Source organism: Giraffa tippelskirchi, chromosome 5 (assembly GCF_054371585.1).
Source record: "Giraffa tippelskirchi isolate mGirTip1 chromosome 5, T2T-mGirTip1v1.2.pri, whole genome shotgun sequence".
NCBI classification, from domain to species: domain Eukaryota; kingdom Metazoa; phylum Chordata; class Mammalia; order Artiodactyla; family Giraffidae; genus Giraffa; species Giraffa tippelskirchi.
Window position 1 is genome coordinate 25,562,260 of NC_137279.1, and position 60,948 is coordinate 25,623,207.

General features: G+C 43.0%; 1 protein-coding gene across 3 annotated transcripts; it reads left to right on the forward strand.

The window, feature by feature from the left end:
* Window positions 1-24,499: 24,499 nt before the first annotated feature.
* Window positions 24,500-60,256, forward strand: PDPN (podoplanin). 3 transcript variants are annotated; one of them, XM_081486170.1, is made up of 6 exons: window positions 24,500-24,906; window positions 49,311-49,429; window positions 51,053-51,194; window positions 56,973-57,011; window positions 57,556-57,667; window positions 58,469-60,256. In XM_081486170.1, exons 1-6 carry the CDS (start codon window positions 24,843-24,845, stop codon window positions 58,473-58,475), a joined length of 483 nt encoding a protein of 160 aa, XP_081342296.1. In that variant the 5' UTR covers window positions 24,500-24,842; the 3' UTR covers window positions 58,476-60,256. The 3 variants fall into 3 exon arrangements, with proteins under 3 accessions (XP_081342296.1, XP_081342298.1, XP_081342299.1); XM_081486172.1 differs by having other exon boundaries at window positions 24,541-24,906; window positions 57,556-57,661; XM_081486173.1 differs by lacking the exon at window positions 56,973-57,011 and having other exon boundaries at window positions 24,541-24,906.
* The last annotated feature ends 692 nt before the right edge of the window (window positions 60,257-60,948 follow it).

Consider the following 60,948-nt stretch of genomic DNA (forward strand, 5'->3'; position numbering starts at 1 on the left):
ACAAGCTAAGAGGCACTGGCCACAAGGTTTTTGTCCTTCAGAGGAAGGAGGAAGCTCAGGACGCTGGGTTGAGGAGAGAAATTTTAGTGGGAACATGAGATCTGAGGAACCGAGAAGATACTGTCCAGGGTTTCCCAACCCTCGTTCTCACATGATTTTTGCAATATTTAACTACAGTCTGTGTACTACTATCGACTTAAAACTTTCATTAAACTGAATTATTTTTTTAACATATAAATTGATTCCTCTTTAAAGGAAACTTTATAGCACACAGTAAATGGAAATCCAGTAACACTTTCCATGATAGAATGTGGCCGTAAGATAAAGATCATGAAAATTAAACAACAGTATTAAATTCTAGTCAGATACTATTGTTGGCAAAGTCTCTGACTCTTAATAAGTGTTACAGAAGTAACACAAGAACACTTAACTCACACTTTCTCCTTGACATAATCCAAAGATTGGAAATTAACTGGATTCCTCTTGCAGGAGTTTGGCAAATCAGCTCCTCTGAAGGCCCCGCCCATCACACTATAAGTAGACTCCAGCAAGATTACATATAATTGCTAGGTTTGTATGAATGGAGAGTAACAGAGACTCAGCTGTTGCTTAGGGTCAGGGAAGGGTGTCAACTAGAAGGAGGAATCACTCTAGGGAACAATTTAGCATTATCTCACAAAGTTAGTGTCTTCGTTCATCCTGGCTGTATAACAAACTACCATAGGTTGGGGGGCTTATAAACAACAGAAGTCTTTTCTCCCCACCACAATTCTGGAGGCTGTGACATCCAAGATCAAGGTGTGGGCAGATTCAGGGTCAGGTGAGATGGCTTTTTTGTTATGTTCTCTCTTTTATTTGGGTAGTAATCCCATTCATGGCCTAGTCACCTCCCAAAGACCCCACCTCCAAACACCATCACTTGGGGAAATAGGTTTTACCACATGAATTTTGCAGAGACACAAACATTTAGTCTATGGCAGTTAAATATGCATATTCAGTGACTTCCCTGCTGGTCCAGTGGCTAAGGCTCCATACTCCCAATGCAGGGGACCTGGGTTCGATCCCTGGTCAGGGAACTAGATCCCACATGCTGTAAATAAGAGGTCATCCAGCATGCCACACCAAAGATTCCACATTCGACAACTAAGAGACCCAGGGCAGCCAAATAAATAAATAAAAATATTTTTTTAAAAACCCTGCACATGTAAATGCACATTCCCTATGATCTAGTAATTCCATTCTTAAATTTATACCAGTGTTTTTCAGACTTCTGTGAGTATCAGATCTCCCTGGGAGACTTGTTAAAACCCAGTTTATCAGGCCCCTCTCTCAGAGTTTTCAGTTCAATAGGTCTGGTTGGGGGCCCCAGAATTTGCATTTCTAGCAAGTTCCCAGGTGACGGTTCTGGTGGTCCAGGGACCACACTCAGATGAATCAGTTTAGGGAAATTCTCAGTTGTGGGCACTAAAAGACCTGTACACTAATGTTCATAGCAGCATTGTTCATAACTGCAAAAAACTAAAAACCCAACCCAAATGTCCATCAACAGGAGCTAAAAAAAATAAACTGACAGTTCCACAGAATGGAATATTACATAGCAGTGAAAATGGGTGAACAATGTTACATGCAAGAACAGGGATGAATATGAATATTGTAATTTTGAATGAAAGAAAAGAAGCAAGTTAAGCAAAAGGAGAAGGGGGCAGCAGAGGATGTGATGGTTAGAGAGCATCACTGACTCAATGGACATGAATTTGAGCAACTCCAGGAGGTAGTGAAGGACAGAGGAGACAGGTGGGCTAGAGCCCATGAGGCCACAAAGAGTTGGACATAACTTAATGATTGAACCACAGAAGCCTCCCTTTTATCTAGATTTTGGGATTGTGCTCAGTCACTAAGTTGTGTCCAACTTTTGCAACGCCATGGACTGTAGCTCACCAGGCTCTTTGGTCTGTGGAATTATCCAGGCAAGAATACTGGAGTGGGTTACCTTTTCCTTCTCCAGGGGATCTTCCCGACACAAGGATCAAACCCAATAGCAGGTAGGTTCTTTACCAAGCCACTGGGGAAGCGCCAGATATTGGGATCAGAGGGACTGAAACACTCTAGTTATCACTAACTCAGTCTCTTATTTGGAACAGGCCCTTAACATCTATCCATGCTCTTTTGGGAAAATGCTCGATTTCTCAGGATTTGTTGCTGAATGATACCCAGATGCAGGGGAAGTTTTCACATCTCATGAGGACAATGTCTATGGCTATGAAATACTAAGTGAGTGCTCTGGGTTTGTCCTTTGGGGCATCCTCCTTGCCTCTGGATAATAGCCTCAATCCTTGCTGCATAGACTGGTGATGTCATTGGTCCTTCCTGCTGTTAAGCCACAAGCTGGCATCTGCTATTGCTACTGATTCTCAGCTCTGCCAATTGCTCTGGTCAAAGGATCACTGCTGTCTGAGGTCTTCAGAGCCTGACTCAGGCTTCTAGCATGACCACTGGTCCTCTCAGCATCTCTTTCCTTGGAGGGGACATGAGGGTCTTCTCTCTGTGGGGAGCCAGCTGTGCCATATCAGGACCACTTATCTAGAACCTCTCCAGACAGCTCCCTCCACCATATTTCTTCTTCCTCGCCATGTTGGATGTTTCCGATCAGCCCATGTATTCTCAGGATGTGCCGTCAAACTGGAGTTTCTGTTTTCTTCCCATCACCCCTGACCTTGGGCAGAGCCCCGAGGGACCCAGGTAGCATCAGCTCTCTCTCTCTCCTCCCTTTGGGGTGTATTCTTTACTCTTTTTCTCACTTCAGAAATGTTCATCACTTCCTAGTTGAGAGCAGTCCAACAGCAGCTGGGCACATGAGCCTGGAGCTCTAGTAAAGATATGGCAGGAAACATGCATTTGAGAACCATCAGCACTGAAAAGTCAAAATAATTTTGATAAGAAGAGTTTGCAAAAATATATACCACTGGATCATTTGAGGCAGTTTTTAGTTTCTGTAAAGTACATCAAAAACGTACTACCAATGCTTATTGATGTTGTAGTTCAGCCAACAAGTCGTGTCTAATTCTTTGCAAACCCATGGACGGACGGTAGAATGGCAGGCTCCTCTGTCCTCCACTGTCTCGCAGAGTTTATTTGAATTCACGTCCATTGAGTAGGCGATGCTATCTAACCATCTAATTCTCTGTCGTCCTCTTCTCCTGCTTTCAATCTTTCCCAGCATCAGGGTCTTTTCCAATGAGTCAGCTCTTCGCATCAGGTGGCCAAAGTATTGGAGTTTCAGCTTCAACATCAGTCCTTCCAATGAACACCCAGGACTGATTTCCTTTAGGATTGCCTGGTTGGATATCCTTGTAGTCCAAGGGATTCTCAATAGTCTTCTCCAACACCACAGTTCAAAAGCATCAGTTTTTCAGTGCTCAGCTTTCTTTATAGTCCAACTCTCACATCCACATATGACTACTGAAAAAACCATAGCCTTGACTCGATGGACCTTTGTTCGCAAAGTAATGTCTCTGCTTTTTAACATGCTGTCTAGGCTGGTCATAACTTTCCTGCCAAGGAGTAAGCATCTTTTAATTTCATGGCTGCAACCACCATCTGCTGTGATTTTGGAGCCCAAGAGAAATAAAGTCTGCCACTGTTTCCACTGTTTCCCCATATATTTGCCATGAAGTGATGGGACCAGATGCCATGATCTTAGTTTTCTGAATGTTGAGCTTTAAGCCAACTTTTTCACTCTCCTCTTTCACTTTCATCAAGAGGCTCTTTAGGTCGTCTTCACTTTCTACTCTGAGGGTGGTGTCATCTGCATATCTGAGGTCATTGATATTTCTCCCAGCAATCTTGATTCCAGCTTGCGCTTCATCCAGCCCAGTGTTTCTCATGATGTACTCTGCATATAAGTTAAATGAGCAGGATGACAATATACAGCCTTGACGTACTCCTTTTCCTATTTGGATCTAGTCTGTGTTCCATGCTCAGTTCTAACTGTTGCTTCCTGACCTGCATACAGATTTCTCAAGAGGCAGGTCAAATGGTCTGGTATTTCCATCTCTTTCAGAATTTTCCACAGTTTGTGGTGATCCACACAGTCAAAGGCTTTGGCATAGTCAATAAAGCAGAAGTAGATGTTTTTCTGGAACTCTCTTGCTTTTTCAATGATCCAGAGGATGTTGGCAATTTGATCTCTGGTTCCTCTGCCTTTTCTAAAACCAGCTTGAACATCTGGATGTTCACAGTTCATGTATTGTTGAAGCCTGGCTTGGAGAATTTTGAGCAATACTTTGCTAGCGTGTGAGATGAGGGCAATTGTGCAGTAGTTTGAACATTCTTTGGCATTGCCTTTCTTAGGGATTGGAATGTGGCAGATGGCAAATGCCTTTGTTGTTCAGTCATTGGCAATGCTCTTGGTAAGTGCCAATTTGTAGTTGACATGGCCCCCTTGTGGTCATAAATCTGACCATACTCTGGGGCCATTTCATGACCATTTTGTCCTGCGTTGCTGGGAAGGCTTGTTCCTAGTTCTGAAGAAGGTTTTTGTTGATAAGACACTCAGTGTGCTATTACTGGACTAGGTCTTAATAGTCGAAGATCTCTGAACATCTGTCTTCTAGTTATGGTCCAGGAAGGTGTTTCCTCTCATTGTATCTTTTCATACCTAGTGTTACACTATTATGATCACTGATCATATATAGAGGTATACCTTTGATCTACCGCTTCAAGTCTACTCATGATTTCCATTGGAGGCTCAGTCATAGCTTGGTAATACAAGAAATAATAATCTTGTGAAACAAGAAAAATACAAATGGTATTGTTAATAACGTTAGTGGAATTAAAAGTAAATATTTTAGTCATGAGCCTCCCACACCAGTTTTTTTTTTTTAAAGATCATCAAGACTAGGGAATGGGTCACTTAAAGCAGAAATCTGATGTTTCATGTGGTTCAATGAAAATATAGCATTCAGTTTGAATTATAGCACAGTTGTCTCCCTGAGATGCTGTAAGGTGTCAAGGGCCTTGCAATTGTGTACCACTGCCTTTCTCATCATAGAGATCTCAGAATTCAATAAGCTAATAACCAGGTTACTATCATTTAAAGTTTATGAAAGTTGTTAAGGCTTAGATATGGTCAGTTGCATCCTCCAACCCCATTGAAGCATACGTGCGCACGCACACACACACACACACAAAAGCTGCTAAATGGTCATACCAGTAGAACATAGATCTTTGACCTACTGGGATCATACCAATGGTAGATTGGTTGGGGTTATCTCTAATTTGTTAACATGTATGACCTTAAATTCATGGGAATTTCCAGGCTACACCTTCATATTCATCCCTGTAGCTCTCAAGACCATAAATTAGTGCCACAAATCCACTGAGTTCCATACCAACCACTCTCTCTAAGGGTAATAATAGGCACAGTTCATAAAGCACACAGCCTTGTCTCATAACTACCAGGTTGATCATTTTTAGTATGATTTAACTGTTCCCAACACAGAGGAGCCTTTAAACCTAAATGACCATAGCCTGGTGTTAACCATGTAGATCCTCCCCATAATTGTGGGAGTTTTTCTTTTAATACATGAGAAGTTAATTTTTTAGAGACTTAGCTCATCACTCTGATTGAGTTTAAATGACCCTAAGAGAAAACTTTAATCTATGGCCAGCATCAGAGCAGGTATTATTAATTGGCCAGGTGAGAGGATCCCATCTAGTAATATCATGAATAGATAGAACAGGACTGAACAGTCATCTAAAATGAATTTCTTAGGGGATATCCAATCAGAGCTCTAGAGAACAGAAATCCACCTAGAGAACAGGTAACCCAGAAGTACTAGGCACAGGTAATTGGCCACAACCCAATAACTGGATTGAGTTTTAAATTAGCATAGAATCATGTCCATGATAGAAAACATGTGATTGATAGGCATAGGTCCAAGGAATCAAGAAAACATTATAAATGATCATAAAAGTCAGATCAGCATCTTGGGCAAGCTGTCTACTTCTGATGTCATCTTCTTCTCATCCTAGTGTAGTGTAGTTTCCTCTGTTTGAGCATTGTTTTAAGGTGAGTTTGAGGTCAGCAGGCCTCTCTATGGACCAGTCCAGCTTAGGGGCCTTTGGAAGTGGGAGTTAACCCAAGAGTCAATTTCCCTTCAATTTCACTAGTCATGAGTTAGTTAAGAGTACCTGATAGAAAGGTCCTTTGGAGACAGTTCCTTAAATTAGGTCATCTTCCAGTCTTGATTAAAGGTCATGTGTGAGGTGTCTGATCTTCATCCAAAGACAGATTACTGAGATAAGCTTCAGAAACAACCCTAGAGTGTCCTTTAATAATTCAATTAAATTTTATATTAATATACTGTAACAGCAAAGAACTATCCAGGAAATGAGTCTTAATAGATATAGACCTCCATTGACAAACTGGAATTTAACATTCATTGAAACATCTCTTTCTCCCTAAATCACCATCATTTTTACCAAATATAACCTAATTAAGACCTGTTTGTAATATAGGTCTGGTCTCAATAAACTTGGCCTGATGGTTTATATAACCATAATTGATCATAGACTTTTCTGCTTTGCTGAGAATTTATAGTCTCAGACTGAACTTTTAAAATAAAACCTTTCAGGGCTAGGAAAGTCATGCCAAAGGCTTAGCACAGATTTTGCCTAACAGATCTAAGTAAATTGCTCCCTTCTCAAGGTCTCCAAAATTCCTTGAGATTTCTATACCTGTTATTGAGATAACCTTCCTAACTTATAAAGTTACTGGAAGCTTCCATACCCTGGAGAGTTCAGAGAGAGAGAAAAGATAAATGTTTCAATTTGTTTATAAAATATAATTTTACCAAATTACTGTCATAATTAGTTTGAGGGGAAGGTTTTTTTTTTTCTTACACCTAGAAAACACAGATTCAAATCAGTAATTTTTCAGATAGAAACCATAAAAGTTAAGCATATTCACCAATTCATTCAGTCCTTTTGTTAACCTTTGTGAAGTCATCAGGTTTTCTATTAGAATCCTTACCCAGTTCAGAAACTGGTATTTATCCAAAAGTCCTTTCTATAAATCTTCTTGAAGAGGTGAAATTTGGTTAGTGCTATGACAATATTTTGAGATAGTAACTAGAATTATGCCTGATAACATTTTACCCAAACATATCAGAATTTTAGGAACTCCATACAGTTTCTAGGATATCTGTATTAGTAACATTTACCATACAATATAACCCGAGACTTATTACTCACTTGACAATATTTCCCATGTAATTCTATATACAAAACAAACCTAATCAGTGTAATATCTCTCTTTGGGATGTTTCAGGGGCCCTCTGAAGCATCCCAAAGTTAGCTAGAAATCTTCATTAGAGTGATTTAGGAAGCTTTGTCAACAAATGTCAAAAAGGTTTAGAACACTCAGTCAGATAGGATTATAGGCCATTGAAACAATACTATTCACCTAGCCAAAGTAACAATAGGGATTTCAGGACAGATCATTTAAGAGATAGAGAAACTTAAATCTATTATCAAAGACAGTTCAATATCTGAAGAAAAGGTGTCCTCTTAACAGAGAGAAAAGCTAAATTCAAGTTTTTGCACCAGCTTACTTTACTGAAAAGGTAAACTTAATTAACTTTATTTTAAACTTAGTCCTAACCATACATAAAACTCTTTCCTCATGGTTCACCTTTCACAAACCTTATCACTTTCTGTACCCATTACTGTGTTCTTCCATTCTAAAAAGCCACCTGTATGTCAGGCTTACTTCCTTTTCCCTTCACAAAATGCAATTCCATTCCTCATACCTTCTTTACCAAAAACACACTTTCTACTTCCCTTAAGCAACAAAGAACTGACTTTTATATTAGCATTTTGTAGATTGGTGAACTTGAATACCAGTGATAATTTCTAAAGCCTTTGTTTTCTTAGAAAGAACATTTTAGGATGGCACCAAACATCATTTATTTTTAATCCCAAATCTCTTTAGTTTCTCTGTAAGAGGTAATTAGTGTTTAGTAGTAAATGTTTCAAAATCTTATTTTATTTGGAAATGACTTAGCTATTCAATAGACTTCCAACACTTAGTTTAGCACAACCCTTAGAAGTTCAAGTTACCCCAGTCTGGACAGACTATTTTAGAAAGACATTTCTAAAGCATAGTTATTCTTAATAGAGTTTATCTAAAGGCTCATATCTCATTTACATTTTTTAGAAGTTTCTTCACTCGAGGTAAGTTCCTTGCTGACAAACTTGTAACAGATATAATAATATTTAACTTATATTAAGTCTAGGTACAATGAAAATATTCTGCTTAATGTTAATTACTCTTAGACATGTCTACATTATTTAAATCAACAAATAAACATTAATATCAGGTATTTAACACTGAATATTTCCCAGTTCACATGAACCTGAAATTCATTTAGGTTAATTTCTCTTGTATTTAGAATTATTTAATTTGTAAGCTCTTACTTTTTTTTTAAGGCCAATTAGATTAGAGCTCATTTACAATCTGATCTCAGCAATCAGCAATATTATCAAAAAAAACAGACACACTGAGACATACATACATCCAAATAGACACAAGAAATCGTATAGCTTTGTTTTCCAAACTTAGTTATGAATAAAAAATGGTTGGAATAAGATTTTAAAAGGCTTTGCCCCCCCTCCTCCTTTTTTTTTTTGCTTTTGGTTTCAAGAATTAGATATGGTCTAGATAAGTGATCAAGAGATCTCTGGTCTAAAGGTATCAGTTCAGTTCAGTTGCTCAGTCATGTCTGACTATTTGTGACCCCATGGACCACAGCACACCAGGTCTCCCTGTCCATCACCTATAGGAGGAGTTATTGCCTCAGGGCAAGAATTCTTAAAGAGATAATTTTTTCTTCAAGCTTCCTTTGGAGTCTAAAGAATATTGTGACCACATTGTCAAAAATTGTATTTTATTTTATTTTTTTTGGTGACCATAGTTTATAGCCAAAATTTAGACCAGATAGTGTTCCACTTGGCCCTGATAACAAGCGCAGATTGGTCCCAGCAGGGATTTTCCCTCTGGGGAAGTAGGGGTCTTAGTTTGATCAGCCCCAGGCTGTTGATTACAGGAGGAAGTCCTGGACATAAGGGAACTTCAGTTCATTTTCCTATCCTATGTCAATAAAGATCTAATCTTTTTAGGCAATTTTTCTTGTCATTGGATCATAGCTATAGATTGACCAATCAAAAAAGATTTTTTTTCCCAAGGGGTTCCCAGGTGGAGTGTGGAACCTTACAGAGAGTAGTTTCCACATTAGCTTGAACAGTTTGTACCAGATGTCTGTGCACTCAAACCAAACCAACAAACCAAACCGAAGCAGAACTTCACCAGCCAGAAGCCACACTCCAAATGAAACAAAAGGCAAAGAAATGACTAGAAATCAAAAACAATCAAAAAACAAGTGGCAAGAGTGCCCCCCAAAATGGGAAAGTGACGCCCAGAAATCGAAAACCAAATGGCATAAATGTCAAACGTGATTTCCCGGTTCAACTAGACCTGTGACCTGGCAAAGTCAGCGCTAGCAGCCTTTTTTAAATTTTGATATAGTTTCAAGCAATTTCTTGTTGATTTTCTGTGAAGAAGTTACTCTATCCTTTCCTGTTTTAAAATCTTCTAGATACCAGTCAAAGTAAGCATGGCCGGCCTTTTCTATCAAGTTTGGAATATCAAAAGAACCCCAATTTGGCCATTTTAGGTTGAGATCTCTTTTAGTATAATTTCTCCAATTAACTAGGTACTTGCAAGTATGAGCTCCATACGTATTGTACATGAATCTGGCTAGTGTTAGTCAGAGGCTGGCTTTCTGACACCCCTTTGTCTCTGTTTTTGAGAGATTCTGTTTCCCATTTAAGCTGAATTTGTCAGGGATAAAAGTCACTAGTGAACTTGCGTAGTGGGCCCATGTGCTCTTTGTGTGCGTAACTCCTCCAGGAGTCACCCCAGAGTCGTTTCAGCTCATCTTACGTGTCTCGGATTCTGTCTCCGGCAATGTAAGACCACCATGGCTGCTCAGGTCCCTGAATGGCCAGTTCTTATGTGCAGCCCCTGGATGAGCAAGTATTTTAATTAATGAGTGGGTTTTCCTATGGGACCACTGCATGGTGTGAGGACTAGGCCTCCAACACTCCCGTAAATTTCTCAGTCACCAGAGAAAACTGAAACCAGCCAGGAGGAGTCTTTTCCCGTTTCTTCAGAGCCAAGCTCTCATTTATTTCCCTCACTTTTATCCTGACAAATTCTATCAGTTCAGTTCAGTCGCTCAGTCGTGTCCTACTTTTTGCGACCCCATGAATCGCAGCACGCCAGGCCTCCCTGTCCATCACCACCTCCCGGAGTTTACCCAAACTCATGTCCATCGAGTCGGTGATGCCATTCAGCGACAAATTCTATAATGGCAGTCAAATTGAGGAAAAGTGTCAGATCAGCCTTTTACTTAACCACTTGGCCAAGACCATTCAGTCCCCTACAATGGAGCAACCTCGGCATCTTTCAGCTGAGCCCTGGGTATTCCTCGATTTTTTTCCAATCGAGCCCCCCCTACCCAGTAACTTTCCACTGGGTGGGCAATTCTCCTGGCATCTTTCAGCCAGCCCCCCACCCAGTATCTTTTGACCAGGTGGGAATTTCTCAGTATCTTTCAACCAAGCCCCACTCAGCATCTAGACCATGAGTAGGTACGCCCTGGATGTTTCACCTGCCGATCCCCCCACCCCCACCAGTATCTTTGCTACTAGGAGGAGGCAGGTAACCTGCTCCACTGCCAAATAAAGCTCAGAATCTCAACCAATACAGGAGATTCAAGAACCAGGAGAGACTTACTCAAATTCGTCTGCACTCCCCAAGGAGGCGGATGGGTGTAAGGGGCCGCTGCTGGTACCAAAGCTCCAGTTCCTCATGGAGTCCAGTCAAAGGAAGGAAGTCCACTCTGGGTCGCTTCATCAGTCGACAGTTGTGAGTTAAGTTTTATTTGGGGCAAATTAAAACTTAACTCACAACTCTCAAGTTGTACATCTTTTTTTTTTCATCGACACAGGTTTCTCAGGAGACAAGTAAGATGGTCTGGTAGTCCCGTCTCTTTGAGAATTTTCCAGTTTGTTGTGATCCACACAGTCAAAGTCTTTTGTGTAGTCAGTAAAGCAGAAGTAGATGTTTTTCTGGAATTCCCTGGCCTTCTCCATGATCCAACAAATGTTGGCAATTTGATCTCTGATTCCTCTGCCTCTTCAAAATCTAGCTTGTACATCTGAGAGCTCTCAGCTCACACACTGCTGAAGCCTAGCTTGAAGGATTTTGGGCATAACCTTACTAGCATGTGAAATGAGCACAATTGTACTATAGTTTGAACATTCTTACTAAACAACATGTATTAAACAACTACTAATTTGTCTGTTATTCTTTCACTTTGTTTAGTTGCAAGTGAAAGTGTTAGTCGCTCAGTCATGTCTGACTCTTTGTGACCCATGGACTGTAACACTCCAGGCTCCTCTGTCCATGGAATTCTCCAGCAAGAATACTGGAGTGGGTTGCCATTCTCTTCTCCAGGGGACCTTCCCAACCCTGAGATCAGACCGGGGTCTCCTGCATTGCAGGCAGATTCTTTACCATCTGAGCCACCAGGTTGGATGTACTCAAAAAACAATTCGGAAAGTAAAAATATTTCTTATTTCAAGACATCTTTGCCAATGTAGTTAAATAATTGATTTTATCTGATCACACACTTGACATATATTTTCACAAAAACCCACAGTGCTGTGAATTATGTTCATTGAATTAATGGGAAATCTCTGCCAGAAAACCTAATTGTTAACACCAGCTCTTTATCAAACCAGATTTTCCTTCTGTCAGGAGTCTAACTTTACTTCAGTTCAAAATGGTGAATTATTACACATCTTCTTGAGAATTCTGATTCTTCTGAATTCTAATTCTAACATGGATTTATGGACCTGGCGGGAGTCTTGTCCATGAGTTTCTCTTCATCTTCCCTTCGCTTTTGTCTCTCAGGGATCTCCTTCAGAGCCATGAATCTGGGTCAAGAGCATAGAAGAGGCCAGGTCATAAAATTAAATCAGTCATCACTCTGGCCAGGAGTGATGGGTTAGGGTTCAGCCTCTGGGTCAGGAAGATTCCCTGGAAAAGGGTATGGCAACCCACTCCAGGATTCTTGCCTGGAGAATTCCATGGACAGAGGATCTGGCAGGCTACAGTCCATGGGGTTGCAAAGAGTCAGCCATGACTGAGTGACTAACACTAACGCTTCAGTTCAGTTCAGTTGACCAGCTGTGTCCGACTGTTTGCCACCCCATGGACTGCAGCACGCCAGGCTTCCCTGTCCATCACCAATTCCCAGAGCTTGCTCAAACTCATGTCCATCAAGTTGGTGATGCCATCCAACCATCCAACACTAACACTTAACACTGCCCAATATGAATTCAGAATGGGGTCAAAATACCCCAATTCTAAAGCTAGATTTCACCCTTCACAGAAATATCCCTGCAACAAGAAAAAACATAAACTCTTTGGTGGGTTTATTGTGTTTTAGTATATGTGCTGCCCAAGCGAGCACTTGGGTTTATGGTGTTTTGCTCACAGGAGGTTGTACAGACACCATCTCAAACTGTCCCTCACTTGTCCTTGTTTGTTGTTGTTTAGACGCTCAGTCTCTTTGCGACCCCATGGACTATAGCACCCCCACCCCTGGTCTCCTCTGTGCAATTTCCCAGCATGAATACTGGAGTGGGTTGCCATTTTCTTCTCCAGGGGATCTTCCCAAGTCAGGGATCTAACCGGTGTCTCCTGCACTGGCAGGTGGATTCTCTACCACTGAGCCACCTGGGAAGCCCTTAGGGGGTTTTACATCCCTTAGGCAATGCATCATTGAAGGATGAAAGAGGATTAAGAGGTTTGTCTTCCCACAGCAAAGGAGAAGCAAAACAGTTGTGGAAGAGGAGTAGATGCATGTTAGCAAAGAGAACACATGTTAATTGGGAAGCTGGAAACTGATACCCTTTAAACTTTCTTGTCTGCTTGTCCCCTTGGTCACTGCCGCCCCCAGTGTTGGGCTTCCCCACTTGGAAGGCTGCTACTCTGCTCCAGGGACGTTTTTTTCTTTCATAACCCTCAGCACAACCTTTGCATACCATGTTTATTTCCTTGTCTATTATCAGTTTCTCCTCAGCTTCTCTGGTAGCTCAGACCATAAAGAATCTACCTGCAATATAGGAGACCCAGGTTCAATCCCTGAGTTGGGAAGATTCCCTGGAGAGGGGAATGGCAACCCACTGCAGAATTTTTGCCGGGGAAATTCCATGGAGAGAGGAACCTGGTGGGCTACAGCCCATGGAGTGGCAAAGAGTCAGACATGACTGAGCGAATAACACTACAGCATGGAAAAGGTTCAGAAACATCCATCTGGATGCCTTGCTCCCTGCCATGTCCTTGGAGCCTGGAACACTGCCTGCTACACACTTGGATGTTCAACAGATCTTACTGAATGAAAGAATAAATCATGTGTCTTGTAGCTCCCTGCTGTCAGCACTAGTAATAAAAAGGTGACCAGACTCCCTAGCTCTTCCAAGGAAAACAGTTAAATCCCTCCATCTCCCAGAAACTCCCCTGTGCCACTTACCCAACTCCCAACCCCTGTGAACGGATAGTCCTTGCCCTGTCTGAAGGCAGCTGGGGACACGATTAGGGGCTCAGAGGCTCTGACTATTGCACTGCTAACATAAAAGCTGTTTGCTTCCAGCTTTATTAACTTCTAAGGCTTTTCCTGTTTTCCCATCATGGGCAAACCCAAATCTTGGCAGACACTAAAATTCAAATTTTTGAATTAGATTCCTGAATGGTGATTAAAGCAGATTTGGGACCTCAACAAAAGAGATTTCAAACTACCAACAGTATCCAGACTATTCCAAAGAAACTGTGCCCCATGGAGGAGGTGGGGTGGGGTCTCATCCTGTGCGTCTCTTGGCCTCATCTCCGGCAACCGCACCGTCTCCTCTGGGCAGGGGATTCCAGGCTGGCATAGCACGAGGTCTGCGGTGGGGCTGCTGTCATTACCAGGCATGTGTGCAGGAGCTGGCAGAAAAATGAGTGAAGTTGCTGGTTTTTTCACTGACTCACAGCAGCCTTGCCCACCAGCATTTTCACAAGCCCACTTTCCGTTCAGGGAAACAGAGAGAGAAAGACCAGGATTGATGTCTTCAAGGCCACCAGCCTTCAAGAGAGCAGTAAGATAAACACCAGCCTCCAGCCCTGTCCCAATTTGACTTCCCAGCCTCCCACACTGAGATGCATTCATTCAGACTGTTTGCCAAACAGTGCTGAGTCTCCATAATGAAGAGCCCTCTGAACACACCAATGAAAGGAGCTTTCTGTGTATATTGGTCTGAAATGTAAAAATGTCCTTCTGCCCCAATGCTTGTCTGTCCGTTAAAAACTCAGTATTGATCAGGAAAAAAAAAGAACAAGCCAACAAAACAAAACAAAAAACAAAACGAACAAAAAACGGACTCTCTACTCTCAATCCATTAAAGGAATCAGCAACCCTTGTCTCCCAACCATCCAGCATACCTGAATTCAAACCCATTGGTGGAGTCAGTCAGCTTTTTCTTTTGGGTGGAGGATAGAGGAAGGGTTGTATATAAATAAGCAATTTGTTGTTGTGAAAAGAAAAATTTCCAGGGGCCTGTGTAAGTTGTTTTTGCATTTCTTTGGTGCAGTGTGGAGCCAACATCAGATTCTGAGTTTGTTAAATGGGGTGTTTCACCTCCCGGGGGAAGGGGATGTTCACACCCAGGCCAGGCCAGGTCAGAGCTCTCTGTTCTGGAGTGTGTGGATCCCTCTCTGTATCTAGCAGAGAGGCCCAAGGCCGCCCCCACCCCACGTCCCCCATAGGACAACAAAATTCACAGAAGCCTGTTGATCCACAGAGCTGAATGTTTTCCTTATTGCTTAAAGCAAAAGCACCATGCTTTTAATAAACTAGGGGAAAAGTATGAAGTGAAGGGAAGTGAAGTGAAAGTCACTTTGTTGTGTCCGACTCATTGTGACTCCAGGACCTGTAGCCCTCTAGGCTCCTCTGTCCATGGGATTTTCTAGGAAAGAAAACTGAAGTGGGTTTTTCCCCATTTCCTCCTCTAAGAGATCTCAACCCAGGGATCAAACCCTGGTCTCCTCCATTGCAGGCAGATTCTTTACCATCTGAACCACTAAGGAAGCCTCAGACTAGGGAAAAACTGAACATCGTTCCTTGGCCCAAGACAGCTGCAGGGCCCTGCATGGATGACAAAGACTCAACTTTTCTCTACCAAGATGAGGGTTAAGAGTGGAGAGGTTGATGGTATGTGAGGTAAGATTGATGGCAAGGACAGCTAGGGGACAGCCAGGTCCAGGCAAACCTCACAACTTCCGCTGTTGGGCATGCAGTGTGTCCTGAATGAGCCAATTAATGAGTTACAACAGTGAATGAATGACAGCGTAAATCCTGAGCCACTGCGAGACCATATGAAATTATGCAATGGCTAAAACGTATCTTTGGCATCCCAGAGCTTTTCATTTTTGTGCGCCTTCTTTTTCTTGGCAATATCCAAGCAACTAGTCTCGTTATTGTTAGTCGCTCAGTTGTATCTGACTCTTTTGCAACCCCATGGACAGTAGCCCACCAGGCTCCTCTGTCCATGGGATTTCCCAAGCAAGCATACTGGAATGGGTTGCCATTTCCTCCTTCAGGGGATCTTCCCAACCCAGGAATCAAGCCTGTGTCTCCTGCATGGGCATGCAGGTTATTTACCACAGAGCCGACACAGGAAGCCCTCTAGTCTCCTTGACATCTTATCAAAACCTGCTCTTGGGAAAAAGAGAGAAAGCCATTCACAGCAAACTCTGCCAAACTGATAGTGCTACATGCCATCTTCGTATGTATACTTTCATTCTCAAAGGAATCAGGTTTCTAAACGGAATGTAAGCTAAGAAGTGAATACCGTTTATGGAACTTTCAGCTCTCAGGCAGTTTGCAAGGAGACAGAGGTATGTACTGAGATTTGGAGAGGTGCCCCCAGGGCTTTTCCAGCATCCCAGAAACCTTACAAACCACCTGATCATTTTGTCTTTGCATCATCAGGCTGACTGGAGGTTTATCATGTGCTGTTGACTCACCCTCCTGGCTGCGCTGGGCTGGGATTCCTCGACGGTAAGGATCTTCTAGCAGGCCGGACAAAATCACAAGTCTCCTTTCACAAATACTGATGGAGAACATGCCAGAGGAAGATGAATGTATCAGCAAGCTCCTGACTGCAGGGAGCTCAGTGTATCCTCTGCTGCTGTTTGGTCACTAAGTCATGCCCAACTCTTTGCAGCGACCCCATGGACCGTAGCCCGCCAGTCTCCTCTGTCCATGGGATTTCCTAGGCAAGCATACTGGAGTGCATTGCCATTTCCTTCTCCAGGGTATCTTCCCAAGCCAGGGATGGAACCCACGTCTCCTGCATTGGCAGGTGGATTCTTTACCGCTGAGCCACAAGGTAAGCCCTGAGTGGGATGAGGTGACCCTAATGCTGGGAGGAGATCCAGCCAGGCAGGGGGACAGGGTAGGGTCTTCAAATTGTGAATGCACACAGCTTTCCTTGGGGGCATGCCAGCCAGGGATGGAGTCCTCAAATTCTCAAGGTTCATAAGTTTTCCCCTAAAACTCCTGGGGAAAAGTGATGCCGTTCTGATAACCATTTTGCCACTTGCAAAAGAAAGGCAGCTCCCTATCCATCCTGAATTTTATTTATGGAGCATTTTTCTGGGATGAAAAAATCTCTTTAGCCTCAGGGTATCAATGTGATAAACTGTCTTGTGTTTTTTTTTTTTTTACTTTCTCACTTAGAAGTGAATTCAACTGGATCTATACTTAGTGAATCCTTGCTGGGCATTTTTCTTTCACTCTTATATAATTTTAACTATAAACTATGAAGAAGATCAATTTTTATGGCGACCTGTTTTCTTTCTTTTAACTTAAGCCACAATGTTAATCACTGGTTTCTAGTCTGATAGATACTATTTATAAAGGAATAAACCTTTTATGAGGGAAATAATTCTTAAATAAAACATTAAAATTTAGCACATGTTTGAACATAGTCTTGACCCTATGCTTAGCAAAAGGAGGTTTTTGGTCATCATTATAATGCCCTTTGGGTGTGGTATTAATTGAGGTTAAAAATTATAGTGAAACTTCATTAGGCAGCCATGACTCTTACATTAGGGGCTTCCCAGGTGGTTCAGTGATAAAGATTTCTGCCTACCATTGTAGGAGACACAGGAGACATGGGTTTGATGTTTGGATCAGGAAGAGCTCCTGGAGTAGGAAATGGCAACCCACTCCAGTATTCTTGCCTGGAAAATTCCATGAACAAAGGACCCTGGTGGGCTACAGTCCATGGGATTGCAAAGAGTCAGACACAAATGAGCGCACATGCACTCTTGCATTAATATTCTTTCTGCTCTGAATCCTTAGTGAAAACATATGCTCTTTAAATATTCAAAAATTGTATACTGCTTTTATTGTCAAAAACCTGTGTAGTATTTTAATGGCAAATAAACTTTCACTTTAAAGAAACATCTTTTTGAGGAATTTTTGAAAAGAAATTTTGATAAAGTTATATAATTAGTACTAATAATTGGCTGAACTGGATTTTCCAGGTGGCTGAGTAGTAAAGAACCTGCCTGCCAATGCGAGAGATGCAGGTTCGATCCCTGGGTCAGGAAGATCCCCTGGAGGAGGAAATGACAACCTACTCAAGTATTCTTGCCTGGGAAATCCTGTGGACAGAGGAGCCTGGCAGGCTACAGTCCATGGAGTCACCAAAGAGTCAGACATGACTGAGTGACTGAACAACAACAACCGATGTCTTGCCTTGTTTGTGTACCTGCTGTTAAGAGCGGGGTCTGGCTCAGGTTGAGGTATTCTGAATTTAGGATCAGGGGTCCTTAACAAGGGATGAGTTAGCACTCACGTGTTGATGTTGTGAGATGACATCAGAGGCTCCTCTGGTGAGAACACCGATAAAATGCAATGTCCTGTTTTCATCCAGCCAAAAATGCACACCTGAATCTAATCATGAGGACAGATCAGACAAACCCAAACTGAAGGACAGTCTACGAGGTAAGTAGCCTGTCGTCTTCAAGAAGCATCAGGAAAGATAAAAAGAGACTGAATCAGAGTTCTGAGATCTGAAGACGAGTGCAATATGAGGTCTTGTATTAGATCCTGGAAAAAAAAATCCATAAAGGATATTATTGGTACAATTGTCAGCATTTTAATATAGACTGTGGATTAGACCTTAGTGCTGTTTCAATTAAATTTTATGATTTTGCTAATTCTACTGTGTTTACAAAAGAGAATGTCTTTGTCCTTAGGAAATTAACTCCCAAACATTTAGGGCTAGAGAACTTGATAATGAAACCAATATGCAAATATTTGTAAATACAGAGATAATTGATGGTGCAAATGGGGTAAAAGACAAATTCATGAATCTAGGTCAAGGGTATATGGGAGTTCTTGAACTGTTCCAGCTTTACTGTAAATTTGAAATTATGTCAAAAGAAAAAGTTGCGAACAAACATACAAGGAAATCTGAGCATATGATGATTTTTCTATATTCCTGTTCTCCATATTTCTTTTATGGATGTATATTTTCATGATAAAAATTAGTACATGTACCCCATTTAAAAAATTTGTGAGTGATGCTCACACTTTGAAGTGTAACTGGACAATTTTCCAGGTCTTGTATCAAAAAACATCAAGAGGTATGGTTAAAAATTCATAGGTAAAATTTTTATTTAATTTTTTCATGGTCAGTGTGCTTATTCGTTGTGTCATCAAATTGCAACATGATTTTTTTTTTCCAATTACAGTCAGACTTCATCTTATCTCTCTTTATGATGTGTTTGATATGTTCTACTGAAATAGTTTGGGTGTCATTAGGGGGGCTCCTAGGAGCTCTGATAAATAGTCCTTCATGTCTCAGTACAGAGCAGAATTCAGCGAGAGACAAAAGTGATGGATAAGAAGTGATTTGTTAGAATAGGACACTTATTAGGTTTACCTGTGGGTGGGTGAGAGGTTGCCACACCCCAAGAACTTATTGAACTACAGTTCTATAATCAATGGAAAAGTTGGGAGAGGGGGGAAGAACTTCCTTGTCTTCCTTGAGTAGATATCACGCTTCCGTTTTAGCTCCTCCTCCAGGTTGAGCAGGGGCGTCTTCTTGTCCCTACGTGGTCAAGTTAGGTCCACAGATAATTGTTTTTTAAGTGTGCAGAGAGCATGTCCTAGGGATAATTAACTTGATGACACCAGTGGGCAGATTGTAAGCCTTTTTCTCTACTATTGTTTTATTGTTTGGGGGATGGGTATTGTGCAAAGAACATGTCTTACCAGCCAAACAGCATGCTTGGGGTTCACTAGTTCACTAACTCATTGAGCCCACTAGGCAGGATGTAGGTCTCATGTCACCATTGTTTTATTGTTTGGGGGCAAGTCTTGTGCTTCTGTTGCATGGTAATTTAGTTGCTAAGCAAGGTGGCTTGATTCTACTGTTAAGCAAGCCAATCTGGCTTTGATGCAAGAGATTTGTTCTGCTTTATGAGTCAAGCAAGGGCTTCCCAGGTGAACTTGCTTGCCAGTGCAGGAGATGTAAGAGACATGGATTGGATCACTGGGTCTGGAAGATTCCCTGGAGGAAGGCTTAGCAACCCACTTCCAGTATTCTTGACTGGAGAATCCCATGGAAGAGGAGTCTGGTGGGCTACATAGTCCACAGGGTTGCAAAGCGTCGGACTGACGTGACTGAGCACGAACGCATGCACAAGTCAAGCAAGCCCACATTGCTTCAGAATTTTCCCATTACTTTCTTGAGTGATCATTAATCTTATTGTAGTCTCCCAAAGCCCTCTAAAGTTCCATCTCTATCTACAATTCCAACTATCTCAGTCATGTCCAACTCTTTGTGACCCCAAGGACTATAGGCTGCCTGGCTCCTCTGTCCATGGGATTTCCCAAGCAAGAATACTGGAGTGGGTTGCCATTTGCTCCTCCAGGGCATCTTCCTGACCCAGGGATTGAACTTGTGTCTCCTGAATCTCTTGAACTGGCAGGAGGATTCTTTACCACTGAGCCACCTGGGTAGCCCTACATCCCATTAAAAATATGCTTATTTAACTCTATGATGAAAAAAAGAGTTGGTACCTGGTTTTTCAAAAAGTTTTAGGGAGTCAAGCAAAATTGTGTGCTGCCCATTGAAACAGGGCATGTGACAATTTGACTATGACAGTAGGAGGGGTACTCAGCATTGAGGTGACTCCTGGAGAGAAACAGGGTACTCTGGCAAACAGAGGTAACCCAGTGGGTCAGAAAGCCAAGCCAGCTCCCCAGTAGTGGGATGGCAGGAACCAGACACCTGGTGGGTCTTGATGTGGAACACGGGTTCCTAGGTAGAACTGGGAGATAATCAGGTTTTCCAGAAGGGACCCTGGGCTCAGGGAGCCAGACAGGGATCCAAGAGACTCAGGAATCAGACTCAAAGTGAGGGCTGGACTAGCAGGGGATGAGTTCATGCTGATTCCCTGTTCATCTGGGTTTCCTTAGGCCAAAAGGAACCAGTTCCATAGAGTCCATGTCAATGGACATCCCTGGGGACTTCCCCAGTAGTCCAGTGGTTGGGACTTCACCTTCCAATGCAGGGGGTACAAGGTCTATTTCTGGCTGGGGAGCTGGGATCACACATGCCTCACAGCCAAAAAGCCAAAACATGGAGCAGAAGCAGTGTTGTGGCACATTCAGTAAAGACTTTGAAAATGGTCCACATTAAAAAAAAGAACCTCTGCCCTGGAGGCTAGGCCTGGCTGAGGGTTCAGGGGCATAGGTGGTCCCCGGAAGACATGAGAGGTTGAGAACCAGGTCAGGCCTGGCAGAAAGACCATCACAGCAGCCAACTGCAACCACAGCAACCAACTACAACCACAGCAATCAACTGCAACCGTAGCAGTTCTAATCTGAACTGTGCATAGAACCCTCCAAAATGGGAATAGCACACCATTTCAAAGAAGCAGAAACTGAGGCTCAGGTTGACTGAGGCCACCGTGGAGCTGAATTATGATTCCTAAACACTGAGGCTCTTTCTAGCAAAGTGGGTTCCTTCAGCCCCAGCACAACTCCCCATTCCCCCCCCCACCCTCATCCCCACCATCCCTACTCTCAGCTTCATCCCACACTCCTGCTAGATACATTTTGAGCCCAACTCATTCACCTAAGCCCAGAATTTATCCCTGAGTCACAGAGGTGCCTTTAATATCATTTATATCTCAGCTCTGGAGCTATATGTGTTGAGAAGCAAGAGAAGATGATGAGAAGTCTTCCCGGGGAAGCTCTGCCTGTTACCCTGAGACTGTGCAGAGGCCTCAGGGAACAGAGGGCATAGCAGTGATCCTAACACTCATTCTCCAGCATCCCTCAGGGAGGAGGGTCCTAGGCTGAGGGCTCTGGCTCTGCTCCTTCTGCATCTTGGTCCCCCACCTGAGGGTGCAGGAGAGGCTCCCACTCCTTAGAAGTGACTTATAGACCTCTCTTTCCAGATCCTTAAGCAAGAGAGCACACTACCCAACAGGTTCAGGTCCTGCAACAGAGGGATGGTGGCTCCACCCGTCATTCCAGAAGACCGGGACAATCTGTGTGGTCTCTAAATCAGTGGATCTCCAAGTGGGGCCTCAGAACCAGCAGTGGCAGCATCCTGAGAATTTGTTACAAAGGCAAATTCTCAGGTACAACCCCAACCTGTGTGTCAGAAACTCTTAGGGTGGGGTCCGGCTCTCAGGGTCTTAATTTTTTTTTCCCCCAGCATCTTAATCTTAACCAGGCAAATCTGATGCACACTGGCTTTGGAAGCCCCTTTGGAAATCATACTACTTTGAAAATCTGTTTCCTTGGACGTAAAATGGGTATTATCAGTGTTCTTAGTGCAAAGGATATCTTGAGGTTAAAAGAGATAATTCCTAAAGTCCCAGAGTTCCTGGTTAAATGTCACTGTTATCTCGCCAGTTACCACTCTAAGAGCTCAAGCTGTTTCACAAGAATGTAGGAATCTGGGGCTTTCCTCGTGGCTCAGTGGTAAAGAATCTGCCTGCCAAAGCAGGAGACATGGATTTGATCCCTGATCCAGGAAGATCCAGGCAGGCTGGTTCAAAATTGGTTCAAAAAGAACGTCAAGGCTGTATATTGTCACTGCTTATTTAGCTTCTATGCAGAGTACATCATGTGCAATGCCAGGCTGGATGAAGCACAAGCTGGAATCAAGATTGCTGGGAGAAATATCAGCAACCTCAGATATGCAGATGACACCACCCTTATGGTAGAAAGTGAAGAAGAACTAAAGAGCCTCTTGATGAAAGTGAAAGAAGAGAGTGAAAAAGCTGGCTTAAAACTCAACATTCAAAAAACTAAGATCATGGCATATGGTCCCATCACTTCACGGCAAACAGATGGGAAAACAATGGAAACAGTGACAGATTTTATTTTGGGGGGCCCCAAAATCACTGCAGATGGAAACTGCAGCTATGAAACTAAAAGACATTTACTCTTTGGAAGAAAAGCTATGACCAACCTAGACAGCATATTAAAAAGCAGAGATATTACTTGCTGACAAAGGTCCATCCAGTCAAAGCTCTGGTTTTTCCAGTAGTCATGTATGGATGTGAGAGTTGGACTATAAAGAAAGCTGAGCGCTGAAGAATTGATGCTTTTGAACCGTGGTCCAAGCGTCTTGGAGAAGACGCTTGAGTCCCTTGGACTGTAAGGAGATCAAATCAGTCAATCCTAAAGGAAATCAGTCCTGAATATGAATATTTATTGGAAGGACTGATGCTGAAACTGAAACTCCAATACTTTGGCCACCTGATGCAAAGAGTCAACTCATTGGAAAAGACCCTGATGCTGGGAAAGAATGAAGGCAGGAGAAGGGGAGGACAGAGGATGAGATGGTTGGATGGCATCACCAACTCGGTGGCCATAAGTTTGAGCAAGCTCCGAGAGGTGGTGATGGACAGGGAAGCCTGGAGTGCTGCAGTCCATGGGGTCACAGAGTCGGACACAACTGAGTGACTGAACTGAACTGAACGCAATGACACCAATAACATGCATGAACATGATGGGGAAGTTAGTTCCGATTACCCTATCTACAGTTTTCTCTTTATGTTCCAACCCTTGCACTCTGCAGGGTCTCTTGCTCACCTCATTTCAGGTGTCAGCGCCTATCTGAGAGCCCCAGGACAAGACTTCACCTGGGAGATTGTTAGAAATTCAGAATTTCCCCAGAAAGCTTTACAACATTCTAACAGTGATTTACTGGGTCACAGGTGTTTGAGAAGGGCTGCCCGGGGCTCTGTTTACTAAACATCCTTGGGGTTTCTGCCTTAGGAATTCCCTAAGGGTCTGATTACAATCTTCCTGTATGATTCTTATGACAAAGTAAATTTGGAATCTGGGGGTTCGCCTTCTCCTAAGGATCCGGAAAAAAAAAACAAAAAACAATTTTCACCCCAGGATGGAGCTTTGGGGCATTCATCTCCTGGCTCTTTTTGTTGAATGGAATTTATGGCATCTGGGCGTGGACCACCTTTACAACCCCTCCTCTTAAGAGAAAAGTAAAGATTTAATTCCAAGAGTTCGAAAGGAAATAAAACAAATTCTCTTCTTGTTGCTAACATCCAGTACCTGAGATCAGAACCAGTAAAATGGGGACTAGGGGGCCAAAGTCCGGGATTAGAAGGGACAAGCCCCAGCTGGAAGTGCCCACAGGTTGGTGACCTGGAGGGTCCCTTTGACACCCTTAGGCTGTGACGCCCCACTGACTGATTGCGCGGGTCTGTCCTGGGCCCCAGCCCCGCAGCGCTGTAACCAAAGTAGGGAGAGGTTGGATCGCGCGCTCAGCATTTTCCCCACAACTGCCGAATCCCACGAGCCTGCCAAGCTCCCAGCCAGCTGTCTAGGGATGCACCTCTGGCCCCCTACGCCAGCCAGAGCACGCCCGCTTCCAGCCCCCAGACAAGGGCGCAATTTACCAGTGCGAACTGCCTCTGGCCCACCCACAGGAGGAAAGCCGCTTTTTTTTCTTTTTTAATAACATCAAATTCAATATTTACAAGAACAATCCCATGCTTGGTGCTAAAATGACTGGCCACACAAGAAACAGTTTACTTCTTATAAGAAGAAAAACCCAGGCTTGTGCCTTACTCTTAAAAAGAGAGAGAGAGAGAATAATAAATACAGTTTAAAAATTACCCCCCCAAATCGCTTATTGCATGCTCCCTCTTTCCCTCTTGTCGGGGGACAAATAGAAGGCAACTTTGCCGGGGATCCATCGGCGGGTCCTAGCAGTCCCCGCAGCTGTGGCCTTGTAACTTTAAACCTGGCCTGAGGTCATCGTTTTCGCGCTGGCCAAACACAGGCAGGGGGCGGTCCTAGCGAACCCGAGACTGGGACCACCTTAGCGCGCGTACTCTCCCCGCCCTCGCCCTCGTCGGGAGAGATAAATGCTGACTCCGATCCGAAAGTTCCCAACTGCAAAGTTTGCTCCTCCGGCTGCTGTTGCGAGCGAAGGAACTTGGGGACCCCTCCCGCGCTGGGCCTTTTGCTCCCCGTTTTCCAGGCCCCACTCTCGCGCTCCATCAAGGGAAGGCCCCTGGCTACGGAGCTTTTTCATCTTTCCCCTAGTTCAGAAACTAGCTGCTCGGCCCCCCACCCCAGAGAACAAGTCGGCTAAGAAAAATGTGGAAGGTGCCAGTTCTGTTCTTCATTTTGGGAAGCGCATCGTTCTGGGTCCTGGCAGGAGGTAAGGCCAGCGGGCGGAGCTCCCCAAGCAGCTAGCTGGTGGGGACGAGCGAGCCGGGACTTGCGGGTTGCCGGGGCCTGGAATGTGAGGTTGCCCGGGGGAGCAGAGGGGAGCTGGCAATGTGTGCGCGCCGGAGTCTGGAGGCCACAGGAGAGAGAGACGGCGGCTTAGCGGGTGCCAGGTCCCAGGCAAAGAGCTGAGCGGGGTGCCAGGGAAAGACCCCGAATCCACAGGTAGCAGGTGGGGAGCAGAGGGTCCCTCGGGGGCGACTCGTCACCACCTGCCAACCCTTGCTGGCTCCAGAGAGACAGATAGAAGGCTAGCAGCCAGGCGGCTTCCACTGGCGGCGCTGGGATTTTCTCCAGGGCTGTGTATTGGAGGCGTGTTCACTGTCTCAGAAGTACTGGCCCCATGGAATTGGGAGGGTCGGGGTGGAATATCCCTGTGCAGCGACGGCCTCCCTCTGGGGGCTGCCAGTCTGTAAGACAGCACGTTGGACACACTCAGGACCCCATCAGTGGGGATTCGTTATCCTCTGTAGAGAGGATAGTGTGTGGGGTAAGGACTGAACTGGAGGGTCCTGAGTGCATGAGGGAGTGGCCCGTTATTAACACTGATGTTTAAATTCCTTTGGGACCACGTGTGGAACTTGGCCAACATTGTCAATGACCGCGTGTTGGTGACTCCTGAGACCATCACTTCTCTAGATCTGAGAATGGGGATGCTGCTTGCCCATCACTCGCATCGTCTCCTTCTTCCCTCTTCTTACTTTTCCTCCTCTTGCCCCTTGCTGCTCCACGTGCTGTGTTGGTGGTCTCCAGTCACATTGGTCAGTGTTTTATTTTTCTTGGATCTTCATTTTGATCTGTTTCCACAGTAGAATATAAGCTCCTGTGGACACAGCTGTGGCTTCACCTTGAGCCCCAGGGGCAAACGATACCTGGCCCTTAGTAGTTGCTCACTGAATGCTGGTTGAAGGCATTGTAAGCTAGCTGGGGATCTTGGGAGCTGAAGGTTGAGGAATTGAAACTCGTTTACACTTTGCAAACTGAGGATGGAGGTAGGCCTGGAGTCAGAGGAATCCTGCTTGAAGGGAGGGGCTTGAAAGGGGCCTCCACACAAAGACAATAATACCCAGCTCCAGGCCAGTGGGTGATTCAGGGTGTGTTTCCCTGTGCGGGGCTGTCTGCTTTGTGGAGCTTGAAGTGCTCTCTGTGCTGTGCATGTGTCTGTGCTCAGTCGTGTCCAACTCCTTTCTCAGCCCACGGACTGTAGCCCAGCAGGCTCCTCTGTCCGTGGGATTTCCCAGGCAAGAATACTGGAGTGGGTTGCCATTTCCTCCTCAGGAAATCTTCCGGACTCAGGGATTGAACCCGAGTCTCCCGTACCTCCTGCATCGGCAGGAGGATTCTTGACCCCTGTGCCATCTGGGTGGGAAGCCCTTTCTTTGCTGGGTGATGAGCTATTCGTGGCAGTACTATCTTTGGAACTTCTCTCTGCAGAGCGATATACATGGCTCTGCATTTCAGTCACATTTCCTTTTTGGCCAGACTATGCAAATGACACCATTTTGTGCTCAGCAGGGCAAGATGTGGGAGGCCCCCCAAACTGAGCTTTGTTCCAGCTCTGCCCAGGAAAGAGGGCCACTGGGTGGCATCCTCTCCCCTCCTCCAGCCTCCCCCCCAACTCCCCTGCAACCCCCTTGCCCCGGGGAAGAGTTTAGCTGTAATTATCTTTAAGCCAATCCTGAATATCAAAGGTACTCCTAAAAAGAAGTAGTAAAAAAATAGTCGTGGCTGAAAAACCAGCCACTTCTAGTAATAGCAACTCGATTGGGAAAGACTGAAGCACCCTGGCCCCCTCCCCGGGGGCTGTGTGTCCGTGCAGAGTTACTGGGCTGCTGGCAAAGAGTTGAAGCCCAGGAGGGGTTTTGTCTGAGGATAATGAGCGAGGCAGCTTGAATATGGATGAATAACTTCTTTGAGCTGAGCCATTGTGGGCTCTTGTTGGGGAGCTGAGCTAGGGGTAATTATGGTGATGAATTTTATTATCCTTCTCTTAGGAGTCTACTCCCTACTGGGCGTCCCTCTTCGAAAGTTATAATCTGGTTCACTTGTACAATCTGGTCCTCTGGGTCTCTTGAGATGTTAGTGGATTTAAAGGAGCTCAGTGGTCCACACATCTGGCATTTTCCTCCACTGTCAGGCCCCACCTTCACTCTGAACTTTCATCCAAGACACGTACACAGGCCGCTCCGTGAGATCGTTTATTTCGTGAAATTCTGCAGGCCGCTGCTTGCTGAAAACCCACATGTGCTTTTTCCCGGACCAGTCCACCCAGGATTAATCATGCGATGAACAAATTTCCCTGTGCTTTCCCCAAAACTCTTGCCAGTTTCAGAGGCTTGGAAATCTTCACGAGTTGCTAAGGGTTTTGCAGCACTTAAGGTATCTCAGGTCTGTTAGAGCCTTCTCAAGGGAGGCTGTGATGACACTGGCATGTGAGATCCAAGATAGCATTTAATATAGAAAAGCACATTTCTAAAAAGTATCCTAGCGTGAGAAGGCTAAACTGGGACATGGCAAGAGGGAGGAACCCAGGCTGATCAGAGGTACACGCGGCTGCCCGCCCTCGCTTCCTCTGGCCTCTGAAGTGAGTGACCAGTGAGTAAGTCTATACCGAGAATTACAAGGACACCAAACCTTGGCATGAAGGTGGATGGTGTGACCGAGTGGGAGGGACACCACCTCTGTCCCATTCCCATCCCCCACCACATGCCAGGAATGTCACGGTTCCCTCATTAAATCATCATGCATCCTTAAATTATACATTATTATCTTCAGAATATACCAGAAGCGGAATTCCAAAAACAGGCCTAACTCCAAACCTCAAGGTTTTTTTTTTTTTTTTTTTTACTGCATTACACATTGGGAAAAAAAAAAGAAGGTTGAATTTGAAATTAAAAGTTAACCTTGCTTTAAACTCCTTAAACATGAAAACAATTTTTCAAGATATATAAAGTTCTTTACATTTAATACTTACCGTAATATTCCTTTTAGAATGAAGATGTCACGGTACATTAAAATAGGATTTGTTCATGCATTGCCCAAATAGAAACTCAGCATCTCCTGATATGCTGGATACAAAATTCTAAGCACTTTTGAGGAAGGCATACCTAACATAAAGCATTGCACTCCAGTCCTTACTAGCAAAACGATGAACGTGTGCTTTAAATTCCACTGGCTTATCTGAATATTTGTCATATTTCTGGCTTCCAAGAACAGGCGTGCCAGGTTACAGCTTGTGGAAATATTACGGAGGAGGATGTTGAGAGAGGCTGCTGCTGCTAAGTCGCTTCAGTCGTGTCCGACTCTGTGTGACCCCATAGACGGCAGCCCAACAGGCTCCCCCATCCCTGGGATTCTCCAGGCAAGAACACTGGAGTGGGTTGCCATTTCCTTGGAGAGGCTTATATAACTGGTAGTACCCTTGTGAGACTTGAAGAAGTTAAATCAACTCCTGTAAGGCTCTCCAAGGACCCTCCCACTCCTTGGGTATTCCAAAGAAATACTCAGGGAGAGTGTTTTGTTGGAAGAGAATCAAATGAGTGGGGTCATCGGGTGGGCTACAGAGATAAATCTTGGGATTCCCACAGGGGTGAGCAAGAGAGATAAAAGCACCTTTAAAAAAAAAAAAAATTTATTTTTTGGCTGTGCTGGGTCCATTGCTGGACCCTAATTGCAGGACTAGGCTTTTCTCTAGTTGTGGTGAGCTGAGGGCTACTCTCTAGTTATGGTGCACAGGCTTCTCATTGCAGTGTTTTCTCTTGTTGAGAAGCATGGGCTGTAAGGTGAGCAGGCTTCAGTAGTTGCAACACGTGGGCTCAGTAGTTTCAGCCCCCGGGCTCAATAGCTGTGGTGGGCCGGCTTAGTTGCTCTGTGGCATGTGGGACCTTCCCATATCAGGGATCGAACCCATGTCTCCTGCATTAGCAAGCTGATTCATGACCACTGAGCCACCAGGAAAGCCCTAAAAGCACCTTTTGATTGGAGTTCTGAATCCTTTCCCTACTGATTTCTTAAAGCCTTGGGGGAAAGGGAAGTGATGGGTCATTTTACCTGAGGGTTATGAGATGGAGCCAGGTACACGAGCAACTGGAATTCTGCCACCTTCATCCAAGGCAGGAAACCGAGGTGACTGTTTTCCTTCCCTCGAGACACACCCCAGTGCCCACCAGCCCGCCTGCTCCTGGCAGCCAGTCCAGAGCAAGTTCCCTGGAGCTTCGATGGGTGGGGATGGATGGGTTTTCCCGATTTTTCACCTGGCCCAGTGCCTTTGCCTGAGAACTGCTCAGAGGAGATGGGTTTAATCCTCTGAGGGAAATTTGTAGATCTACTTGTCTGAGGAGCTACACATTGAAATTGTCAGGGTAACACTAAATTTTATGTGAGTGCAGGGAACCCCACAAAACACAAAAACAACAAATTTGGCAATAGGATAATCACCTTTCCGGAAGGTGACCTCTGTCCAGGGGGTCAGGGTTCCAGACAGTAAAGAGAATGTCACTGAACCCTGGGGGAACGGGAATAATTATCACTGTTAGATTTTAGCAGATAGGGAAGGGCCTCTAGAAGATGCGTCAACATTACTGATGAGAGTATTTCCGTAATTCATCACGCTGTCTTCATCTGGGTGTTGAAACACGACTTAAGCAAAATTGTGATCCAATGAATGGTATCCTGCCTGGAGGAGTTTGTCTGCCTAGAATCTAGACAGGGAGGGGAAAGGAGTAAGGACTAGAGGATGTGAAACTTGGCCTGCCTGAGGAATGCGGTTAGTTAAATATTTACTGAGTAACTTCTGTGAGTCAGGCAAGGTAAATGGTATCCTTGCTAATGGCTACTCTAAGGTGTCCTGTCTGGTGGCTGTAGGGCTTCTGGTCTCAGTCCAAGTTCCCCTAGGACTGTTCTGTCACAGTCTGGAAATGTATTCCACCCACGTGCTCCTAGTCTTTGTTCTGTGTGCACCAGACAGCATTTCAGGTATTTCACTCTTGAGAAGGGCATGCCTGAGATAACAAATGTGGATAGAGACCACTGAAGAACTATTTCCCTTTCTAGAGAAGCTATTTGAATTCCTGGCCTCTTAAGAGCATGGCTAGGGTGAAAGGGTTTCATCTGATCTAGATCACCTATAATAACATTAAACTTCTAAATCTGTATAACTAAAGGAACTAGGTTCTGGATGTGTGGTGTTCACAGCAGTAACTATATGTTAGCTTGAAATGTCAGAGTGTTTAGTTGCTGAGTCGTGTCTGGCTCTTTGTGACCCTATGGACTGGAGCCCACCAGGCTCCTCTGTCCATGGGATTTCCCAGGCAAGAATACTGGAGTGGGTAGCCCTTCCCTTCTCCAGGGGCATCTTTCCAACCCAGAGATCAAACCGTGCAGTGCAGGCAGATTCTTTACCATCTGAGCCAGCAGGGAAGCCCAGTAACTGGATGTTATTGTTGTTCGGTCGCCCAGTTGTGTCTAACTCTTTGCGACCCCATGGACTACAGCACATCAGGCCTCCCCATCCCTCAACATCTTGGGAGTTTGCCCAAGTCCATATTCATTGCATTGGTGACACCGTCCAGCCATCTCATCCTCTGATACCCTTTTCTCCTTCTGCCCTCAATCTTTCCCGGCATCAGGGACTTTTCCAATGAGTCAGCTGTTTGCATCCAATGACCAAAATACTGGAGCTTCAGCTTCAGCATCAGTCCTTCCAGTTATATTCAGGGTTGATCGCCCTTAAGATTGACTGGTTTGATGTCCTTGCTGTCCAAGGGACTATCAGGAGTCTTCTCCAGCACAGTTTGAAGACATCATTTCTTTGGTGTTATGCCTTCTTTACTGACCAGCTCTCATAGCCATATGTGACCAGTGGGAAGACTATAGCCTGACTATGCGGATCTTTGTTGGCAGAGTAACGTCTCTGCTTTTCGACACACCATCTAGGTTTGTCATTGCTTTCCTGCCCAGAAGCAACCGTCTTCTGATTTCATGGCTGCAGTCACCATCTGCAGTGGTTTTGGACCCAAGAAGAGGAAATCTGTCACTACTTCCACCTTTTCCCCTCTTCTACTTGCTACGCAATAATGGGGCCGGATGGCATGATCTTAGGTTTTGGGGTTTTTTTAATATATTTAGTCTTAAGCCTGCTCTTTCATTCTCCTCCTTCACCCTCATCAAGAAGCTCTTTATTTCCTCTTCACTTTCTGCCATTGGAGTGATATTATCCGCATATCTGAGGTTGTTGATGTTTCTCCCTCCTCTCTTAATTCCAGCTTGTAACTCATCCACCCCGGCATTTCTCATCATGTGCTCAGCGTATAGGTTAAACAAACAGGGTGACAGCAGATAGCCCTGTAGTACTCCTTTCTCGATCTTGAACCGATCAGTTGTTCCATACAGGGTTCTAACTATATGGAACTACATAATAACAGCTAATGTGTGTGTGTGTGTGTCCTGTGCTCAGTTGTGTCCCACTCTTTGGGACTCCATGGACTGTAGCCCGCCAGGCTCCTCTGTTCATGGAATTTTCCAGGCACGAATACTGGAGTGGGTTGCCATTTCCTCCTCCAGGGGATCTTCCTGACTCAGATCAAACCCGCGTCTCTTGTGTCTCATGCTTGGCAGGCAGATTCTTTATCACTGCCTCACCTAGGAAATCAGTGCAGTGTCAAGCACTTTCCAAGCCCTATTTCATTTAATCCACCCAACATACCTTGAAGATAGGAACTATTTGTATTTTATACATGGATAAAGAGGCTCAGAGAGGTTCAATAACTTACACACAGAGCTAGTAAATAACAGTGGTGAAATTTGACTCCAGGCAGCCCAACCCCAGAACCCACATCACTAAACATTCAGCACAACAGCCAGCTATTCTTAGATTGAGGCTGCCAAGGACTCTCAGAGTTGTCAGCTGGTTGATTTCTTCAAGCAACTTTTACAGCAATAACATCACAGTTATTTGTTAGATACGTAATTCAGATTGAAGAACTAGACTGATATTGGGGTACCCAGTAAAAAGACATTATCCCTGTCCCCTCAAGCGTTTATAGAGCACATATCTTAAGAGTTAAAAGGAGTCATACATGGGATTGGGGTTCACACAGAGAGGCAAGGCAGATGTGTGTGGCATGTACAGACAAGAACAGAAAAGGTGGTATAAAATGGCATGTCCTGTGTGACACACATTATTACCAGATGCAGGTTTGGAGATGAGATTCTTGTGGGCCTTGGGAACTGGAAAAACCCTTGGGGGGAGGATGGGACTTGATCTTGGCTGTGAAAAATGGTGGGGTTGGTTGGACAGGGTGGTAGGGAAGGGCATTCTAGGCAGGAAGGAGTGCTCAAGCAAATGCACTGAAGTTAGAACAATCTGGAGTTTGTGTGGGAAAAGGTATGGGCATCCAGGGCTGGGAAAAGCCATGGAGGCTGGCTGGAGTCAAGGGTGTCGAGTTGGGGAGTTGCAGGAAATCTTTTAAGAGAAGGTTGACTTCAAGGTGAGTGTGAGCTAAACGTTTTTCGGTAGGTAATAGTCAAACGGGAGCAGAGTGGGCCATGAATAGTGGCTGTCAGGGGAAAATGTGATGATAAGGGCACCACATGGGATTGAATCTAGTTTATGGGGGACTGGCACCCCACTCCAGTACTCTTGCCTGGAAAATCCCATGGATGGAGGGGCCTGGTGGGCTGCAGTCCAGGGGGTCACTAAGAGTCGGACACGACTGAGCGACTTCACTTTCACTTTTCCCTTTCATGCACTGGAGAAGGAAATGGCCACCCATTCCAGTACTCTTGCCTGGAGAATCCCAGGGACGGGGGAGCCTGGTGGGCTGCCGTCTATGGGGTCGTACAGAGTCGGACACAACTGAAGCGACTTAGCAGCAGCAGCAGTCTGGGGAGAGAGGGAGAATCAGGAGGTAAAGAGACTAAGTGTAATGGCAACACATGGGAAAATGAGATCAGATTTGGGGAAATAAGAGCCAGCAAGACTTACAGCACAGTATTTCCAGGTTTTGTGTTTTTTTTGGCTGTGCTGGGTCTCCCTTGCTGCACGCAGGCTTTCTCTTAATTGTGTCAAGTGGGGGCAACTCTTTGTTGCAGTGCATGGGCTTCTCGTTGCAGTGACTACTCTTGTTGCAGAGCGTGGACTAAGCACAGGCTTAGATGCTCTGCAACATGCGGGATCTTCCCGAACCAGGGATCAAACTTATGTCTCCCACACTGGTAGGCGGATTCTTATCCTCTGCCACCAAGGATCCTACAGGTTTCTTATTATTCTTTCCTTATTTCCTGATTTCTTACTCACATCTTACAATACTCATCACTGTATTAAAATTTTTATTTATATGTAATTCTCATGTTGTAAAATTAACCCCTTTAGAATAGACAGTCCAGTGGGTTTTAGCATATTCAGAGTTGTACAGCCATCACCACTGTCAATTTTAGAATATTTTTATCACCCATTCCTCTAAAATCCCAAACCATTAGCAGTTGTTCCCATGTCCCCCCATCTCCCCCAGCAGCCATTAATCTGCTTTCTGTCTTATGTGTTTGCTTATTTTAGATATTTCACATAAATGTCATCATATAGTATGTGGTCCTTTGTGTCTGGTTTCTTTTACTTAGCATGGTGTTTTCAAGGTTCATGCATTTATAGTATGAGTCTGAATTTCATTCTTTTTTGTAGCTGAATAATACTCCATGGTGTGGCTAATACTGCATTTTGTTTATCCATTTATCCATGGATGGACATTTGTGCTGTTTCCACTTTGGGGCTATTATGAATAATGCTGCTATAAACATTCATGTACAAGTCTTTGTATGGACATATGTTTTCATTTCTCTCAAGGATATACCTAAGAATAGAATTGCTGGGTCATATGGTAGCTCAGGGACTTCCCTGGTAGTTCAGATGGCTAGTAGCTCAACTAGTAAAGAATCCACCTGCAATGCAGGAGACCCCGGTTTGATTCCTGGGTTGGGAAGATTTCCTGGAGAACAGATAGGCTACCCACTCCAGTATTCTTGGCTGGAGAATTCCATGGACAAAGGAGCCTGACTGGCTATAGTCCATGGGGTCACAAAAAGTAGGATATGACTGAGCAACTTTCACTTTTACATGGTAGCTCAGGTGGCTCAGTGATAAAAGAATCCTGCAATTCAGGAAACATGAGTTCGATCCCTGGATCCGGAAGATCCCCTGGAGGAGGAAATGGCAACCCACTCCAGTATTCTTGCCTGGAAAATCCCATGGACAGAGGAGCTTGACAGGCCACAGTCCAAAGAATCGCAAAGAGCCAGACACAACGAGTGACTATGCACACGCGCACACACACACAGACACACTGTAGCTCTTTGTTTAACTTTTTGTTATTGTTCAGTCACTCAGTCATGTCCGACTCTTTGTAACACCATGGATTGCAGCACGCCAGGCTCCTCTGTCCTTCACCGTCTCCTGGAGTTTGCTCAAACTCATGTCCATTGAGTCAGTGATGCCATCCAACCATCTCATCCTCTGTCGTCCCCTTCTCCTCCTGCCTTCAATCTTTCCCAGCATCAGGGTCTTTTCCAATGAGTCAGCTCTTTTCTTCAGGTGGTCAAGGTATTGGAGCTTCAGCTTAAGCATCAGTTTTTCCAATGAATATTCAGGCTTAATTTCCTTTAGGATTGACTGGTTTGATCTCCTTGCTGACCAAGGGACTCCCAAGAGTCTTCTTCAGCACCACAGTTTGAAAGCATCAATTCTTCAGCCACCAGTTAACTTTTGGAGGAACTGCCAAACTGTTTTCCAAAGTGGTTCCATTTTACATTGCTACCAACAATGCAGAAAGCTCCAATTTCTCCACATCCTTGCCAAATCTTGTTATTTTCCATTTGCTGAGTGGTTTTTTTGTTTTTTGGTTTTTTTTAATTGTAGATATCCTAATGGATATGAAGTAGTACCTAATTATAATTTTGATTTGCATGGCCCTAATGTCCAGTGACATTGTACATCTTTTCATGTGCTAAAAGACTATTTATTTATCTTCTTTGAAGAAGTATCTAATCTCGTTTTCTCATTTTAAAATTGAATTGTCATTTTTTATTGTTGAATTCTGTATGTATTATTCTGTATGTATTTTGGGTACTAGACCTTTATCAGACATAGGAATTGCAAGCATTCCTCCCATTCTGTGAGTTGGCTTTTCAATCTCTTGATAGCATTCACTGAAGAACAAATTTTAAAAACTGATGAAGTTTAATTTATCTATTTTTTCTTTGTTGTCTCTATTGTTGGTGTTTTATCTAGGAAGCCATCGCCTAATCCAAGGTCACAAAGATTTACTTTTATATATTCTTCTAACAGTTGTATAGTTTTAGCTCTTACATTGAAGTCTTTGATTCATTTGAAATTAATTTTAATGAATTAATCGTGGTGTGAAATAGAGGTCCAACTCCATTCTTTTGCATGAAGAAGGCCAGTTGTCCCAATACCATTTGGTTGAAAAGATGATTCTTTCCACTGAATTATCTTGACACCTTTGTCAAAATCGATTGCCCATAACACGTGTACCCCGATGTTCATTGCAGAACTGTTTACAATAGCCAGGACATGGAAGCAACCTAGATGTCCATCGACAGATGAATGGATAAAGAAGTTGTAGTGAATATATACGATGGAATATTACTCAGCCAGACACACACATAGAGAATAGACCTGTAGACACAATGGGAGAAAGAGGATGGGACAAATTGAGAGAGTAGCCGTGAAACATATGATTGCCGTATGGAAAATAGATAGCTAGTGGGAAGTTGCTGTATAACATGGGGGGCTTAATCCAGTGCTCTTTGACAACCCAGAGGGTTGGGATAGGGGGTTGATTGGAGGAAGGATCAAGAAGGTCAGGACATATCTATACTTAGGACTGACTCACATTGTCTTATGGCAGAAGCCAACACAACACTGTAAAGCAATTATCCTCCAATTAAAAATAAATTGAAAAAATCACTTCTCCAGAAATGTGTGTGTTTATTTCTGGATTCTCAATTCTATTCTATTGGCTTATACATGTATCTTTATGCCAGAACCACATGGTGCTGACTACTGTAGTAGTACAGTAGTACTACTTACTACAGTAATAGTACTTTTTGTAGTAAGTTTTGAAATTGGGAAGTGTTAGTCCTCCTCTCTATTCTTTTTCAAATCGCTCTGGCTGTTCTTATCACGGTACTTTAATTGTCTGTATATATCTCTTGCTCCTTAGAGAAGAGAGGAGGACCCATCTTATTCAGCACTTAAAAGAACATATGGTTGGTAAAAACATTTGGCAGGAGGGAGAGGGAAGAAACCCAGCCTTTTGGCAGGAATGACAAGAAGGCAGGTGATAGAAATCAGATTGGAGGGATGAGAGATAAGGAACTAATTTTATGAGAAAGAACAGTAAGTTATGCGCTCTCTTATAGACACAGTGAGTTTGAGGTAATAGTAAGACATCTAGTCTGATATAACTTATGGGTTCCTGGGGAGAAACTCAACTAAAATGGCATAGAAATAATAAGCCCCAGTTTGCTGCTTGAATTCCCCATTCATCGGAACAAGGGGAGAAAGATGGCAAGGAGGGTCAGAAGAGATCCCCTCTAACTAAGAATATTATTTTTAAAACATTTTACCGAAGCACACTTCAAACTTCCAAACCAGGCTTCGGACCAAGGCCAAGGGCAGTCAGTGGAAACAAAGCCACTTCCTGTGTGTTCCTGGAGGGCCTCATCCTCCTGGGCTCACAGCTGAGCTGTCTGCAAGCTGTATGGGTGGATGGTGAGGTCAGAGCCAAAGGGGCTTCTCTTTTTACTCTTGCGAAATCAGGGCCTGCTCAGCTGACGGCCCTGCATGAATCAGAAGCTCAGTTTCCGAGCAGATAGTGAGGGTTTCCCAACACAGTTGAGATGCTGTGTTCCAGGCCAGCACTTCTAAAGCCGGCCTTAGTCATTTGATTATTTAAGTGTTAATACAGGTTCCAGAAAAGTTATACAAGAGTGTTGATTCCAGTCTACCGCACTATGGTCTCATTTCCTCTTTTACTGAGAACATTATGCTTTTGGTCAAGAGAGAGACCTTCCCTCAGGTTGAGTAATCTTGATTGAGGTTGTAACCAACAACCTCGAGTTTTGACATTTGAAGAGGGGTCCTGAGCCCTGTTTGCAGTTGGAGTGAGTGGGTAAGTTGATTCATTCTCCTCGATCCTAAAAAGTGTAAATACTCATTCATTCATTCAGCTATCAGAGACTGCTATTAGGGAGAAAATCTTGAATGCAGAGTTATTAAGACCCTGGTGCTAAGAAAGATTGAAGGCAAAAGGAGAAGAGGGCCGCAGAGGATGAGATGGTTGAATAGCATCACCAACTCAATGGACATGTTTGAGCAAACTCCGGGAGATGGTGAAGGACAAAGGAGCCTGGCGTGCTGCAGTCCGTGGATAAAGTAAAAATAGATAGCTAGTGGGAAGTTGCTGTATAACACAGGGAGCTCATGAGTTGAGTTTACATGAGTTAAGCTTGCAAAGAATTAGACATGACTTAGCCACTGACCAACAGCAACACCGGTTTAGAGGAGAGTACTTCCTCCTGACACCTTGTGGGTTGGTGGGGTGGGAGTGGTCTCTGAGGAAAGAGAGATTTCACCTGGCCATGAAGAGTGGGGAGGGTTTGGATGGGCAGTGGTGGAGTTGAGTGGGGGAGGAAAATGAGTGGGAGCTGTGGAAAAGTGACCAATACCCACGAGGGCTGTTACACAGTGGTTAGAGCCAGGGATTTCTTTGAAGTCTGACAGATCCTGATGTGTAACCCCTGCATCACCCCTTGCTGACTGCATGGGTAGATTACTCTCAGCCCCACCATCCTCATTTACAAATAAGGACGATGTTAGTTTTCAAGGCTTTTGGGAAGATCAAGAGAGAGTGCTTGGCACAAATGTTTTGATCACCATTATTAAAATACCTAAGGCTTCCCTGGTGGCTCAGTGGTAAAGGATCCACCTGCCAATGCAAGAGACGTGAGTTCGATCCCTAGATTGGGAAGATCCCCTGATGAAGGGAATGGCAACCCACTCCAGTATTCTTGCCTGGGAAACCCCATGGACAGAGGAGCCTGGTGGTCTACAAAGAGTCAGACACAACTGAACGACTAAACAACAGTTAAACTAATTACCTCGTGGATGGCCATGGGAAGATTAGTAAAATCTATGCAGTAGGTCTCATTGAAGGGGAAAGAATGGCTGTGGCTGGAGACCTATCTTACAGGCTGTTGAGTCCTGCACCTTCCACCTGCCAATGACTTGGCGTGAGTCCTTCCTTCTGAAATGAAACAGGAGTCCCCAGCCATCGCCAGCCCCTCTCCTTTCTTGATTGCTGTGCTTAGCTGCAGAGACTTCCAGAACGCTGCCTTCAACTTTGGGAGGTGACCCAGAGGGGCCACCCCACCCAGAGCCCAAAGAAAACTGCTCCTCCTCCCGAAAGGCATCCTTGGGGCATTGAGCATAACAACCCCTTCTCTGAAGTCAGGGGATGGTCACTGCTCCAAATCTTAATGTGTAGCATTTCTTCTGATTTCTCTAGAGGAACTAGTGACACTTGTCTGATCTCTGCAGCCTTGACATGTTTCTCTTGATTTTTATGGGAGGGGCACACGTCGCCGATGCCAACAGTGAGCAGTCTCAGCCCTGTGTTGGAGGGACTGACAGGAACGGACAGTTAGTGGGCAGGCTGCTGCTCATTAAAAATCAAACAGGAGAGCAGCAGAGTTCATCCTTATAGGAGAAGTATCCTATTTTCAGCTCTGCTGTCTCTTTCATCAGGAGAAGACGTTTGACAACTCGTGGGTGCAGCACAGTGGACAGCAGCAGGAATGTTATAAGGGGTAACTCAAAGGAAATCTCCTGTTTGGTTAGAAGTGTACTCGTTCAGTCAGTCACTCAACAAACATCTACTAAATACTTACCTATGGTGCCAGACATGGGGAATATGGGATGCTATACGCTGTGAGTAGTACTGTACAGCCTGGAGGAAAATTAAGATCGCGTTTATCCCTGTAGGATGCTGAGTGTTGGGGCCAAGCCTTCTCGGAGTTGCCTAGATTTTCCATGCCCAAACTTTGATCCGCTAAGCAATTTACCAGGATCCTTGAAAGGGGTGGAGGTGGGTGGGAAACCCATTGACCACATCAGTGATTCTACTGACCACAACCCTGGGTCTGCCAGGAGTTGATGGTCAGATGCAGGGCTCTGGATTAGCAAATGACTTTCAATAGTCCCAAGAAAGGCCGTGCAAGGTCTGGATGTGGGCCAGCCTGTGAGACCAGAGGGGTCACTCAAAATATGTGGTAAATAAAAGCAAAGTCCAAACACTTTTTTTTCTGGTTGCAGAAACCCACTCCATGGTAACTTAAGGGAGAGCTATCAACAGCTCGATTTGGGACGTTTTGAATGAAGATGAAAGATAGTATAAAGATCTGAATTATCTTGGAGATCACGGTGGGTGGTCTGCAGGATGTTGGAAAATGTTGGAGATTGACACCTCCCTGCAGTTTGGAGTGCATTTATTTTCAGGCTTCTGAGCACAGTTTTGAAACATGATCGAAAAATAATATGTAAAAGCCTGTGCTTGGGCAAAGAATCAGAAGCAGACCTTTTTGGTTTTGTTTTCTACATAGATGTTTTGACCTCCCTCTAAAAACATTACATTCTCCCAAATTTTATTGGAATTATTTGTTTGTAAGTTATCTTACAGTTTTTCCTACAGGGAAAATCCAGAACTTCCTAGGATGTTGCAAGAAAAGAAAAAGAGCATTCTACTTCTCGTTGGCCACAAAAGTCATTCCAAGGCCATGCAGTCATCCATCTTCAAAGGGTTGTTTGTGCATTTAGATGCTGGAGCAGCTCAATATGCTAGAAAATCCAGACAGCATGAAAGATGTCTTAATCTACCAGTTTTCTTTGAAAGCCTGAGGGTAACTCAGCTTGACTTCTTTGAAAATCAACTTTCCCACTTTAATCTCCAGCTGTTGAATTCTGAAGCTTCAGGTCAATAGAAAGAGGACCACGGGGATCTTCTCCCTCACGTGGAGATGGAAAGCGGGCAGAGGCTCTTTGCCAAGACTTAGGAAGGAGACTTCGGAGGCTGTCCTCATAAGACATAGTGAAATCCCAGACTTAGAGAATGAACTTGTGGTTGCCGGAGGGAAAGATGGCAGGAAGGGATAGTTAGGGAATCTGGGATGGACAGGTATACACTGCTTTATTTAAAATGGATAATCAACAGGGACCTACTGTGTAGCACAGGGAAATTTGCTCAAAGTTATGTGGCAGCCTGGATAGGAGGGAAGTTTGGAGGAGAGTGAAGACACGTTTATGTACACCTGAATTGTTTTGGCGTTCACCCAAACTGTCACAACATTGTTAACTGGTTGTTGTTGTTCAGTTGCTAAGTCATGTCCAACTCTTTGCAACCCCATGGACTGCAGCATGCTAGGCCTCCTTGTCCTTCACCATCTCCCAGAGTTTGCTCGAATTCACATCCATTGAGTAGCTGATACTATCCAACCACCTTACCCTCTGCTGTCCCCTTCTCACCCTGCCTTCATTCTTTCCCAGCATCAGGGTCTTCTGCAATGAGTCAGCTCCTTGCATCAGGTGGCCAAAGTATTGGAGTTTCAGCTTCAGCATTAGTCCTTCTGATGAATACTTAGGGTTGATTTCCTTTAGGATTGAGTGCTTACCACCCCCCAAAAAAAGCACGAGGTAAAATCTAGTAAAGGTATGGGAACATCCTGCGTTACTCAGTTCATCCATTCATGCTTTAAATGTTGTTATCCACAGAATGGCAACAGAGGGTAAAAGTCTCGCCTCTGAGGTTTCGTGTTTATTTCCGATTGTTGGGGTAGTGCCTTTAGATGCTTTCCAGTCATTACCTGTCCAGTTCTTTCCCTTCCTGCTGCTCTGCCCTGGTGTAAGCACTGCCCACTTCTGCCTAGACAACAGTCTAAGTGATGCTCAGCTTCAGTCTGACCCTGGCACCTTCCCCAAAACCTACATCTATTCTGTGGCTCTAGAGTGGCTCCTGGGGCTGGAGTTAGGTCCCTCCCACACTCAGAGCATCTTCTGGTTATAAAGATAAGTTCAAATCAAAGTCCCTTCGTACAGAATCCCACCAGTCTGGCCCTCTACTCCTCCCCGGTCTTGTTTCTCACTGTCCAGCCACACTGATCATCCTGTTTCTCAAGTGTGTGGTGCTGCATTCTGGGCTTCAGGGTTAGTGAGACCAGCTTTTCACTTATCTGGAGATCACTCAGTCATGCAACAAATACTCACTGAGTGCTTACTCTGTGCCAGTATCTTAGACAATGGGGACATCAAGATGAAACAGCCTTTACTGAGCTTATGTTCTAGAGGGACAGTCAGTTAGTGAATATACTAATTCACTAATTAGTATGTTATGATTTCAGTGGGTGGTCAAGAAGCCTCCTGAGAAAATGCCCTTTGAGCAGAGACCTGAAGTGGGTGCAGGAGCACCAGCTTGAGATTTTCCTTGTCGGCCTGTTGAGGGCCCCTCCTATCCCACCCCAACAGTACCCAAATCCATGAGAATGGAGACCTCACCTGGTTCACTTTTCTGTCTCCAGTGCCGAGAATGGGGCCCAACATGCAGGTATCATTGTTTAGTCACTCAGTCAAGTCCAACTCTTTTTGCAATGCCGTGGACTGTAACCCACCAGGCTCCTCCATCCATGGGATTTCTCAGAAAAGAATACTGGAGTGGGTTGTCATTTCCTCCTCCAGATTCCAGGGGATCTTTCTGACTCAGTGATTTGACTCGCCTCTTCTACATTGGCAGGCAGATTCTTTACCACTGAGCTATCAGGGAAGCCCCCAGCATGTAGTAGGTATGCAATAATATCCTGGGAAATAGAGGTGAACTCAGAAAGGCTCCAATCTCCATCCCATCATTGCTGCTGCCTTTTTTTGTAGAGCCAAGAGTACCTCTGCTCTGAGAAGTACAGCCTTTGTAAGCCAGACCACACCTGTTTTCTAACCTGCCACTTCTGGAAGCTCAGTCCTAGAAAGGGAACTCATTTGAGCAGATAGAGATTGTGGTCACTACATAATTAGTCTGAGGGATTCTAACAGATGGTGTCTCATAAGAGGAGGTGAGATGCCTAAAGAAACAACTGCTTTCTATAACCAGGATTATAATTTAAGGGAGGGTAAGGACGGGGGTGAAAAGGAAGGATGTCAGAACCCAGGGAAGGGCATTTTCCAGGCAACAGCTACCCCGGAGGCACAAAAAAGGGTTTGAGGGGCCAACGAGCAGTCCAAAACACTTGGCTTTGCATCTGCTCACTGACCAGGCCAACTCAGAAAAATTGTTAAACTTCTGACCTTGTTTAAGAAAGTTATTCTGGCACTTGTTCAAACAGTTGGAAGATTTTATTCAAGACTGTTACCTCAGGGAAGAGAGATGGGGTTCAACTCTGAGGACAAGGGAGACAGCTGAGGATTCATAGCCAAGAAGCAGAGAGAGGGGCAGTGGATGGAAAATTGTGAAGAAGAGACCTCAAAGGTAGGGGGATTCTTGCTAAACTAGCCTAATAGGATTCTTGCTAAAGGCAGGCCAGGGATTTAGAAATCAAAGGTGGGAGATGGAGAACTTGATCAGAGAGAATCAAGTGATTCTCTCTAAACTGACTTAGCAGGGTTCTTGTTGAAACTAGACTCTGTAATGATGAACACTGAAGCCTGAGGACATGGCCTCACTGAGAAGAGGGCTCAGAGGAGTTTCAACAAAGGTTGGTCAAGGAAGGTCTTTGTCAGCCTCACTTTGCTCATCTGGTAAGTGGCGACAAACACGCCAGCTTAATTTTTGGATGAAAATCAAATTTATATTCCCATTTTACCTCATGCTTCAAGATAAACACAGGACAAATAGAAAGATTTAGTGTAAAAACAAAAACTTACAGAAAATGTAGATGAATATTTACATAATCTTGAGAAAGAGTTTGTAAGTATGATATTCAGAGAGACAAAACAAGCTTAATAAGTTTGACTAATGGCAGACCTTGCCACTTATAAGAGATATGCAAATGTCAATTAATTTAAAAAATTATTACAGCATCTATTCCAAAGAATTTTTTTTTTTCAGTTTTATCACTTTATTCTATCCCAGAAAACTTAAAGAAATATGCTTTATTTCCTGATTTTGTTAAATAAAATGCTTCTTGAGCTTATGTTGCATTTGCTTCATTTCCTTTTCCTATTGATATTTCAGTTCTCTGGATTAATTAATTTATTTTTATTTATTTGGGACTGCACTGAGTCTTCACTGGTGTGGAGGCTTTCTCTAGTTGCGGCAAATAGGGGCTACTCTACTCTTTCCTTGCAGTGTGTGTGCTTCTTATTGCAGTGGCTTCTCTTGTTTTGGGGCACAGGCTCTAGAGCACAGGCTCAGTAGCTGTGGCTCACAGGCTTAGTTGCTGTGTGGCGTGTGGAATCGTCCTAGACCAGGGATCAAGTCTTCTGCATTGGAAGGTAGATTCTTAACCACTAGACCACCAGGAAAGTCCCCTCTGGATTACTTTAATGGTGCCAAACCAGTGCTATGAACCAAATAGCCATGTACTATATTGATTGGATGCCAGCAAAGGTTATATATCAGTTCCCCGTCATACAGAGTGAAGTCAGTCAGAAAGAAAAAACAAATATGTATTAACACGTATATGTGAAATCTAGAAAATGGTACAGATGAACCTATTTGCAAAGCAGAAATAGAGACGCAGATGTACAGAACAAATGTATGGACACCAGGTGGAAAGGGGAATGAATTGGAAGATTGGGACTGACATATATATACACTACTACGTATAAAATAGATGACTAATGAGGACCTAAAGTATAGCACAGGGAACCCTAGTCAATGCTCTGTGGTGACCCAATGGGAAGGAAATTCAAGAATATATTCTTAAGGCATAAAGAACACTTAAAAATTATTTAAAGATGAATCAGTTCAGTTCAGTTCAGTTGCTCAGTCATGTCCGACTCTTTGCGACCCCATGAATTGCAGCACGCCAGGCCTCTCTGTCCATCACCAACTCTCGGAGTCTACCCAAACCCATGTCCATCGAGTCGGTGATGCCATCCAACCATCTCATCCTCTGTCGTCCCCTTCTCCTCCTGCCCCCAATCCTACCGAGCATTAGGGTCTTTTCCAATGAGTCAACTCTTCACATGAGGTGGCCAAAGTATTGGAGTTTCAGCTTCAACATCAGTCCTTCCAATGAACACCCAGGATTGATCTCCTTTAGAATGGATTGATTGGCTCTCCTTGCAGTCCAAGGGACTCTCAAGAGTCTTCTCCAACACCACAGTTCAAAAGCATCAGTTCTTCAGTGCTCAGCTTTCTTCACTGTCCAACTCTCACATCCATACATGACCACTGGAAAAACCATAGCCTTGACTAGATGGACTTTTGTTGGCAAAGTAATGTCTCTGCTTTTAAATATGCTATCTAGGTTGGCCATAACCTTCCTTCCAAGGAGCAAGTGTCTTTTAATTTCATGGCTGCAATCACCATCAGCAGTGATTTTGGAGCCCCCAAAAATAAAGTCTGACACTGTTTCCACTGTTTCCCCATCTATTTCCCATGAAGTGATGGGACCAGATGCCATGTTCTTAGTTTTCTGAATGTTGAGCTTTAAGCCAACTTTTTCACTCTCCTCTTTCACTTTCATCACCATAAAAGAAAAAGGTCACAAGAGAAGGCACTCCTGTCAACCAGCAAACATAAGGAACAACTCATTACCACAAATCAGAGAAATGTAAATAAAACCAAAAAATTGAAAACACTTACTCAAAGGCTTAATCAAGAATTTGGGACTGTTGTAAGACAATCAAATTCTAAAATATTGTAAAAGAAATGCCATCCCATAAATATACAGAAACTAGAATGATTTCTTTGGGCTATTGGATTTTGATGCAAAGATAAAAATGATTCACTTGTGTTAATATTTAGTTATATCAAGCAGCTTCAGCTGGAGGCAGCAAATTCTGATAAATTCTCATTTCATTTTTATTCTGTTACAAATATTCTCTAATTTTCCTTGTTATGGCTTCTTAGAGGAGAAGGCAATGGCACCCCACTCCAGTACTCTTGCCTGGAAAATCCCATGGACAGAGGAGCCTGGTAGGCTACAGTCCATGGGGTCGCTAAGAGTCGGACACGACTGAGCGATTTCACTTTCACTTTTCCGTTTCATGCATTGGAGAAGGAAATGGCAACCCACTCCAGTGTTCTTGCCTGGAGAATCCCAGAGATGGGGGAACCTGGTGGGCTGCCGTCTATGGGGTCTCACAGAGTCGGACACAACTGAAGCGACTTAGCAGCAGCAGCAGCATGGCTTCTTAGATATACCCATCATTTCGTTTCCAAATACATGAAGTTTTTAAAGTATCTTTGATATTAATTTCTCAGTTTGATAGTTATCGTTTAATGGTTCCTTCTCTGTAATCGTGCTGTGTGTTTTCAGTGTTTTAACTTTATTGAGGCTTTCAATGGCTAAATCAAAGGTCTCTCTTGGTAAATGACACATTGCATTTGAAAATATCTGGGCTACTTTCAAATATCTTTTGATACTGATTTCTAACATAATTCCACAGTGATAAGAGAACAGACTCTGTATGATTCCAATACCTTTAAGCCATGAAATTTTTGCATCTTGTTTTATGCACCTGGATATGTTCCAGTGTCTCCTGGTTTATAGTCTATGGGAACTTGAAAAGAATCTGTATCTTGCTGTTGTGTGAAAATTGTGTAAATCTTAATTATGTTGAATTGGTTCATAGTGGTTTTCAGGTCTACTATATCCTTTTACTTTTCTGTCTATTCGTTCTATTAAGTTTTGAGAGTTTGATATTGAAGCTCCAACTAAAAATCTTAATTTTATCTACTTAAAAAATAATTGTAATATGTAATTTTAATATGTATGAAAATGCAAAACAATTAACTTTGTACTGTATTTTCCATATCTCCTTTAAATGTGTTGTCATAGTTCAATAATTTTAAAAAAATGCTTCATAACTAGCATTTTCATCCTGATAAACATCTCTTCAGTGGTTATTGGTTCTCAAACTTAAACATCTTAGGGTCAAATCGACTTATCACATCATCTTCTTAGAAGTAGTAGTTTTTAAAAGAATAACATGTACACACCAATTCCAAAGCAAGTGGATGGCTTACAGACAGAGTTGAAAATTTCCATTGGTTCTGACCCACAGGCTGGGGGAGGCTGGGAGTGGCAGGAAGGTGTTCATGTGAGCATAAGGGGACATCGCTCCAGAACAGACTCTGTTATTGCAGGTTTGTCATTGCATTTACATAAACAGTTGTGTGTGTTGACTGTGCACACACGTGTCTTAGGAAGAAGAAAAGGATTGGAGAGCAAAGACAGCAACACATGATTTGAATTTCACCATTCAAGAGAAAAGGATGTCAAATGCTGGCTGGACACTCAGCAATCCATCCGCAAAGCCTTCAGCTGAAATAATGAGAGGGACAAGTGAACATCTCTTGTTTAAGATCAACTTTCCCAGGGAGCAAAAAGAATGCCAGGGCAGTGAGACAAAAGACATGCCTCTTCATCATGAGTGTTATTCATAAAATGCCCTTTTGTCTATTCAGAGCGATTTTAGTCCTTGGCTCTGTGGGCCAAGGGTAGAAAAGAGCAAGAACGAATTTTTATCATTATGCTTTCAATGAACTGAACTTTCTATGAAAGAATTCAACTTTAACTAACTTAATCCTGTACTTATTTATTTTTTTTTAAAGCAAGGGTGGTTTTGTTTTGCTTTTTAAAGCTAGAGGATGCCATATGGTAAGTGATTTTGCTGAACACACCAGAAAATGTTTTTAAATGGATGGTTTGTTAAGTGTATTTGAACCTGGAGTGGAAGAAAAGAAAAGATGCTTAGTTTTTTAATAAAGACTGCTTGCCTGGCGAAGGGATATTTCCCCTTGAAATTGATAAATACATTCAACATTTGCTGAGATCATAATCTTAAATCCTTAATGAGAGCTGATCACTACCCCTACTCAGCAACCAGCCAGAAAAGGAGCAATCTATTTGCTGGCACTGAGGTATCAGTTAGTTGCTAACTAATGAAAGCCTTTCCCCACCCCAAATGAGAAGAAAATGCATACGCTTGGGAAGCACTGATTGGCAGCACCAAATCAGTAGTACTCAATGCAAAGAGAAGGCTCATGGAACAAGAGAATTTACTATAGAGGCTTCCTTCCTCTGTGCATCAGCAAAGAAGCTGTGATCAAATATTTATTAGCTGTACCTTTGGCTGAGCTATCTAAGCACAAGAGAAAGAAGGAATTTTAAGGCAAGGGCCGGATATCTCACTTATGTACTGCCTAGATACAAACATCTGCTCTTTAATTAAGCACATAAGTCTCCAACCACCCCCTCCCTCTTGCTCCTGAGCTGTGAGTGCTTGCTTATTTTGCAACTGTATTTAATCACAAAGTTTCTTCCAGAGCCACTCTTAGTCTGGGGAGGGAACCCATGACCAATGAGTCAGATTTGTTTTAACTTGTGAAAAGGGTTATTGATGAATTGAGACGGCATTCTTACTCGGTCAGGATAAACTCCAATCATTGTAGTAGAGGGTGAAGAAAAGGCCACTTCTTGTCTTCCCTGCGTCCTGGAATTCAACTTGCAGTCCCACCCCACCTATTCCCTACTCCTCTGGAAACCTTTCTCATTGGCACAACAGGGTCATTCGTCCAGTGGTAATGCGGAAAAGCCAGGGCCAGGGGCTGTAAGGTCTCTCTTTAGTTTAACTATGGGTGCACTAAAAGTTCTGTTAGTTATCTCAGCACCCTTATAAGTATATTACTGATCCTCCCTTGTAGATGATGATCCCAACTGTAAAAGAAGAGATTGAACTCTATGTCAACCTCTGTCTATGTGTATGAGGTCTATAGTTAGAGCCAGTGGGTCTAATCATTCGAGCAGACAGCAGTCTCAAAATTAAATGGAGCACGAGCTCGATTTTAATAAGAAGGAACCCCTACCTTTGGACATTGTGATTTAGTAGGTTTGGGATAGAGCCTGCTAATCAACTTTTTTTTTTTTTAAGTTTACTATCTAGCTTTATTTTACTTCATTTAATTTTTTTATGTATTTATTTTTAATTGGAGGATAATTGCTTTACAATGTTGTGTTGGTTTCTGCGATACATCAAAATCAATCAGCCATAGGTATACATATGTCTCATTGCTCTTGAACCTCCCTTTCAACTCCCACCCCATCCTATCCCTCTGGGTTGTCACAGAGCCCTGGGTTGAGCTCCCTGAGGCATACAGCAAATTTCCACTGGCTATCTATTTTATTAATACGTATGGTAATGGATGGGGCTTCCCAGGTGGTTCAGATGGTAAAGAATATGTCTGCAATGCAGGAGACCTGGGTTTGATCCCTGGGTCGGGAAGATTCCCTGGAGAAGGGAAGGGCAACCCACTCCAGTATTGCTTGGAGAATTCCATGGACAGAGGAGCCTGACAGGCTAGTCGATGGTGTTTCAAAGAGTTGGACCCTGAGCACCTAACACTTTGACATGTTCATGGTAATGTGTATGTGTCAACGCTACTCTCTCAATTCACCCTATCCTCTTCTTCCCTCACCGCATCCACAAGTCTGTTCTCTATGTCTGTGTCTCTACTGTTGCCCTACAAATAGGTTCATTAGTACCAGTTTTCTGGATTCCATATATATGCGTTAATATATGATATTTGTTTTCCTGTTTCCGACTTACTTCACTCTTTATAACAGAGAGCCTGCTAATCAATATGTTTAGAAATCTTTCCAGACTCCTCTAATTGAGAATTTTTCTGGGTCTGTATGAAATACTATTAACCTAAATGCATTAATTCTTTATATGAAATGGCATCAGAAAGAATTAGGTTTATTATTGTTATTATTGAAAGAAAAGTCAAGATGTAAACACACACACACACACACACACACACACACACACACACACACACACACACACACACACACTGTCCAGCATGCCTCAGTGGGAACCAGCGAGGATCTGGCTGCTTCACCTTTTTGGAGTCCCATCTTTCTTTTACAATGGAGATGACCAGGCTGTTCTATATATGTAGAATGGTTTGTGTGAAGCCAGAATGAAAACCCCCTAAAAAAGGAAAAAATACCCAAAAGAAATGAAAAAAAAAAAAAATCTGATTGTAGCTGACCAGTTAGGTCTGCCCATATGATTTCACCTTGAAGTCTGACTCAATCTCCCCTCTTCAGCCAGCACGGTCAGGCCAGAAGATGATGTGACTACAGATGTGAAAAATGAGAAGACGACCCTGCGTGTGGAAGATTACATGACAACCCCATTTGCCAGTAAAGAACCCTTGGCAACTCCGGTGAGTGTCCCAGGAAGAGAGGAAATTGCTCCATAGGCATATGATCACATGCAAGGCTAATTTGAGACTGGCTTATTTCAGTATGCTTGACCATAATGCCTCCAGTGTTCATCCATGTTGTAGCATGTGTAAGAATATTTTCTCTTTGGAGGTTGAATAATATTCCATTGTATGTAAGTATATACTACATTTTCTTCATGCATTTGGATTGCTTCCAACTCTTGGCTATTGTGAATAGTGCTGCTATGAACATGGATGTGCAAATATCTCTTCCAAACACTACTTTTAATTCTTTTGGGTTTATATTCAGAAGTAGCGTTGCTGGGTCATATGCTAGTTCTATTTTTAATTTTTCTGAGGACCTCCATTCTGTTTTCTCTAGTGTTGCAACCACTCTACAACCCCATCAACAGTGCACAATGGTTCCAATTTATTTTCTGTTCTTTTGATAGTAGCCATCCTAACTGGTGTGAGGTGATAATTTCATTGTGCTTTTGATTTGTTTTTCTCTGATAATTGGTGCGATTGAGTATCTTTTGTATGTTTATTGGCTGTTGTGTACCATATTTGGAGACTGATTTACTCAAGTCCTTTTTCCCATTTTTAAAATCAAGTTATTAGATTTTTTTGTTATTCATTTATAGGAGTTCTATATACTTTTATCAGATAATATAATTTGTGAGTATTTTCTCCCATTCCATAGGTCGCCTTTTCATTCTGTTGATTGTGTCCTTTGATGCACAAAGTTTTTAAGTTTGATATAATTCCACTGATCTATATTTATTTGTTTTTTTGCCTGTACTCATTAGCTTGTTGAATGCTATATTGATATGAACTTTGGAGTCAACAGAACCATTTCCAAGTCTTGTTCTGTTGCTTGTTGGCTATGTGAGCTAGGGCATATTATTTGATCTCTTTAAGCCTTGTTCATATTATAGGGCTAATAATAGAATTTACTTCTTGAAACTTCCCTGGTGGTCCAATGGTTAAGAATCCGCTTCCCAGTGCAGGAGATGTGGGTTCAATTCCTGGTTGGGGAACTAAGATCCCACATGCTGTGGGGCAACTAAGTCCGTGTGCCGCAACTACTGAGGCTGCGCACTCTGGAGCCCTTGAGTCACAACTAGAGAAGCCCACACACAGCAAGGAAGACACAAAGCAGCCAAAAATAACTTAAAAAAAAAAAAGAGCTTCTTAGGGTTTTTTTGTGGTGTAAATGAGAAGGTATTTAGAGGGCCTGGCAAATGGTGAGCTCTGGGGGAGGAAAGGCATTAAAAATAATACAACATAATATGTGCTGTATAAACATTACAGGAAAAAAAGTACCATTCAAGTTCAAGGGAGGAAAAGAATTAATGCCTAGTGACCCAGCATTTTCTAAGAAAGGTTACACTTCAGGAAATCAGCATGCTCAACATTTGGGATTTATTTCTGGAGTAGACATGATTTTATTCCTGTCCCCACTCTTGTTTCTTAGGTGTGTTATCTTATTTCCACTTTAAATTTATGTCATCATACAGCTTATATATTTATGCCACTTTAAGTCAATTTCTGACATAAGATAGAGTATATATTTTACAGTATTAAGTTTTATTTTTGTTTTGCCTTTTACATCTCCAATAGATGTCAACAAGACCCAAAACACACAGTCACAAAGAAGATCTGTCAACAGCCGAAAGCACAACAGCCATAAGCACACCTGCCAAGAGCACCCCTGCCAAGACCACAGTCCATACCCATGTACCAGCGACTAGTCACTCCCAGGGTAAGAAAACCAGTCACCCCAGTAGGGGTTGATCTTCTTTTGCACCATCAGTGCATTCCCAAAAATCCAGGGACAGATATAGTCATCAATATGGCACATGTTGGAATGTAAGCACTAATTTTGAACCAAGCTTTGTTGGTAAGTTCAGAATTCATATTTATTGGGTTGTTGAACTCTGCTCTCTACTTCAAATGACAGCTAGTAGCATTATCACTAATGCCCCCCCCCCCGCAAAAGTAAGTGAGATAGCTGCTAGTGTCATATTGCTGACCCTAAGCTGATATAATGCTACACAAAAAACTTTGTGTTGACACCCAAGAGGGTAAAAGTTAGCCAACCTATGTATATCTTAGTAGATTGTGTCCTAACGTTGAAACTCAACATTCAAAAAACTACGATCATGGCATCCAGTCCCATCAGTTCCTGGCAAATAGAAGGGGGAAAAGTGGAAGCAATAACAGATTTTATTTTCTTAGGCTCCAAAATCACTATGGATGGTGACTGCAGTGAAATTAAAAGACACTTGCTCCTTGGAAAGAAAGTTATGTCAAACCTAGATAGCATATTAAACAAAAGTCTGTATAGTCAAAGCTGTGGTTTTTACAGTAGTCATATATGGATATGAGAGTTAGACCATAAAGATGGCTGAATGCCAAACAATTGATGCTTTTGAACTGTGGTCCTAGAGAAGACTCTTGAGAGTCCCTTGGAATGCAAGGAGATCATACCAGTCAACACTAAATAAATCCTGAGTATTCATTGGAAAGACTGATGCTGAAGCTGGAGCTCCCAATACCTGATGCAGGAAGCTGACTCATTGGAAGAGACCCTGTTGCTGGGAAAGATTGAAGGCAAAAGGAGAAGGGAGCAGGAGAGGATGATATGGTTCGATAGGATCACCAACTCAATGGACATGAATTTGAGCAAATTCCAGGAGATAGTGGAGGACCAAGGAGCCTGGTGTGCTGGAGTCCATAGGGTCACAAAGAGTTGGACACAACTTAGCGACTGAACAGCAATAACATTGCTAACATTTACCATCTTACTGTATATTGAGTTCATATCTGTACACACGATGCAAGAATCTACTCTAAGCCTGTCTTACCAGGCTTTGGGGTTATACTTGGGATTTACAGCTGGTACATGCAGCAGGGTGAATGGAGGCGCACTATGGGGAGAAATTCTGAAGGACAACTTTGAGTCTGCATCACTATTATGAGGTTTAGACCATCACTAATGATTGTGAGGAAAGACAATTGCCATTACAACTTAGTAAGAGAAAGAGCTTCCTATTTCCAGAGCTTTCTTGAGAGAAATTCAGTTGTTTGGTATATTTTTTAAATATGCCTTATTTTGTAGTAGATAGGGGTGGAAGAGAAAAAGAACTAATCTTCTAGTAACTGCAGTGAATGCTTGCTAACTTGAGCAATTTCCTATCATCATTGTACCTAGTTAGGTGTTTTCATCTTTAAATGAAAGCAAACATAAGGACCTCCCCTGAAGCCATGGTTCCTAAAACCAGTTGCACAGCTGAACACCTAGAAAGTTATTCCTTATTGTTTGATATACAATTCCCAATCACCAATCTGGTTTTTTAAAACTCTGAAGCACTTCTGCAGATTTTTTAAATGCTTTGTATTTGTACACCTATGGTCACAGCAGCATTATACACCATAGCTGAAACTTGAAAGCAACTCAACTGTCCATGAATAGATGATTGGGTGGACAAAATGTGTCATATACATGCAATGGAATATTATTCGGCCTTTAATAGAAAGAAAATTCTCACACATGCTATAACATGGATGAACCTTGAGGACTAAATGGAATAAACCAGTCACCAAAAGACAAATACTCTGTGATTCCACTTAGACGAGGTACATAGAGTAGTCAAAATCATAGACAGAAAGCAGAATGGTGATTGCCAGGAGTTGGGGGAGGAGGGAGTGGAGATGGGTAGAGAGTGTCAGTTTTGCAAGATGAAAAAGAGTTGTGGAGATGGATGGGGCTGATAGTTGCACACCAGGTGAATGTACATAATACCATCAAACAGTACACTTAAAAATGGTGAAGATAGTAATGTTCATATTATGCGTATTTTACTACAAAGATGGAAAACTTTCATAATATGCTTAGAAAATAATGCCTAAGGGTTACTCTAAGATGCTAAAGAAATGGTTGACATTAAACACCAGAGCGAACTAAATAGGGTTAAACAAGGAAAGAATCATCAATATAATTAATCATTGGAAACATTGCAAAATTTTGGAGAAGCATTGATCATTTGTAGCAAGAGTTGACAGGTTATTCACGGCAAGCTGAAAATGGAACATTCCAAGGTGAGTATTTTTTTTATATCGTACAAGAATATTTCTCCTATTCCTTAAAAAGAAAACTTCTCAATTTCCTGGAAAATACTCATGATTACTTTCTTGTCTGTCCTCTTCGCCACCCTTTCACAAAAACTGTGACTTACGGCACATTCCTACTTCATACATCAGTGTTCCAAGAAATTTTCACATGTGAGTTAAAATGTAATTATAAACACTTGGCTTTTTAAGAGGTAATTTTATTAGGGCTGCAAATGCCTTTACCATCAAATCCCCAAGTTTGATGATGTTCATGTACATGATACATTCGAGTGATCACAGTCAGTGCAATTGGGAAGAGGCTTAGGGAGTATAAGGCTAATAAACTCTAATTTAGTGATGAATCATCCACAAACTTTATTTTTGGTAATATATTTTCTGGCAAACGGTGTCATTGACAGTAATAATGTTGTGTTATGAGCCCAGGATGTTGTGTCATGAACCACTATGTTAAGACATGAAAAGCAAATGTTTGACCTGTCTCTACTGGTAGTTGTCAGCCAGGTATAGCATTTAGGGAGTTGATAGGATGACACCTTTGTTCTGGGCAGGCCTCAAACCCAGAAGTCTCCCAACTGCTTTTTTATGTGAGTTGGCGTGATCTGCTTGAGCTTCATGTAAATATTCTAGAGCCATAGGTTCATCTCACGCAGGAAGAGATAGGTTCAAGGACCTGTACTCTGGGGCCATGAAGTTAAAAGACACTTGCTACTTGGAAGGAAAGCTATAACAAACCTAGACAGTACATTAAAAAGCAGAGACATCACTTTGCTTTCAAAAAAGGTCCATATAGTCAAAGTTATGATCTTTCCAGTAGTCACGTACGGATGTGAGAGTTGGACCACAAAGAGGGCTGAGAACTGAAGAATTGATGCCTTCAAACTGTGGTGTTGGAGAAGAAAGACTTTGAGAGTCCCTTGGACTGCACAGAGATCAAACTAGTCAATCCTAAAGGATATCAACCCTGAATATTCATTAGAAGAACTATTGCTGAAGTTCCAGCTGATGCAAACAGCTGACTCTTTGGTAAAGACCCTGATGCTAGGAAAGATTGAGGGCAGGAGGAGAAGGGACAACAGAGGATGAGATGGTTGGATGGCATCACTTGATTCAATGGACATGAGTTTGAGCAAATTCCTAGAGATAGTGGAGGACAGAGGAGACTGGCATGCTGCAGTCCATGAGATCTTAAAGAATCAGACACAACTTAGCTATTGAACAATGACAACTCTGGGGCCATCTTGAAAGGATGTCTTTTTTTTTGAAGATGGACCTGATACAGAGTGGATAACTTCTTTTCTTTCCAAATCAACCATTAGAAAAAGTAAACATCTTATAGTTGATGGTTGGGTGGTTTCACTTTTGATAAGGAGAGTATTGGATATCTGATATTTTGCAAATCGTAAGCTAAGATTCTAGGGCAGAGCCTGATTAGATCACATCTCTCTGTTGTCTCATTATATTAAGGCCTCTCGACTTTTTGTTCATAAACAACTACCACCCAGAGGAGTGAAGGGCTCAGTATACAAAGAAGTTGATGGGAGAAACAAAAGGCTTTTATTTTTTAACAGAATTGTGTAAAAATTATCTGAAGAAAACAATGTTATTTCTTACTTCCAGAGAGGTATTCATAGTTAAACAACTTACATCCACATGCTAGGTAAATAAGAATATTCACATTTGAACCACTAGATTAGAGTTAGCTGCAGATAGAAATCCTACAATAATAGTGCCATAAATACAAAGGGAATTCCAGAAAAACATCTGCTGCTGCTTTATTGACTATGCCAAAGCCTTTAACTATGTGGATTACAGCAAACTGTGGAAAACTCTTAAAGAGATAGGAATACCAGACCACCTTATCTGCCTCCTGAGAAATCTGTATGCAGGTCAAGAAGCAACAGTTAGAACCTAACATGAGACAACAGACTGGTTCCAAATAGGGAAAGGAGTTACATCAAGGCTGTATGTTGTCACCCTGCTTATTAAACTTATATGCAAAGTACATCATGAGAAATGCCAGGCTGGATGAAGCACAAGCTGGAATCAAGACTGCCGGGAGAAATATCAGTAACCTCAGGTATGCAGATGACACCACCCTTATGGCAGAAAGTGAAGAGGAATTAAAGAGCCTTTTGATGAAACTGAAAGAAGAGGGTGAAAAAGTTGGCTTAAAACTCAACATTCAGAAAACTAAGATGGAATCTGGTCACATCATTTCATGGCAAACAAATGGGGAAACAAACGGAAATAGTGAGAGACTCTATTTTTGGGGGTGCAAATGGTGACTGCAGCCATGAAATTAAAAGACACTTGCTCCTTGGAAGAAAAGCTATGACCAACCTAGATAGCATATTAAAAAGCAGAGATATTACTTTGCCAACAAAAGTCTGTCTAGTTGTAGCTATGGTTTTTCCAGTAGTCATGTATGGATGTGAAAGTTGGACTATAAAGAAAGCTAAGCGCTGAAGAATTGATGCTTTTGAGCTGTGGTGTCAGAGAAGACTCTTGAGAGTCCCTTGGACTGAAAAGAGATCAAACCTGTCAATCCTAAAGGAAATCAGTCCTGAATATACATTGGAGGGACTGATGCTGAAGCTGAAACTTGCCACCTGATGCGAAGAACTGACTCACTGGAAAAGACCCTGATGCTGGGAAAGATTGAAGGTGGGAGGAGAAGGGGATGACAGAGGATGAGATGGTTGGATGGCATCACCGACTCAATGGACATGAGTTTGCGCAAGCTCCGGAAGTTGGTGATGGACAGGGAAGCCTGGCGTGCTGCAGTCCATGGAGTCACAAAGAGTCGGACATGACTGAGCAACTGAACTGAGTGAACTGAAAATACAAAGGGTGTAGTCTCATTAAGCTTAAGTGCCCTGTAAGATCTGGATTTTCTACGAAAGAAAAGGAAATTGATATCACAAGATGGATGATATCACAGACTTAACCACAACTTCTAAAACATTTGGCTCTCAAAATGATGTTCCTTCAAAATAAACCTCTTCCCAGTTGGTGAGTTTTTCATGATCTTGACTTTGGACCAAAAATCAACAGCCTTGGATTCTTTTATTACCCTAACTTCTGAAATTTTTGACCATTTATTTAAGATCTCTGGGCGAGTTACCTTGACTGCTCTCCACAGTGGGTGGCGAAAAAAGTAATGTTTACTAAAAAACTATGGACTCCTAGGTGTGAAGAAGCATTCATAAATTCAATAAATAATAGTTTTAAAGACAGGATCACGTCAGAGCCTGCTTAAAAGTCCCCTGATCCAATTTACTTAAGAAATTATCCTCTTTGCTTGTGCTTTGCTACCTTCCACTTAGAGTAAATCCATCTTCTGCCAATTGTTAAATTATAGTTATTAACTCCTAATAATTCTATATCATTGCCACTCTCTTTATAGGGAAAACAGATGGAGAAAAACCAAAAAGCTCTCAGAAAGGTGGGTTAGATTTTTGTTATCAAAACATTCTTATGGGAGTTTTTAAAAAGGTTTCTTTGAACTTTAATCTTTGTGATGAATTAACATTCTTTCCTGGATTGTAATCAACGGGAGCAGAAAACGTTTTGAAAATGTTTCAAATCTCTTAAGAGAGAAAAGGGAATTGCCTGTATTTGAAAATAAGCAAACCACAGTTGAGTCTTCACAACAGCTGTGGAGAATGGTGTCATATCACAATTTATGGTTCCTAAGAATGGAAATAGGGGCTAATTTAATAGCTGTGTGTACACAAAAGCTACCCAGTAATTAACAGTGAAGCCACCTAGTTGGAGTGGTATGCTTTTTGATATATCTTGAGATCTAGAAATCTTTCCATGATTAGAATAACCCCAGCTTTTCTCCCCTTCTAAGTCCCCTCCCACTGGATAAGATAGGGGACAAACAACATGGAGCATCATTTGTTACCTACAGTGGGCCTGTGGCATTGCTTATTGCTGCTGTATTGTTCATCTGGGGACTCTGCTTTTTTTTCTGTCTCATTCAGGTGGCTTGTCAGTGGGGACCCTGGCTGGAATCATTTTTGGGGTCTTACTAGGCATCGCATTCATTGGTGGAATCATCTCTGTGATTGTTCGGAAAATGTCGGGAAGGTACTCGTAAGTATAAACCTTAGGCTCTTGTGATAGGTAAATGAAGGGGGTGGTTTCCAACCTTTAAACTAATAGACACTCTGATCATGTGCAGAAACCACCAACCTCCCTAAGCACTGCATCTGAAGTGTCCCCTTGTAAGTTTCCAAGAGAGTACCCCAGATGGCTCTTCAGTTGATTTCCATTGCAATCTGACCCAATTTGACCTCTTAATTTTCTGACTCAGTGAACTTGAAGGAAAACCCAAACCAAGTTTTAACGATACCCAATCACCCTACTACCAGTCATCAGAGGTAGGTGGTTCTCAGAAGAACATTAGTGGCAGAGCGAGGACCCTATTCCGATGAGGAATTCCACTGGTGCTGTGGCCCCTCCCTGTACTCCTGACCTGCATGCACCCATGCACCCAGGAAAAGGAATTATTTCTCCATTAAAATTTCCTAGGAATTCAGAACATTTCAAATTCATAGCCAGAGGAAAACATTTTCTTATTTCTGTTGGGGAGATAATATGTGACTGAATGGGGAGAGGATAAATGTTGTTGTACGACTGGGGGGGTCAAGGGACACAAGCAGCACTACAGTTGCAGATTTATGTGTCTGGAAATGCCCGGGAACCTGACCCTAGGTCAGGCCTGAATTTGATCCTGAGAATCAGGCCTGGAGGAGGGATGAGCAGGGAGGGAAGAGCCCCAGGACCCAGAACTGGAAGATGTAGGCAAAGGGCCATCAGAACAATGACTCATCGGGTTAGTATTCACAATGCCAGTAAAAGAAGTGACAGTCACCTTTCTCTTTGTCTTCACAGGCCCTAAAGCGCTAAAGAATTGTGTTGTCCTGCCAATACATTTTAAAAAAGAGAGTTTCCGACATCCCCTCCCTGCCCCGTCCCTGAGCACATGGAGAAGATGACCCATGGAATTGCTTCACCACCATACTCAAAATCCACGGTGATCCCTCCACTCGCTAAAACTAACCGCAGCAAAGAGTATTCATAAGTGCTCCTTTAAGCCTTTGTCTTTTGAAAAAAAACATTGTTTTAATATAAATTTTGTGTGTGATTTAAAAGGCAAAATGCATGGAAAATGGAGCAAAGCTGTGTTAAACCTGATTTGTAACTAAATAGATGATAGATTGGGTTGGCCAAAAAGTTCATTAAGGTTTTTACCGTCAGAAGCTGTAATTGTCTTTGTTTTTGTCTTTGTAATTGTCAAAACAAAGAGTCTTTGTTTTGACTCTCCTCTGTTATTGTTAAAATGCAAAGAAATCTGAAAATATTTATGTACCAATGGCGTCCTTGGGTATAGAGCTATGTCAGTCAGTGGCATAAGTGCTCTGCAGTTTCTGATCTGTTAAAACATACACATTCCAGTCCGATGGGGTCCGTTTTTACAGCTTGATTTGGTATGGATAATGAAGTTGGAAATTTATACTTTTGTGATATGTAATTAGCAACTGGCTTTCACTGGTCCAGGTAAAGCATTTCGAAGACATCTATTTTAGATCATAAATAGAAGTCTTACTTTGAGGGAGGCATTTTGTTTCTCACACCAAGGGTCTCAGTGTACTCTGCTGTCTTCTCCATTGATGACTTGATGAATCAAAGGTTTGTTTGTACACAAGTATAAATTTTTTTACTTCCATTTTCCTCAGGTGATAGATACCCAGACCTGACGGGGTGGCCTTCTCGCTTCCCCATCACCCAAGTCCTCCATATTGGCTTCTTTGTTCTGGAATATGAGGACCTCAGCCCTGGATGCGAAAAAGGCTGTGGAGGCCCAGTGATGCCAGAGGCTCAGGTGTTCCAGGAACCGAGAGCCGCGGTGGTCCCCAAATCCTGTGTGTGCTTGTGACAAACAAAACCTGTCAGCTTCCTAGCATTTACTTTCTGCTTCAGAGGAAAGATATGGGAATACTAATTTTTAAAAAGCAGCTGGATTTAGAGACTTCATCTTAAAATGGAGGCTGTTTCTGGCTTTCACAAGATCCCACATATTTCAGTGGGGTCATGATTGACAATTCTGTATTGGCACCATCCAGCTCAGCCCATTTCTCCCCGTAGGCCAACTGAATTCTTTCCCCTCCACAAAAAGGTTTTACGCTGAGCAGATGCTGTGTCACAGTTGTGGTTATACATTTCTGATAGCCTCTGAATTCATCAGGTTCATAAAACGGGAAAAAAGTAGACTATCAGTCAGAAAGCCTGGCCTGTTCCCCTACCTTTTACAGTAATGGGTGGATGTAATTTTAAACAGTATGCCCTTGTGTCACTCAAGTCCAGCTAGTCCAGTATCTCAGGTTCAATATTTGAACATCAACTGATGGAGAAAACAGGCTTTGGAAATGCTTTATGAATCTCTTAAATACTCTTCCACTTCATCACTCAGATTCCTAAACAGGAGTTGGGAATAATGTTAATTTCCTCTTTCTGATTCTCTCTTTTTTTTTCCCTTACTGTGAAAAGTAATAGTCAACCCCAGGTCATACACTGGACCCATCACCTGCTGGGACAGGGCTGTGGGTTTCCTGGTCACATCTGTGTTGTACTCAATGCAGTGTAGACATGTTTTAAAATAAAACAGATGATTGAGTATAACAGTGAGTCAGATCTGTGATTGGGAATCTCCATCAATGTTGGATCACCCCTGAGTACATCTCCAGATAAGATTACACATTATATAAACATCTGCCTCTTGACTTGATTGGGAGTGAATTATAAATGGTCATAGGAGGTACATCCATGGGGAAAAAATATAACTGGACCTTTCACCCAGGGCTCTGCCAAAGTAGGGAAATTAAGGTCAAGTGGAGGAATGGGAGGAAAAGTGGCACTTTGGGATTAGTTTTGCTCACTCTGGTCACAAAGGGTTAACAAGGTTTTGCCTGGCTCCTGATTTCTCTGCCCTGGAGACTGGAGCCAGGGAAGGGGAGCAGTTATACCTTGCTCCTGCCAGCCTACCTGGGAACCTGACCTCAGGTGGGTAGGGCTTGACCACATAAGAAAAGATGGTAATAACCCTTGTGAAGGTTTGCTAACTGCCTATGGCCTGGGATGCACATCGCTGCAGAATTCCTGTTCCTGGGACATCTCACTGCTCCTGGACCCTCAGTGCAAGCACTCTGCAGAGTCTAGAGACTGGAGTGGCCAGGCCCTCTGTCCCTCTGTCAGTCTATCTACTCCGCAGCTCCCCACACACCGCCCCATATAGGACTCGAATGCCATACCCTGTGTCTCTCCCCTCCAACCCTATCTCTTCGTAAAGGTTGGATTTAGCATCATACCTTCCT

Excerpts from the sequence above, each read along its gene's own strand:
- PDPN (XM_081486170.1), top strand. The coding sequence starts at position 24,843 with ATGTGGAAGGTGCCAGTTCTGTTCTTCATTTTGGGAAGCGCATCGTTC. Across the intron at positions 24,907-49,310 it reads GTTCTGGGTCCTGGCAGGAG|CCAGCACGGTCAGGCCAGAA; the intron begins GTAAGGCCAGCG and ends TCCCCTCTTCAG. Across the intron at positions 49,430-51,052 it reads AAGAACCCTTGGCAACTCCG|ATGTCAACAAGACCCAAAAC; the intron begins GTGAGTGTCCCA and ends CATCTCCAATAG.